We start from the raw sequence: 69393 nt of genomic DNA, 5'->3' as shown, positions 1-69393 counted from the left end.
CTGATCATTCTAGTAAAGTACATAGAAACGTTCAAAGCACCCTTGTGAGTAAGCCTGGTCTTTTAGACAGCCTGACTTTTAAGAATACGCTTGTAGAGTAAACAAGGAATGTCAACATTGGAAAGGGCAGCACTTTGCTTTCCAGTTTGAGAGCCTAAATCAAATCATTCGCCCGCTGGGCTGGGATTGGGGGATAGGGAGTGTTCACAGCGTGCACCCAGAGGGGTTAGAGAGAAACATCAAATCCTGCTGCTGGAAGGTTGCAATGTGACAGGACTTTATTGCTTTGATTCCAGAACCCTAACACACAAGATCCAAAAACAGAGAGAGACAAAGCAGGCTGCTCCCTAGGGCAGCAAGGCCAAAGTCACCCACTTTGCCCTAGGCTGGCTCTTTGCAGACTCACTCAGATGACATACTGCCCTACAATAGCCCTCTAGCCTGCCAGCAGGACCAGGTGTGACGTTGACACAAACTGGGGCCGCATGGATCATTGTTGCAACCAAGGTCCTGTAGTGGCATCAAATCTTGTATAAAGGGGATCAAATAAGGTTGTATAAAGGGGGTCTAAGACAAGGTTATGGTTTGCTGGTTATGATTAAGTTGTGTGTATGTGTGTCTCTTTTTTTGTAGTTGCAGTTATGAATATTGGCTCTGTGCTTGTATCTCAACGTGTTTCGATTCTAAGTAGCCTCAGCTACTTGAGAAAAGACTATTCTCAGTAAGTGCCCAATCAAGAAACACTTCACGGACAATGAACTTTGGGAGACGCCAATCCACATCTGAGCTTTCCTGTTCAAACTAACATGTAAACAATGGTGTTGGCCTGCAAACTGAGTCGTGCATGGACATGTGACTTGCCCATGTGATTCCAAACACCATCTTACTGCTGTGATTTTCCACAGTAAGAACAAAGATGCGTCCTTCCACGGGAAGAGAATATAAAAAGCCCGGAAAACCCCTCCATCTTGTCTTCAATCCTGCTTCTAACCTCTGGAGGAACCTTGCTACAAACAGAAGCGCTACACAAAGGACTGAATGACCCATCCCAGCTGTGGATTTACTCCGGAGACTTGATTTGAACCTGCAGTTTATTCCAACACTGCTACAAGCCTGAACCAAGAACTTTGTCATTACTGTATGTAATTGATTCCGTTTCACCAATTCTAGCTCCCAACTATATCTTTTTCCTTTTACGAATAAACCTTTAGATTTTGGATTCTAAAGGATTGGCAACAGCGTGATTTGTGGGTAAGATCTGATTTGTATATTGACCTGGGTCTGGGGCTTGGTCCTTTGGGATCGAGAGAACCTTTTTCCTTGTACTGGGGTGTTGGTTTTCATAACCATTCATCCCCATAACGAGTGGCACTGGTGGTGATATTGGGAAACCGGAGTGTCTAAGGGAATTGCTTGTGTGACTTGTGGTTAGCCAGTGGGGTGAGACCAAAGTCCTCTCTGGCTGGCTGGTTTGGTTTGCCTTAGAAGTGGAGGAACCCCAGCCTTGGGCTGTGACTGCCCTACTCTAAGCAATTTGTGCTGAATTGATACTCTCAGAAGTGTCCCACCAAGAGCAGCATCGTTACACCAGGTAACACCGGAGAATTTCAAGTGACAGCTTGTAATTTTAACACTTTTTCATTGTTGCTGGCTCTGGGATTGAACTGGCTGGAAGGTCTGGGCAGGGGCCACCACCCACCGCCTCTCCCAGCTGGGTTTGGTTGAGCTTGTCCTGGGCTTGGCCCTGGGAGAAATCCTCAGGGAGATGCTCCGTGATCTTTGCCAGGCCATTTCTGGGAAGAGCAGCCTCATTTCCCTGCCGCAGTCGGATGCCTTCCCGTGCCCCTCTGCCATCTTCGGAGAAGAGCCCAGCAGCCTACGGCCCTGGAGACCTTTAGCACCTTTGCACAGCTGCCTCCCTGGGCCAGGGGCACCCTCGGGACCACGTGTCAGCCTGAATCACCACTGCCTGCCCCCGGCTGTCGGGCTCACGGAGTAACAGCCCCCTGCACCAGAGCGGCGGGACAGGCGAGCTCGTCCTCTCTGCACCCCCAGGCTGAGTTCACCCGCCCGGCCTGCTTGGCTTCCTGACCATTGAGTGTGGAGGCCCCAGTGGCTGGGGTCTCCGCATGGCTTGGATCCCCCGAAGCCCCTGCCCCATAGCCTCACCGTGCAGGGACCCTGGCAGGATATCGGCGCTTCGGCATATATTTTAATGAGGCTCTTTATGGGCTTGAGCAGAAGGGAGCAGGAGCCAGGGGGGGACGTGTCCTCCGAGCTCCCCCCGAGCAGTGAGGCCGGCTCGCGAGAAGCAGGACTGGGAGGGCCGAGAACACAGCTCCTGAGGCAACGTGCCCAGTGCAACCCCCCACCCCCACCCCCCGCAGCAGCCACTGCAATGCACTGGGAATTGTAGCTACCCAGCTCCCGGTCGTACGCCCCCTGCACATACTGCCAAGGTGCCAGCAGAGCCTGCCCCCCTGACCCTTTTGCTCAGCCCCCCCGTGGGCACCCAGGACTACGGCTCGGCTGTGAGCAGGCAGCTGGGCCCCCTGGCACTTTGCCCCGCAACGCGGAAAGGGGGTTGGAGACGCTCTCTCCTTGTGTCTGGCTGCGCTGCGAAGCAGGAGTCGGGATTTATTTGCTGTGTCTTACAAAGCAGGCAGGGGACATGCCCAGATCCATGCCCCCCTCCCACCAGACTAACCCGGGTCACGTCCCAGACAAGCCAAGGGCACGACGGGACCCCAATTAGCAGCCCCTCGCCCCCGGCATGGCTTGTTTTGCCTGCCCCGGCCAGACAGTGCCCGAGTGCCCTCGATACGGCCCTGCTGTGCAGCTGCTCAAAAGGTCTTTGCTTGCCCGGCATCACGGAGACCTCGGGCTCGCTGAGATCTAGCCGAGTCAGGAGGCCTCTCCGGCGCCCTTCCCGTGTGCCGAAGGCGTGTGCCATGCTCAGCCCGCGCCGGCTCGGAGAACAGTCCCTTCTTGCCGGGCTGCTGTCCAGAGACGGCTGCATGAGCCGGGGAGGGGAACCTTGGCTGGGTGCCCCAGAATCACAGGGGCTGACTTTGGTTTTTCATGGTGGGTGCTCTGCCCCCGTGCTCCCCCCCCCATGAAGCCCTCCCTTGCTCCACCTCGTCCCACCCCTCCCAGGGGGCCCCCCCGCCCACCACTCACTCCTTTCTGCCCCCCTACCCGAGTGCCTCCCGCCAGCCGCTTGCTGATTTGCGGCCAGCCCCCGGGCCGGCCAAACAGCTGATCAGCGTCCAGCTCCCGGGCCGGACCCACGGTGGCTGGTGGGTGCTGAGCACCCCGGTTTTTTTTCTGTGGGTGCTTGAGCCCCGGAGCACCACCAGAGTCAGCGCCTATGCCCAGAATCAGTATCAGCATCGCAACTCTACCCGTGTGAATGTACCTGGAAACTCCCCTGCCTGCAGCCTTTGCTAAGGCCCCCGGCTTCGAAAGATGTCAGGCCTCGTCGTCGACCGGCCAGCGCTCACCCTGCCACAGGCGGGAAAGCCCGTTGGTTCAGACGCCCCCACTGAGCCCTGCGCCTTGCCGAGCGTTGCAGCAGGACATGCCTGGTGGCCTTGCACATGTGGATGACCACTCCACCCCCTCCACCCCCCCGGCGACCCCCCCCTCCACCCCCCACTGACCAAGGAGGGCAAGTGTCCAGAGAGCAGTGGCCCCTGGGCTCTCCACTGCCAGACCAGCTGGCGGGCTGTGGTCTGTGTGGGCGGGCTGGGATCTGTGCTGGCAGGCTGGGGGCTGGGATCTAGACGGCTCATGAGCCCTGGCTGATCTGTCCAGACTCCACGCTAAAAGACTGTGGGACCTTTACAGATGAGGGGTGTCACGGAGTGTGGGGAAGTCAGGGCCCTGCACCCCTCTTCCTGAGACTCACCGTGACGCTTAGCCAGCCAGTAAAACAGAAGGTTTTTTAGATGACAGGAACACAGTCCCAAGCGGAGCGTGTAGGTACAACTATAACCCCTCAATCAAAGCTTTTGATACGGTCTCCCACAGTATTCTTGCCAGCAAGTTAAAGAGGTATGGGCTGGATGATTGGACTATAAGGTGGACAGAAAGCTGGCTAGATCGTCGGGCTCAGCAGGTAGTGATCAACAGCTCCATGTCTAGTTGGCAGCCGATTTCAAGCGGAGTGCCCCAGGGGTCGGTCCTGGGGCCGGTTTTGTTCAATATCTTCATTAATGATCTGGAGGACGGCATGGACTGCACCCTCAGCAAGTTTGCAGATGACACTAAACTTGGAGGAGTGGTAGATACGCTGGAGGGCAGGGATAGGATACAGAGGGACCTAGGCAAATTAGAGGACTGGCCAAAAGAAACCTGATGAGGATCAACGAGGACAAGTGCAGAGTCCTGCACTTAGGACAGAAGAATCCCATTCACTGCTACAGACTAGGGACCGAATGGCTGGGCAGCAGTTCTGCAGAAAAGGACCTAGGGGTTACGGTGGATGAGAAGCTGGCTATGAGTCAGCAGTGTGTCCTTGCTGCCAAGAAGGCTAATGGCATTTTGGGCTGTATAAGTAGGGGCATTGCCAGCAGATTGAGGGACGTGATCATTCTCCTCTATTCCACATTGGTGAGGCCTCATCTGGAGAACTGTGTCCAGTTTTGGGCCCCACACTACAAGAAGGATGTGGAAAAATTGGAAAGAGTCCAGCGGAGGGCAACAAAAATGATTAGGGGGCTGGAGTACATGACTTATGAGGAGAGGCTGAGGGAACTGGGATTGTTTAGTCTGCAGAAGAGAAGAATGAGGGGGGATTTGATAGCTGCTTTCAAGTACCTGAAAGGGGGTTCCAAAGAGGATGGATCTAGACTGTTCTCAGTGGTACCTGATGACAGAACAAGGAGTAATGGTCTCAAGTTGCAGTGGGAGAGGTTTAGGTTTAGGTTGGATATTAGGAAAAACTTTTCACTCAGAGAGTGGTGAAGCACTGGAATGGGTTCCCTAGGGAGATGGTGGAATCTCCTTCCTTAGAGGTTTTTAAGGTCAGGCTTGACAAAGCCCTGGCTGGGATGATTTAGTTGGGGTTGGTCCTGCTTTGAGCAGGGGGTTGGACTAGATACCTCCTAAGGTCCCTTCCAACCCAGATATTCTATGATTCTAAGTCCTTCTGGGGGGTTCAGGGAGCTTAGACCCCAGCTTGGGGTTCCCTGCATTGCACCCCCTCAGCCCAAGACTGAAAACAAAACCTCCTCCAGCCACTCTCTTCCCCCTCCCCCCAGCTCCTCCTCTCCTTTGTTCAGTCTCCCAAGCAGAAGGTGTCACTTCTCCCAACTCCCCTCCTGGCTCAGGTTACAGCTCAGGTAGCTTCCTTCAAGGGAAATCCCCCATCCCCAATGTAACTCCCCTGCAACATTCCCAGGTCAAATCCGCCCCCCTTCCTGCTCGTCACAAGGGGAAAGGAGAAGTTTATGGGATGGAGCAAAGGCAATTGTGGGAACTTACAGCCAAGCTCCCACAATTCTCCTGTGGTCCAGCCACATGGCATTACTGGCAGCTGCACCACAACCCCGTCTGCCCACTAAGTGTCATCTGCCTGCCTCCGGCACCACACCCAAACGGGGTTATACGCTGGCCCTGGCAGCTCCAGACACGGCCCCTGCCCGTCCTGCCTCCCCACCTGCCCCCGCCCTCAGCGCCCCTGGCAGCTCCCTCAGGCGACAGCCAGTTCTCCCCGGGCTGGGGTTGCAGTTGCATGACCTGAGACACACCCGCCAGGCCCGGAGCGCAGCGCCAAAGGGCGAGGGGAGAGGGCAGGGGGAGAAGGCAAGTGGGGAGAACCTGGGGCCCAGCCTGGCCTCCTGTCGGGGGAGTGAAAGGCCAAAGGGAGCAGAAGGCGGATGGGGGAGGAGAACAGACAGCGAGAGATGCTAAAATCCCCTAGCATCCTCCCTATATTGCATCTCTCCTGACCCACTGCCCCTGCTAGCCCAGTCCTGGGCTCCCCCCCACTCTGCCTGTGCCCCTCACGCCCGACCCGCAGCCCCCTGCTAGCCCAGCCCTGGGCTCCCCCCAGCTCTGCCGGTGCCCCTCACTCCTGAACCGCACCCCCTGCTAGCCCAGCTATGGGCTCCTCCACAGCTCTGCCAGTGCCCCTCACTCCCAACCCACAGCCCCCTGCCAAGCTCCAGCCCAGCCCTGGGCTTCTTGTAACCTTTAATGTAAATATCTTCAATTTGCAATTGAAATGCAGATAACACCACCAGTAACCAAATTCAATGAGTTATTTTTGGGCCTTTGGTGCGGTCGCACGCAGTTTCGTTCTGTGGAGACCTGTGGGGGCTGCAGCGCCTGAGAGAACCGAGGCCTTTATTTAAAATAGAGTCGCAGGTTCAAAGCCAACAAGCCTCACAATAAAGCCACACGCTGCCCGGATACCCGCAGGCCGAAGGGAAATAGCTCATCCGGGGTGAGCTTCGAGCTGCAAATGTAAGTAAATAAGAGATGCAATTTGGTAAAAGCCATAACTTTTTTGTTCACTGTTATAGATTTTGTTCATATTAAAGAGTTAACAATGTTCATAAATATGAATTGGTGCCTTTGCAGAGAAAAAGGCTAGAAAAGCATTTGCCAAATAAAAAAAATATTCAAATGACGTCTCCCCCTTTTCTTGGTGCCTTCGGCTCGGCAGCGGATGTTTCCTTGGGTTTGTTTGTCACCCTTTCTAGCCTGATCCCCGAGAACCTCTCTCTGACCCTCTTCGCTACGCCAGCCCCACACTCTGATTGACCGAAGCCTTGGCTAACACCGGCCGAGCTGACAAGCTGCTTGAAAGGTGCAGCGACCATAGTCATTGCGGGGAGCGTCTGGGCGAGGACTGGGCACGGCCGGAAGCTGCTCTGAGAGGGGGACTCGGGATGGGGGGGCCTTGGGGTCCCTGCAAACAGCAACGGGGCGGTGGGAGCCAGCGGGAGACGTGCTGGCTGCTCTGGGTGTCCCAGCTGGGAGGCAGAGCCGCAGAGCGTTAACGGCAGGCAGGGGTGCAAGGCGGGGGGGTGACAGCCCCTCGAACCCCGCAGCGTCACCCAGCGTTTTGGAGGGGCAGACAGCTGGCTCCAGTCCGTGCTGCCCCCGGGCGTTTGAGTGGCCAAGGGGGGGGCGTGTCCGCAGCAGGCCGCCCCCAGAGCCGCCCCCTGTTATATCCTTGGGGGCAACAGTTTTAGGAAGAAATCACTGGGGACACAGAGAGCTCGAAGCCGCCATTTATCGCCACACACCCAACTACCCAACAGCCAGCCCACACTGGCTGGGCTATCCCCTAATAATCTAACTCGGTTGCCCTAGCAACACAAGAGTCTCTTACCACGACAAGCAAATACACAACACGCCTGCTCCGGCGGCCCCGTGCGGCATTCGGCTCCATGAGCGTGGGGAGACCCCGGCACGAGCCAGCCATTCTCCCGAGGCCACCGAGTGCGGGGGGACGGCGCGTGGGGAGGGGCGGGGGCCGTACAGCAGGGCTGCTGCAGTGATGCTGTCGCTGACAGAGCTCTGCAAACTCCTGCTAATAACAACACTGGGCGTTTAGCAGGACTTGAAGCCTGGGAGCCTCCGCGCCCCTCCCAAAACAACCGCCCCCCCCATGAAAATGTGCCCAAAGAGCCGACACTGGAGAGATCCTGGGGCTCCCCGGCAGCTGAGACACCCCCAGATCAGTGGCCGCTTTGCAAAGCCGGGCTGTGTGTAAAGTGAGCTCGGCTGCCAGGGACAGGGCCAAGCGCACCGGGGGAGAAAGGGGGGATCCAGCTCGCTCGGCCCCTGTCCCCAGCAGGCAGCCGAGCCCCGGCAGGGAACTAGCCGCCGCGGCCTCCCAGCCAGACGCGGTTCCCTGCCGCTCCCCGCCCGGCTGCCCGGGAAAGCAGCCGAACATGCAGGAGAGGGGAGGCCCAGGGACAGTGGCGGATTAGCCACCGGGCCAGCAGGGCCCGTGCCCAGGGGCCCCAGCTATTTGGGGGAGGCCCCGGAAAAATAGGCTCCCCTGTTCCCCACTCCGCCGGGCCCACCTGCCGTGGACTGGGGGAAGCTCCCGCGCCCTGACTCCACTCCCCAGCAGGAGTGTGTGTGTGGGGGGGGGGATTGCAGGCTCTGGCCCAGGGCCCCACAACAAACCCCTAATCCGCCTGTGCCCAGGGAAAGAAGTATAGGGAGCCACCAGCCGTCTATGCCCGGGACTGTGTGCGACGCCAGGGGCCGACGCGGAGCTTAGCAGCCGCCCACCGGCTGGGTCCAGCTGCCTTCCGGCGCCATGAGCCCCAGAAGTTCGGGTGGGGAGGCTCAGAGGGAGCGGGAGCCCCCCCCACGGCTCCGAGTTTTGGAAGCATCTTTGTAATGACAGTTCCCCTCCCAGAGCTCGGAATAGAACCGAGAGCGGCGCCAATTTTGTCATTTTCTTTAAACGCCCGCCGCTCGCGCGGAGCCATTTCGCTAATGTGTTTACTCGCCTGTTCCCTGCCATCAGCGGCTCCCTATGGGCGCCGTGCTCCCGGCCCACCTCGCAAATGGAGCGTGTCGCCTTGTGACTCGCGCCGGTGCCTGCCACGGCCTCCCCGCCCGCTCCCGGGCGGCAAACCGCGGCTCTCCGCGGAGCCTCCAGGGAGCTGCTTTCTGCAAGGCCTGTGCGTTCAGCCGTGCCCATGGCGCCCCGCTGCGGGCCGCGGTCGAAGCCGCATGGCCACATGGCATCCCAGGCTTCCTCGCCCCGTGCCCAGCCATCTGGGCGGTGGGTTGTGGGATACCGCCCGTTGCAGGCCACAGACCCTCATCCAGCCACTTCTACAACAGAGCCCAGCCTCCCGCCGAGTTCCTGAATGCTCAAATCTTGATTGAAAGACTTCAAGTTACAGAGAATCCACCACTGACGCTAGTTTAAACCTGCAAATGACCCCGTGCCCCACGCTGCAGAGGAAGGCAACCCCCCCCCCCCAGGGTCTCTACCGATCTGACCCAGGGGAAGATTCCTTCCCAACCCTAACTATGCTGATCAGTTAGACCCTGAGCACGTGGGCAAGGCCCCGGAGCCAGGCAGCTGGGAAAGAATTCTCTGTAGTATCTCAGAGCCCCCCCAATCAGGCGCCCCGTCCCTCCGGCTGCGCCCCAGAAGTCACTGCAAAGAGCTGGAGCAGGCCGGCAGAGCTCGGAACCGCCGGCCTCGAGAGAGAGAAAAAAATTGTGCGTTGGCCCCCCTAAAGATCATGAGGGTTTTGGGTGGGTTTGGGGCTGCCTCAGCTGCTGGTCTCCCCCTGCCCACCCCTGGGTGTGGGTGACACTCAGTGGGACCAACGCGCTCACCCCACAACTGCCTGTCTCCTGCCCAGCAATTCATTCTGTCCCCATCAGCTCCCTCCCCCAGCCTCACCTCTGCTCCTCCCGGGCCTCTTCATCCCCCCCCTCCCAAGCCTGTGGGGGCTCCAAAGGGGTCCCCTCTCCCCTTCCAGGCTGGGGGAGGGACTTTTCATCCTCCTCTGGGTGCTGCAGGGGAGGGGAGAGGAGCAGTGTAACTGTCCCATCCCCATTGCTCCCAGGATGGCCGGGGGGAGCTGCCCTGCGCCGCTGGCCTCTTTCTGCTTCCCCCTCCCAGCGAACGGCTTCAGGTTGTGGTGGTTGGGGGGGAGGGGGGCAGGCAGTGGGGAAGGCTCAGATTTGCCAGCGGGCCGGAGCATCTCACGTCATTGCCAGACGGCTCCCATCCCCCATGGCAGCTCCAGGCTCAGAGCACCGGCAGCAGGCAGGGAACGTCCAGGGGGTCAGACCCTGGTCTCCGGCCCAGCACCAGAGCTGAGTGAGGGAACAGGGAAGGGTGGGGCAGGGGCTCATTGCTCAACAAAAACAAGGTGATGGGTGCGGTCCTGGAGCAGCCTTAACGAGACGCTGCAGAGAGAATCTGTGCAAAGCAGGGGTGACTGTACCACCGGGGATTTAAAGGGAGACCGCGCCGTTCCTACACACTACAGCGACGAACTGGTATCTGGGTAGGAGCATGTGCATGTGCAAACGTGTCCCTCCACTGGATGGAATCAGAACCCTCCACCACATGTGTCATAGGCCCTATATTGCCGGATGCAAACAGGGATTCTCCTTTAGCTCAAGAGGCTGGGCTGATGGAGCAGGCAGTTCAGAGTTCGAATTCCGCTGGGATGTCCTAAAAGTGATGTAAGGTAGTGGCAGCTGTGAACGAGAAGGATCCGGTCGCGTTTCTTGCTTCTCATCCCCAAAGACTCCACAGTGGCTTTGGAGTGCCATGTTCTGTCCAACCTACCCCTTGTTAACCTGGCAGTATGGTCCCAAAGTCAGGAAATGCCGATGGGAGCGATCCCCTTAACTCTGCCCCTTATGCACAGCGATGAGGTGCTGACAGCTGAATGGAGGCTGAGGATATTTAATAGCGACGTTGGTGCACTGAACAAAACCCAACGTTAGAAAAGCCGGATGTGGTGGGGCGTCTGCCCCGCTGCAGGGCAGAGCAGGTTCAGTTGGGCCGATGAACCTTGTACGTTGCATCTGGAGGAGAGCCAGGGCCGAATAAAGCCCAATGGAAGACAAAGGTCGGCTGGGAAGGACCAGGCTGACCCTGTATAAAGGAGGAAGCTGCAGGCAGAAGGGGGCTGCCGGGAAGCAGCCTGCAGTGATTCCCTGGGGAAAGGGAGGTTTGTTTGGGGAGCTAGTCTGCAGTCCCTGCCTGGGACGAGGGAGCTTGGCCGGGAAACACAGGTGTGGGGGTGGAAGATAGAGACAGGAGTCCTGGGAAATAGCAGCAGGCTCTGGGAGCAAGCAGACTGTGGCGGCTCGACACAGGGCCCCTGGGCTGGGACCCGGAGCAGTGGCCAGGCCCAGGTTCCTCCATCAGCCTCTGGGGAAGTGGTGCAGGCCCTGGCCTTGGAGAGGAAGCCGAACGGCGTGGGGGCAGCAGATCCAGTGGGACGTCCCAGTGCCCTGGCCCGGGGGCGGAGTCACGGAGAGGTAGCACCTGGAGAGTGAGGGGGGACGCGGTGCCAGCCGCTCTCGGAAGGCGGCGTCTGACCGGCCGCATGGAGGCCCCCCGGGCGGTGAGTGACGCCGAGGGAAGGTTCTGGGTAGGAAGCCCTACAGACGTTTGAAAGTCCAGCAATGCGGTGCTAAGGATGCCCAGAGACACCAGTAGCCCCGGTGCCCGCGTGTACTGGTGTGCCGAGAGCACGCTAGACCTTTGCCTATTCCGGGGCTGGGGGGACGGCTGAGAAGACCCCTCCTGATGCAAGCTGGTTAGGGGTTTGTTATAGAAGTGGATGGGTAGGATTCTGTGGCCTGCGTCGTGCAGAAGGTCAGACTAGATGATCATAATGGTCCCTTCTGACCTTAGAGTCTATAAGGGCTTGGCTACACTGGAGAGTTGCAGCGCTGGTGGAGGTTTACAGTGCTGCAACTTAGTCACCGTCCACACTTGCAAGGCACATACAGCGCTGCATCTCCCTGGCTGCAGCGCTGGCTGTACTCCTGCTCTGCCTCGGGTGTATAACTATTGCAGCACTGGTGATGCAGCGCTGGAGTGCCAGTGTAAACAGTGATTAATCTTACTACGCTGTAACTGACCTCCGGAATTTTCCCATAATGCTTTTAACTAAATTACTCTCTTTGTTTTGTTGTGATGCCTCTCTTTGTTTTGTTTTGAACTCGGGGCTCCGGGAGCTGCTTATCTAAAAAACAAACACAGCTCCTGTTTGCTGTGAATGAGGCAGGCAGGGGGATGAATGTCTACAGCCTAGTGTTTGCTTGAGGAGAGAAACAGCACAGCGCGGGGGGAGAAGGGAGTCCATCGGAGCAACTGCTTATCTGGTCTGCAGTCTATCTGCATTTAAGAGTGAATGAGGGGTCAAGGAAATGGTCAGATTTTGCAAGGCAGGGAGCTGACACAGAATTTGCAAGGCAGGGAGCTGACACACAGTGTCGGCTCCAAAAATCCACTCTCTCTCTCTCTCCCCCGCTCCCTGTCACACTCCACCCCACCCTCCTCTTTTGAAAAGCACGTTGCTGCCACTTGAATGCTGGGATTGCTGCCCATAATGCACCACTCCCAACAGCGCTGCAAATGTGGCCACACTGCAGCGCTGGTAGCTGTCAGTGCGGCCACACACTAGCGCTTTCCCTACACAGCTGTATGAACACAGCTGTAACTCCCAGCGCTGCACATCTGCAAGTGTAGCCATGAGTCTACTAGTCTATGAGACAGACGCGGACATGGGCAGTTGGATGAGTGTCCTCAGGCGGGGACCCATGGCTCAGGGCATTTAGGCCGTGTGGCTGCGCTGTGGCAGGGTTGAGTATATCCCGTGTGGGGATCCCCCAGACCGGTAAGGGGCTATCACCACCTGCCCTGTAACCTTGGGGGCCTTGCTGCTCTGCAGCTGGGGTTCGATCCCCAGACACCACAAGCTCAAGGTCTCCCCCTGGCTCCTGCCAGCCTAGTTACTCTTTGCAGGGTCCGGTCCCGAGTCTCCCCAAATCCCCCCGCCCCAAGTTCTGAATTACCAGGCACTCAGGCTGTTTCCCTCTGGTTCATCCCCCCGAAGCTGTGAAACCAGCCCCCCCCATACCAGCTCACTTCGGGGTAAAACCAAACAGGGCCACAGATACAACAAAGGGAAACACAGAGCAGCTACACTGACAATAAACCCAGGTGTGGCACCTCTGGAATACACCCCTTCCCCTTTCTGGTGCAAGCTGCCCGTTCCCTGAGATCCACCCTTCCGGCCAGAGACTCTCCCGCAGTTTCTGGCTAACAAACCCCTCAGTCCCAAGGCTGGTTTGAAAAGGTTCTTTCCTTTCTTCCTTCCCTCTCCAGGCATGGTGACTCATGGTGATTTAGAGTGAGGAAATCTGGAGATGTCTCAGTGTCTTCCCATCAACCTAATGGTCCATCATTGTCTTTTCCTGGGCCGGGGGGAGATGATGGATGGTTGCTCGGAGCCAGCTTGGGAGGAGCCCCCTCCCTCTGGTGAAGTTGTCCTACAAGTTCTGAGCACAGTTTTCCATGGACCTGAATTCCTACCACCCCAGTCTCCCAGTGCCCAGCGGGTTCAGAACGTGACACGCTTGCATTGAAGACCTCACCTGTGTAGCTCAATGCTACTGTCTGCGGTTGGTTGGTTCAAAGGCTCGTGTTGGCGGTTCAGACCTTCTGTTCTCCCCTTCGGGTGTCTGGACCCTGATTGTAACAGACTGTCTCAACTGTTCTTAAAAACGCCTTTGATGGGGCTACCCAGCCTCCCTGGTGACCTGGTCTGGTGCTTACCTGTCCTTAGAGATAGAAAGTTTTCCTAATATTCCACCTGAGTTTCCCTCGCTGCAAACTGAGCCGACTCCTTCTGGTTCTACCTCCATGGACATGGGGAATAATGGATCACTGGTCTCTTGATACCAACCTCTTCCGTATGTGTCATGGTCCCCCTCAGCCTTCTCTTCTCTAGCCTAAACAGGCCCCTCTTTCCTCACGGGTCTGGTTTTCTAAATCTCTCCTCAGTTTGGTTGGTCTCCTCTGGACGCTCTCCACTGTGTCCCCATCTGTCTGAAAGTGCAGTGCCCAGAACGAGTTGTTTCCCTGCCTTATCATAATGCTGCTAGATCCCTAGTCTTCCACGGAGAGATCTCTTCACCCAGCACTGAACTGCAGCTGCCTCTGGGGTGGGACGTCGCAGCTGTGGGCACAAGAGTTTAGGACAGGAAGTGAAGCAGGATAGGTCATCTGGGTGAGACTGCAGGAGGCGATGAGGCCAGCGGACTAGCTAGCTCCTTAGCTCGTGTGCTCCTGAATCCAGTATCTGGTCCTGTGCAAGGCTGCGCTCCAGAGACCAGGAAGATGCCGATACCAGCAGGCTGCATAGCATGACTCAGCCCTCCTGACGTCAGTCCCAGGTGGCGCAAGCCTCCGCCCTGACACAGGTGATGTGCTTGGCACATCTTCTCCGCCCAGCCTTGACCCACGAGGGGCTGCGGGGGGGAAGGGAGAATGCCGACTTACCCTGGGGGGTGGGAGGGCGTCTCCCGTGGTGGGTGCAGGGAACCCGGCCGGCCCTGTTACTTATTAAAACTTCCTGCAGCTGCGACGGTCACTGGCGGATCGCCAAGGCTGGGGCCGATCAATACCTGAATGGAGCCCGGCGCCTCGGCTCCCTCCCCGGACCCTCAGCTCGCCACCTTTGGCAAGAGAATTGATGCAGCCGCAGCTCAGGGCGGGAAGGTCTCCAGATGCTATAAGGCAGCGGAGGGGATGGTGACATAGATTCCAAGGGCGGAGGGGACCATCTAGTCTGACCTCTCCGGGATGACATGGGGCTTCTCTGAATTCCTGGTTAAAACGGTGCTGATCTTTACAAAATAAAAAATCCCCTCTTGATTTTAAACTTGCCACTGACGAAGAATCCATAGAAAAATAGAATCATAGAAGATTAGGGTTGGAAGAGCCCTCAGAAGATCCTCTAGTCCAACCCTCTGCTCAAAGCAGGATCAACCCCCAACTAAATCATCCCAGCCAGGGCTTTGTCAAGCTGGGCCTTAAAAACCACTAAGGAAGGAGATTCCACCACCTCCCTAGGGAACCCATTCCAGTGGGTCACCACCCTCCTAGTGAAATAGTGTCACCACAGCCCTTAAGAAGTTGTTAAATTTGAACAGTGAGGCGGGTAATTTACACCTTATTTTCACTCTGAATTTGTCCAGCCACTGGATTTGTTTCAGCCATTGGATCGTGTTAGACCCTTCTCAGCTAGATTGAAGAGCCCATTATTAAATATTTGTTCCCCATGTAGAAACTTATAGCCAGGGATCAAATCACCCCTTAACCGTCTCTTTGGTAAGCTAAATAGATTGAGTCATGCGTCAGTGCTGGGGGGGGGGAGGGGCTAGGATATAGCAGGGGGGAGGCAGTCGTGTCTCCAGGTCGGGGGTCCCTGCGGGCTGGGGCACAGCAGAGGGGATGAGGTATTTTAGGCGGTGCCTTCTCGAACGTAAATGCACAGCAGTGAACAGCACAACCCAACGCAACAACCCCTCCCCTGCTCCCCCAAAGCCAGACACCCTCGGCACACACTTCTCCCTCTGGGGAGAGAACAAACATGTCACCGACGTTCCCTGCCTCGCTTAATGCATGACTGGAAGGGGCTGGATCATAAGACGTCCACGGAAAACCAAATGATGGTGGAGCACCAGGGCTGCTAGAGTTAGGGTGAAGAATTCCTTCCTCCTTCGGGGCTGACTCTGAGCCCTGCCTGGTTACTCAGATGGCTTTGGGTGGGCTGCAGAAGGCTACACCCCTGAGCCCCCATATCTAGTGACCCGCGAGGCTGAGCTGCCCGGAGTCCTAGCCCTTTGAGAAGCCGAAGATTAAGGAGAAATGTGCCAGCCCATCTCCTTTCCGAGAGGGCTCGGATGGCCAAGGCCCGTAAGCTGCGTCCAGGGGCTGAGCCGCAGTCCTGCCCCTTCAAAGTGCCCCACCAGTGGGGGGCATGGTAGGGTTAGCAATCCAGATCTGGAGTCATTTAACTAAGGGGTTCCCAAGACATAGCTTACTCCCCACCCCCACCCCCAGCATTTCTTAACACTGACAGATCCCACCAATGGTTTTTGTGCAGACCTAGTGATCAAACGATGGTTCTGACCATGCCCCAAATGTGGGACATTTACCCCAGCTAGCCTGTACCAAAGCAAAGCCTCACGGGAGCGGCGCCTCCTGCTGGTCGTCTTGGGAATTAGCTCAACTCCAGCTCCAGAGCGCCCTCTGCTGGCTGGTGTTTCACCTGCCTCAGGCCCCAGGTCCCACCCAGACCCCGATGCCCTTTAACCCGGGGTTCTGCCCCCAGCAGTACCCCCTTACTCTGGGTCTCCCCTCCCAGGGGAACCCCCAACCCTCTATACCCCCCTTGCCTCAGTGGCTACTGCCAGTCGTCATCTAGCCCCCGCTCCCTGGGGCAGGCTGCAGCCCGTCATGGCCACTCATCACTGGCAAGGGGGTTGGGCAGCTGCCTCTGCCTCTTCCCAGGCCGCACCTCTGTAGCCCCAGTACCTTTGTAGGCCTTCAACGAGGCCTGCAGCTTGGGGGGTTACCAGGCTGGAGCTCCTCAGCTCCTCCTGCCCTTCCCCAACAGGGCTCTACCTCAGGTACCTTCCTCAGGCAGCCAGGCCCTTCCCACTCCAGGGCTAGAGTGAGATTCCCTCAGCTCCTGGCCCCAGCCCTCTTATCAGGGCCAGCTGTGGCTGCTTCCCCAGTCAGCCTGGCTTGGCTGCTTTTAACCCCTGTTCTGCAGGAGTGGGGCAGCCGTCCCATTTCATAGCCCATGGCACCCACTAGCCCGCTGGGGGAGCAAACCTGAGACCACTGCGCAGGAAAGGTGCAGGCCTAACCCTCCCGTGCCATGTGTCGGCAGAGCACCCCAGAGGGGTCTGGCCAGGAACGACTCACAGCACCCACTGGCTCAGTGCACCACGGCTGAGAGTTCAAATCCACCCGCTGTGGCAGGTCACTACGATGGGTGGGTGGGGTTCGGCTTTAGGGGGATGGAATCTGGGGGTGCTCAACCTGGGTTTGGAAATAGCATAAGTCACACACGCCCACTTGTGCTGGGCGGGGAGGAGGTCTTAGTGGCTGCAGTGAAGGGAAGGGCAATTATGGGGAGGGGGATCGCTGGGGGTGGAGGGAGGGGAACACCCACCGAGATGGACGGAGCAGTCCACCCCTCTCAGAGCTGTTCATCCAGGCTACATCCTCCCCATGGGGTGCTCTCATTGGGACGAATGGACCCCCTCACACCTCTCCAACCCTCCCCTATTTCCAGGATCTGGCTCTAGCAAAGCCGTCGTGGTGGGTTAATGCACAGATGGCTCCAGGCCTGGCCCTGGTTTTGTCTCACTCTGAAGCCAGCAGGCCTGTGGAGTCAGTTTTGTTTGCAGGGTTGGGGTAGCCGCGTGGGTCCCAGGATATTAGAGAGACGAGCGGGGTGAGGTCAGATCTTTCACTGTCGGGGTGAAGCGATGAGGGCAGCTACCAGTATGGGTGGCAGGTGAACCCCTCCTTCGAGGAGGCTAACCTGCCGGCCCTGCCACATACGACGGAGGACCCCCCCAACTGCCCACCAGAACCCCAACCCTCCCCCCACACACACACGCAGCTGGAGTGCCCTGGCCTACCTGCTCCAGCCGTGCTGCCCGCCAAGCCACTGGCCACCCCAGCACCAGGTTGAGCCACTGGGCCCAGCTCAGTTGCAATCAGTTGAGTGAGCCCCGACCTCTAGCCTCAGGGTAGGTGGGGGACGGCCTCGGGGCAGAACACGGGAGGGGGAGTGGGGCGCATAGCTTGCCCGGGCCTACAATACCTGCCGCCCATGGCTACGAGCGTGGCTGAGACACTGTCACCAGGGTCAGTCGTCGCTGGGGGTCGTGGCCTGTCGCCGTCCAATTTTTAACTTCTCGGCCATTTCAAAGTTATGAATTACACCCGTGTGGTGCCCGGCGGCAGCAGGACCCATGTCAGTGCCGTGCACCCTACCCCATCGTGACAGCTGTAGGCTCGGCAGAATCTCCTTTTCATGTCGATGGACCCTACCAAGGTTTCTTTTTAAGCTTTTTTTTTTTTAATTTTTATTGATGTAAACATTAATGGTTGGAGGAAATTGAGAGGGGGGGAAGGGTGCAGACAATTATTGAATGACAGTGGACGCTGAGATTCAAAAAGTTAACGCTTTATAACCATTAAAATACAAGTTGTCAACATCGCACGTCAGAATATACCAAGTAGACCTCGTTAAATCAACAGCTCCTGGCTGGGTTTGCTTTTTATTCACTGAAAGTGATGGTGGTGGTAGGGGGGTGGGATCTGTTATTGGACTGACTTCTGCTGGCGAGAGAGACTTTCCTGCCCCCCAGGGCTCTTCTGGGGAAGGGAGAATATAACAGCAGAGTGTATACGCTACATACAAATTGGGACCGATTGATTAACACGTTGGAGGTGCTCACTTGAAATGAAATGAGCAACTGGGGTGAAGATCGGGGGCGCCGGAACAGGGAGGGGCAATGAGGGGTCCATGCCCCCCCCTTTTTTTTACTGGCAGTAAGGGCAAGCGATGAGAGGAGGGGGCGGAGAGGAGAGGAGTGCGTGGGGGCGGGGCCTAGGAAGGGGCGGTGCAAGGGCGGGAGTTTGGGAAGAAGGGGCGGGGCCTCGGGGGAAGCGGTGGTACGAGGGCGGGAAGTGGCGATGTGAGGGTGGGGGTTCGGGGGAAGGGGCAGCAGGAGGGTGGGGGCCAATGGGCGGTGCAGGGCTGGGGCCTCGGGGTGGGGGCGGCGCCCCTCACTTTTAGGGCGTTTCCGCCAACTTTGGTGAAGATGGTTACACATGAAGGGTTTGAAGCAGGCAATCAAGGGTCGCCGGCAGGGTGGCGTGTGCTGCTTGTTGTACTGGGATGGACCATGCAACCAGCGTCCCCGGTAGGTCCACGGCTTTTCGCGTCTCCCGGAGTTGTGAACGTTAAGTTCCCCCACTTGCCTTTGGAAGGCATTGGACGGGTTCCCCTCGGGGACGAGTACCGAAATACCAGGTATGGAGCGATCGCATCGTGCAAAGTGGATGCCCCCGGGGATGCGATGTTTTCATCTTGCCAGTTCCTTCGAGAGCTCGTTCGTTCGCCAGCCCGTCTGCGAGAAGCCTAATTCAAACGTCTAAATCGCTCGATTTTGACTCTAATACATTCTCAAGCAGCCTTTTGCTTCCGCTGCCTATCTGTAAATTTAGCCTGTTATCGATGGAAATATCTCTCCCTCGGTTTGCGTGTGTACCGTGAAATAGGTGTTTACAGACATTTACCGAAAAATAGCTAATCCTTGCAAGCCGAGATATCGTGTAGCTCCACCAATCACGAGCCTCGCTCGCTCGACAGCTAATTTGTATGCAACAGCTTCATTGGCTGTGTGAGGGAGACTGCACAGATGGCGGATTACCTGGGCCGGTTGCCACTTGCACAGACTTGTAGCTACCCCCTTTCAGGCAATATTTGAGTGGCGAACTCGCTCGGCTAGCGTTTATATTGAGAAGTCTTTTCTGTTTAAAGGTTGATTTTTTTTTTCAGCGTGCTCTGAAACGCACCTGCTTATGCGGCTTGGCTTGGCTTGTTATGCCTCCTGGAGGTCTGGGGTAGAATTAGTCATCAAAATGTGGGGTCATTTGAGAAAGAGGTTCCAGAAATCCGGCCCCCAACAGCTTTTCTTGAAGGTCACAGATTCTATTAATTTTTTTTATGCTCACCTGGCTCCTACAGCTCTAATGGCTTAATGGGACGAGAAGGGAAGGGTAAGCTGGGAAATGCTCACCTAGGACAGGTCCCCTCCCTGCTCATTGCCTCAGTTTCCCTCGCTAGATGAAGATACTCACCAGCCTCACAAAGGCTTTGCAATGCACGCCGCTCCCTTCCACCTCAAAGGGGATGAAGATACAACAGACCAGCGCTAAGTGCTGTCAAGTGGCCCCCTTTAATGAGACTAATTGCTGCACGTTCCCCAGGCTCCAGGGCTCTCCCCACCAGGCCGGGATCTGCTCCAGGGCAGGACCTGGCTCCTCGGGAGTTGTCACCACAGGAGAAGCCTCAGGCCGATCTACGCTGGGAGCTCACATCGGCATGACTACGTCTCTCGGGGTGTGGGGGTGTGTGAAAACTCCCCACCCTTCAGAGACGGAGTTAAGCTGGCCTAACCCCTGGTATAGACAGTGCTTCGCCGACAGGAGAATTCTCCCACCAGCCAGGCTGCCACGTCTCGGAGCACCGTAGCGTTTTAAGCATTGACCCAGCGCGGTTCAGCTCTTAACACAGGCCACGCAGCGATGCCGACAGGGCGGGGTGGCCTGGTGGTTAAGGCTGGACTAGAATTAAGGGGACCTGGGTTTGAGGCCTCACCCAGCCTGGGACTCTCTGGCTGACCCTCACACCTCACTCAGGCCCATCTCTGAGGTGTCCCGTTGATTTGGGCCCTGGGTCTTGGGTCCTGCTCTGTAGCATGGGGCTCATGGGTGTCTGTGAGTGACCCCCCGCCCTGCCTAAGGGGTTCACAGTTTGGCCGAAAGCAACTCCACATTTGGGCAGGCTTTGAACAGGGCTCAGCTCTCCAGAAAATCTGGCCGTGGATTTCGGGTGCCTAACGGGTGCTGCTGAATCCTTCTCAAGTGTGAGCGGCCCAGGATTTCACACCCTCGGCTGGCTTCCTTCCCCTCCTTTCCTCCTGCCCTAGGAGTCAGCGAAGGTGTGTGAAACCAAACCAGCCCCTCCATGCAGAACCCACCTTCACCTCCAGAGGCCGTGGTGCTTTCAGAGAGTCCGAGACCACCAGGGAAGCCCGGTCGGCCAGTGGTGCCTACAGCCTGTCGCGGTGGGTTGAGCCGGACGTGTCTCTTAGACAGACTCCAAGGGATGGAGACTCGCCTCTGGCCACGGAGCAGTTGTACCGATGCTTTGTTTCCATCGCCGCAATAAGCTTTCCCCTGTTACCAGTCTGAATCCGGCCAGCTTTGGCTCCAGCCGCTGGATCCCGCTCTGCCCTTGTCCGCCGGATTGAAGGGGCCTCTATTCTCAGAGATCTCCCCCCATTTAGGGTCACCAGATAGCAACTGAAAAAACGGGATGGGGGGGGGAGAATAATAGAAGCCTATATAAGAAAAAGTCCCAAAAAATGGGACTGTTCTTTTAAAAACAGGAATATCAGGGACCTCAAGAAGTCATCTAGTCCAACCCCCTGCTCAAAGCAGGACCAATCCCCAGACAGATTTTTGCCTTAACAGCCCCAAGGACTAAACTCACAACCCTAGATTTAACAGACTAGTATTCAAACCACTGAGCTATCTGGTCACCCTACCCCCATAGCAGGCACTGGGCAGAGGCTGGCCCTGTAGAGAGTTTTCTTTCTCAGGCTTTTAGCTGATCTCCCACCATCCTCGAGGCCTCGTGGCATTTTCCTCTGGGGCTTGGCAGCAGGGCCCCGGGGAGGCTGGGCTCTCTGTAGCTGGGGGAGCGAGGGAGAAGGGAAACCCATGCCCAGCAGTCTCACCTCAGCCCACAGGGAGTTTCTGGCCGTTTGCAGCTGATCCCGGGTAGCCCTCTCTGACAGCCTGGCCTGCCGCCTCATATCCCAGCTGCTGCTGCTGGTCAATCATTTATCTTTCCCGCCTCAGAGGCCGTGGCAGGATGGAGTCCCAGGACTTACAGACCCTGACCAAATCCCCTCGCAACCTCCCCTTGGGTCACCTGAACAACTCTAGGGCTTTGCTCTCTGTGGCGTACGAGGCATCGTTCTTGTAACTCTTCTCGGAGCTCTTTTCAGTCGGGAGCATCCAGGCCGGGGTACGGAGCCACGACTGGGCAGGGCGGTCAGTAACAGTGCCCAGAGAGCCCAGGAGGACACGCACCGGGTACAACCGTCCTATGGGCTGAAGGACCATTTCTTCTGCTGTATCCACGTGTCCAGTGAGGGGTGCTGTGATGTCTCCATCACTTGGGAGCGGGATGGTCCCTCACTGGAAAGCAGGCGACATGCAGAGAAGAAATAAAACCTTTAGCGCCTGATACTTCGTCCTCTTCCTTATATCAGTGCAACTCCACAGCTGCCAGTGGTCGCGCCCCATTCAATGGGGGAGCCAGTGGAACTCCTGTGGAGTTACTGCTAACACCTGGTCTATGCTGAAAACATATCCCAGCGTATATTGGTGAGGGGTATGAAACCGCTCCAGCCCCTAGCTGGCATAGCTCTGACACAGCTGTGTGGGTGGAAGAGGGCTTCTGCCGGCACAGCTAACATGGTTCAGGAGGGTGGTGTTCCCACACAGCAGAACTCCTCTGTCTATCAGCGGACACTGCGTCTCCGCTAGGGGGCTCTGCCTGATCCCCAGCTGGGGTCAATGGGTCGTAGCTCCATTGGAGTCAATGGGGCAGATCCCAGCTGGTGTCAATGGGCCGTAGCTCCACTGCAGTCAATGACCAGATCCCTAGTTGGTGTCAATGGACTGTAGCTCCATTGAAGTCAATGGGGCAGATCCCAGCTGGTGTCAATGGGCCGTAGCTCCATTGCAGTCAATGACCAGATCCCCAGTTGGTGTCAATGGGCCGTAGCTCCATTGGAGTCAATGGGGCAGATCCCAGCTGGTGTAAACTCTCAGAGCTCTACTGACGTCACTGGAGCTCCACCGCTCTAGACCAGCTCAGGATCAGAGCGTAGGTGTGTAAAGTGACTGGTTAAAAATAACCTTCACCTGCAGGTAAATTAGTAACTTCTCACTGAGCCACCACTCCCTCCCGCCCGCTGGGGAATGGGAAGAGGAGACAGAGGGAGGGTGGCTGTATTGGATCCCTCTGCCACCAAAGCCAGGAACAGAAATCCACATTTAGGCACTGAACTAAGGTTGCCTAATGGGTTGCACCAGCCGTGATGGGTATCAAGTATTAAGTCATATGTTATTTTGATATCAGTGGTAGGCCAATAGATGCATTTCTAGATGTTCAGGTTATAGAATCATAGAATCTCAGGGTTGGAAGAGACCTCAGGAGGTATCTAGTCCAACCCCCTGCTCAAAGCAGGACCAACCCCCAACTAAATCATCCCAGCCAGGGCTTTGTCAAGCCTGACCTTAAAAACCTCTAAGGAAGGAGATTCCACCACCTCCCTAGGTAACCCATAGAAGACACACTGGCTGCATCTGTGATAACAGATGGTGGGGAGGGATAGCTCAGTGGTTTGAGCATTGGCCTGCTAAACCCAGGATTGTGAGTTCAATCCTTGAGGGGGCCACTTAGGGATCTGGGGCAAAAATTGGTCCTGCTAGTGAAGGCAGGGGGCTGGACTTGATGACCTTTCAAGGTCCCTTCCAGTTCTAGGAGATATACTAATCTCCAATTATTACCTAACCCACATCTTAGAAGAGTTAAATGCTTGTCAATGGGACCCCAGAGAGAAGGCTGCATGTGCATTTGATGGAGCTACAAACTTCTCTGGAAGACATGGTAGAGTAGAAGCTTTGCTCAGAGAAAAGTGTAACCCTCATCTCTGCTATACACACTGCAGAGGCCAGCTTAACTTCAGTACCCGGAAAGAGAATGGAGCAAATATTAAAGCGATCAATTTGCAAACACCTAGAAGATGATAAGGTGATGAGTAACAGTCAGCATGGATTTGTCAAGAACAAAGCATATCAAAGCAACGTAATAGCTAGGGCCCTACCAAGTTCACGGTCCAATCTGATCAATTTCATGCCCAAAAGGTTTTTTAATTGGTCAGTTTCACATTTTCAGACATTTACATCTGAAATTTCATAGTGCTGTAACTGTGCAGGTCCCGACCTGAAAGAGGGCCACGGGGGTCACAAAGCTGTTATAGGGGGGTCGTGGGATTGCCACCCTCACTTCTGCACTGCCTTCAGGATTTCCTGCAGTCAGGGGAGGTTCCCAGAGGTGGGTTTGATCTCCTCTGTACTGCCGGGGCTCCTAGCTGCTAGTCCCAGCTAGGCTGGGGGTGGGGGGGACAGGACCTTCCTGCATGGTTCTCGGGGGGAGATCAGACCCAACTCCGGGTACCTCCCCTGCCTGCAGGAAGCTCCGTGTCTGTGCTGCCTTCAGAGCTGGATTCTGAAAAGCTGCAGAGCTTCCTGCAGCCGTAGGAGGTACCCAGAGAGGGGTCTGATCTCCCCCTGAGAGTGGCCATGCAGGGGGAGAGGAAGGTCCCATCCCTCCCCAGGCCAGCAGATGAGCAGCTGGAGCCCAGTGAATGGTAGGAGCCCCCAGCTGGGGCGCCCTCAGCTCTGCCCATCCCTCTTCCCTCCAATAGCTAGATTTCATGGGGGTGGTTTCCATGGTCAGTGAAGTGTTTTTTACGTCCGAGAATTTGAGCCTGCTAATAGCTTCCTTTGACAGAATAACAAGTCTTGTGGATAGGGGGGAAGTGGTAGATGTGGTATAACTTGACTTTAGTAAGGCTCTTAATACTGTCTCGCATGACTGCCTCACAAACAAACTAGGGAAATATCACCTAGATGGAGCTACTATAAGGTGGGTGCATAACTGTTTGGAAAACCATTCCCAGAGAGTAGTTATCGGTGGTTCATAGTCATGACGGAAGGGCATAATGAGTGGGGTCCCACAGGGATCGGTTCTGGGTCCAGTTCTGTTCAGTATCTTCATCAATGATTTAGATAGTGGCATAGAGAACACACTTATAAAGTTTGAGGACAACACCAAGCTGGGAGGAATTGCAAGTGCTTTGGAGGATAGGATCCACATTCAAAATGATCTGGACAAACTGGAGAAATGGTCTGACGTAAATAGGATAAAATCCAGTAAGGACAAATGCAAAGTACTACGCTCAGGAAGGAACAATCAGTTGCACATGTACCAAATGGGAAATGACTGCCTAGGAAGGAGCACTGCAGAAGGGACCTGGGGGTCATAGTGGATCACAAGCTAAATATGAATCAACAGTGTAACGCTGTGGCAAAAATAGCAAATATCATTCTGGGATCATAGAATATCAGGGTTGGAAGGGACCTCAGGAGGTATCTAGTCCAACCCCCTGCTCAAAGCAGGACCAATCTCCAACTAAATCAAATGTATTAGCAGGAGTGTTGTAAGCAAGACACGAGAAGTAATTCTGCTGTTCTACTCTACTCTGACATGGCTTCAACTGGAGGATTGTGTCCAGATCTGGGCACCACAATTCAGGAAAGATGTGAACAAATTGGAGAGAGTCCAGAGGAGAGCAACAAAAATGATTAAAGGTCTAGAATACATGGCATACAAGGAAAAAATGAAATAATTGGGTTGGGTTGTTACAAGGAGAAGGGAGAAGAATTGTTCTTAACCTCTAAGGATAGGACAAGAAGCACTGGGCTTAAATTGCAGTAAGGGAGGTTTAGGTTGGACATTAGGAAAAACTTCCTCACTGTCAGGGTGGTTAAGCACTGGAATAAATTGCCTAGGGAGGTTGTGGAATCTCCATCATTGGGGATTTTTAAGAGCAGGTTAGACAAGCACTTGTCAGGTTTGGTCTAGATAATACTTAGTCCTGCCATGAGTGCAGGGGACTGGACTAGATGACCTCTCAAGGTCCCTTCCAGTCCTATGATTCTATGATCTACTCCACAAGCACTAGTACGAGCTGCAGAATCTTCAAAATACATTTAAAAAGCCAATAATTTAATGTCTTCATTAGCCTCTTTTTTTTTTCCCCAACAGAAGTCCAAAAGAACTGGAAGAAATAGAAGATGCTCTGGGTTTGAAGTTCAAATTAATCCAGCCTGAGAAAACCCGCTGGCTTTCTCATGAGTGATCCATGGCTGTTGTCTTAAAATTATTGCCAACTGTTATTACTGGCTTTAGAAAGTATCTACCGAGATGAGACGGATCTCCGTAGTGAGGCTGGTGGATTACTTTTGCTACTACGTTCAGAGAAGACTATCGCCATTCTTTCTCTTGTAAGTCTACGGTTAAAACAACTTGAGTCATTAAACAATGCCATCCAGGCATCTGCTAAAACAGGAATAGAACTTTGTCCAACAATAGAAGCTACCCTTGGATCCAGGGCCGGCTTTAGGATGTGCAGGGCCCGGTTCGGAAGAGCTGCTGCCGAAATGCCACCGAAAACAGCGGCGGCAATTCGGTGGCAGCTCAATCGGTTGCCGCTGTTTCTGGTGGCACTTCGGCCGAGGGTGTGGGGCCCCTCTTCCGGATGCTGCGGGGCAGGGCCCGATTCCCAGGAATTGGGGGAATCACCCTAAAGCCAGCCCTGCTTGGATCAATCAGAGCATTATCCACTGAAAATGTACTGGAAGAAGCAAAGACTTCAGTCCAGAAGTTGACTAAGGAAGGTACTTATATTGACTCCTTTAGTGACGAGGACAAGAAGTGTTTGTTAAGCCAGCTGAAAAAGTGCAGAGACTTGATGTCATGGAGTGTGGGGAAGTCAGGGCCCTGCACCCCTCTTCCTGAGATTCACTGTGACTCTCAGCCAGCCAGTAAAACAGAAGGTTTATTAGATGACAGGAACACGGAGCGTGTAGGTACAACCAGAACCCTTCAACCAAGTCCTTCTGGGGGATTTAGGGAGCTTAGACCCCAGCTTGAGGTTCCCTGCGTTGCACCCACCCCCAGCTCAAGACTGAAAACAAAACCTCCTCCAGCCGCTCTCTTCCCCCTCCCCCCAGCTCCTCCTCTCCTTTGTTCAGTCTCCCGACCAGAAGGTGTCACTTCTCCCAACCCCCCTCCTGGCTCAGGTTACAGCTCAGGTAGCTTCCTTCAAGGGAAGTCCCCCATCCCCAATGTAACTCCCCTGCAACATTCCCAGGTCAAATCCACCCTCCTTCCTGGTCACACTTGATTCTTACAAATCTACAACAGCGACTTTTGGATTCCACGTAACCTCTAACTAGCTTTTACACATCCCTGTCTTATAAAATATCCACAGTTGAGCGGAGTGAGGCGCTGCCAGCAATGGGGCTGCCATGTGATCAGGAGAGAATAGAGAATTTGAACACAGAGTGAAATATCATTCGCCTAATGAATGAAGATTTGACTTCAACTTCTTCTTTATCAGCACTAGTGGCTTGACCCAATCTTTGCGCTACATTTCCCGGGATGAAAGAAGCAGGAATTCATCTCTTGCTACTCCCAGTCACGACAGCTAGAGCTGAGAGCTCTTTTTCCTCATTGAATAGATTTTTTTGTGCTCTGAAAGACATCGCCTTCTGCCTGATCATGGGGACGAGCTCATGAGCATATCAATTGGCGGAATGGAAGTACTGGGTTACACAAGAAGCCACCAAAGATGACCGCACTGCTTTCGAGACATTATCACAAGAAACCAAGAAGGATGTAGACGTAGTGCTCCATAGAAAGCTTGAGTAGAATCATAGAACATTAGGGTTGGAAGGGACCGCAAGAGATCATCTAGTCCAACCCCCTGCTCAAAGCAGGACCAAGCCCCGACTAAATCCCCAAATGGCCCCCTCAAGGATTGAACTCACAACCCTAGCCAACTTTCATTTGTGTGAGGATTTTAAAACATGAGTTAAATCTAATAAAATGGTCGTGAAACATTTTTTTTCAGTTTTTACTGTGGTGCCATTCAACTCACCTTCACCCTCACGGTCTCACCCGCTGGCCCTCACCCCCCTGTAAATTCGATCCTCCCCCCAATTCAGTTCCTGGGGAAAATACTGCCTGGCTTCAGCTGCTGATCTTGGCATAAGTCAGTTGCGCACTAAGGGCTTTGTGACCCGGCGGTAAAGGGCCCAGGGGACTGGCCACAGGCTGAGAGTCACAGCTCCTGGAGGGCATTCCCAGCTGTGGAAGCCTGGGCAAGTTACTCCTGAGCTGCGTGCCTCAGTTTCCCCATGCCGACCCCCCTTTGTGAAACTGCAAGGTACCTATGAAAAAGATGCAGCAACAGCATCTATCTAGTACTGGCACCATCTTTTCTTTCTTTCTTTCTTTCTTTCTTCAGACACAAGCCCCCTCCGCCCTTGCAAGGGTTAATATAAATTGACTTCACCTCCGAGACTGGCACCTGCACTGCCCAATGAGAGCCCCTGCGGCACCCCCTCCCCCGGGCACCGGCTCTGCGCGACTGGTCCGCACCGTGCGCCCTGGGCGAGGTGCCTTGGGGAGGCGCCGGGCTCTGGCGGGACGTGCTATTGAGTTGCCGCGGGGAGGGAGGGAGCCGGGTCCCGGCGAACTCCAGCGTTTCCCCCCAACACTCACACACACCCCAACTCTCTTGCATCAATCCACCCCCGCCCCTTCCCCAGTCACCCACGCGCTGCCAGCTCCAGCCGGGCGGGGGAGAGCGCCCCTTTAAACTTCGCTGCGCGCCCGGGGCTGCGGGGCTCGGGGATGGAGGCTGCGGGCGCAAGGCGGCGCTTCGCCGGAGCGCACAGGTAAGGGGCTGCGTGCGCCGGGGGGCGCCGAGGATCCGGGGGGCGCTGGGGAGTTCGGGGGGCACCGAGGAGCCGGGGGGAGCTGGGAGTTCAGGGGGCGCTGGGGAGCCGGGGGGCACCGAGGATCCGGGGGGCGCTGGGGAGTTCCGGGGGCGCTGAGGAGTTCCGGGGGCGCCGAGAAGCCGGGGGGCGCTTGGGAGCCGGCGGGCGCCGAGGATCCGGGGGGCGCTGGGGAGTTCCGGGGGCGCTGAGGAGTTCCGGGGGCGCCGAGAAGCCGGGGGGCGCTTGGGAGCCGGCGGGCGCCGAGGATCCGGGGGTCGCTGGGGAGTTCAGGGGGCGCTGGGGAGTTCGGGGGGTGCCGAGGAGCCGGGAGGCGCTGGGGAGTGCTGGGGAGCCGGGGGGCGCCGAGGATCCGGGGGGCGCTGAGGAGTTCGGGGGCACCGAGGAGCCGGGGAGTTCCGGGGGCGCCGAGAAGCCGGGGGGCGCTTGGGAGCCGGGGGGCGCTGGGGAGTTCGCGAGGCGCTTGGGAGCCGGGGGGCGCCGAGGAGCCGGGGGGCGCTGGGGAGTTCGGGGGCACCGAGGAGCCGGGGAGTTCCGGGGGCGCCGAGAAGCCGGGGGGCGCTTGGGAGCCGGGGGGCGCTGGGAGTTCGCGAGGCGCTGGGGAGCCGGGGGGCGCCGAGGAGCCGGGGGGCGCTGGGGAGTTCGGGGGCACCGAGGAGCCGGGGAGTTCCGGGGGCGCCGAGAAGCCGGGGGGCGCTTGGGAGCCGGGGGGCTCTGGGGAGTTCGCGAGGCGCTTGGGAGCCGGGGGGCGCCGAGGAGTCGGGGGGCGCTGGGGAGTTCGAGAGGCGCTTGGGAGCCGGGGGTGGGGCGAGGAGCCGGGGGGCGCCGAGGAGCCGGGGGCCGCTGAGGAAGGGGGACGGGCAGCGGGATCGCTTCTGCAGGGCTCTAGGAGGTTAGCAGGGCTCGGGCTGTCTGCGCTCCCACCCGCGTCTCTTTAGCACAGCTAAATCCAGCCCAGGAACCTCAGAGACACTGGTTACACTTCCCTCCTTGAGGTCCTGGTCTCTGTCCACAGGGGGCCATCCGGATTCTGGTCTGTGTCCACAGGGATCAGTCCGGATTCTGGTCTCTGTGTATGGGTCAATTTGGATCTGGATTCCCATTTCCAGCAGGGGGCATCAGAAATCTGGTCTGTGTACACAGGAATCAATCCGGATTCTGGTCTCTGTACACAGGGATACATTCAGAATCTGGTCTGTGTACACAGGACTCAATCTGGATTCTGGTCTCTGTGTACGGGTCAGTTTGGATGCGGATCCCTGTTTACAGCTGGGGATCTCTGGACCCTGGTCTCTGTACACAGGGATCAATCCAGAATCTGGTCTGTGTATGCAGAGATCAATCTGGATTCTGGTCTGTGCACACAAGGAGCAATCTGGATTCTGGTCTGTGCACACAAGGAGCAATCTGGATTCTGGTCTCTGTATGGGACAGTTTGGATCTGGATCCCTGTTTCCAGATGGGGCTCTCTGGACCCTGGTCTCTGTACACAGGGATTAATCCAGATTCTGGTCTCTGTCTATGGGTCAGTTTGGATCCAGATCCCCATTTCCAGCAGGGGCCATCTGGACTCTGCTCTCTGTACACAGGGATCAATCCGGATTCTGGGCTCTGTCCATGGTCAGTTTGAATCCGGATCCCCATTTCCAGCAGGGGCCACCTGGCTTCTCTTCTCTGCGTACAGGGAGGTCAGTTCAGATTCTGATCTCATTTCACATGGGGCTTAATCAAGTTTTGGATCGTGGCTCTCCCCAGGGTGGAGATGAACTCTTCCCCTGGCTCTGGCCCAGAAGCGCTCCGTTGACACAAGCCGTGGTACTGCAGGACAATGAGATCTGGGTTGGGCCCCACTGGTGGTTAATTGAAAGGGGTGCACTTCCAGAAAAGGGAGCTGCCATTTATGGGCAAAAGTCATGGCTGAGGGGTTGAGGGGACTGGCTGGGTGGGGGTGGGGAGGGTTGAAGAATGGGGGATGGAGGCTCTCCCAACCCAGCACCCCAGTCTGGGCCCCGGCCCTGTGTGGCATGGGGAGGCATGTTGGCAGGGGCTGGGGGGCACAGGTGTGGGAAGCTTGCCCCACGAATGAGCCTGGCCTTCTCTGGGGCTGTCAGCCAGGCATCGCCGCCCAGTGCCGGCCACCCAGTGGGAGCCCCGAGCTGGGTTTGGAGGGGGAGTGTTGGGCTGGACCGTGATGGTTTGGCTGCCTGGGGAGGGGTGGGAGTTACACCGCGAGGAGGCGCGAAGAATCAACAGCTGGATCCTGCTTCATTTGCCCCTTGCAGATGCCCACAGAGCTCAGACACGGCAACGCGGCCCGTGGGGCGAGACCCAGAACAGATTAGAATTCACTGCCAAAACCTGAATATCCCGGCTCAGGCATGGGGGGGGGGTCAGACCCCTCCGGAGGGGCAGGGCCCCCCAGATCCCAGCCACACACCAAAATGCCAGGCGAGACCCCACAAGAAAGACTAGAATCGAGCCTTTGCCTTGTAGTCAGCGGAGTTCCTCTGGCTTTATACCAGCATCGGGCCCAGAGCAGAATCGAGCCCCCGCAGCTTCCTGGCCCTTGCTGTCCATTAGTGTAATGGGGATGGGTGCCCAGGACTGGGCGGGGGAGCACTCGGCGCTTGGCTCCCGTTCCCAATTGCAGCTGGGCTTTTTAATCAAATCAGAATGTTTTTATTTAGTTTATAAATGAGGAGAACGGTAGCAGCAGAACACGGCTCTGCCAGGGGGCCAACGCCGGGCTGGCCAGGGTTCAGGCAATGAGCTGCGAGGATGAAAGACACTGAGCCCAGAGCAGAAGTCCCCCTCAGAGCTGGGAATAGAACCCAGGAGTCCTAGCACCCAGCCCCCCCTGCTCTGACCACTAGTTCCCACAGCTGGGAATAGAACCCAGGAGTCCTAGCACCCAGCCCCCCCTGCTCTGACCACTAGTTCCCACAGCTGGGACTAGAACCCAGGAGTCCTAGCATCCAGCCCCCCCCTGCTCTGACCACTAGTTCCCACAGCTGGGACTAGAACCCAGGAGTCCTAGCACTCAACCCCCCCTGCTCTGTCCACTAGTTCCCACAGCTGGGAATAGAACCCAGGACTCCTAGCATCCAGCCCCCCCTGCTCTGACCACTAGTTCCCACAGCTGGGAATAGAACCCAGGAGTCCTAGCACCCAACCCCCCTGCTCTGACCACTAGTTCCCACAGCTGGGAATAGAACCCAGGAGTCCTAGCACCCAAGCCCCCTGCTCTGACCACTAGTTCCCACAGCTGGGAATAGAACCCAGGAGTCCTAGCACCCAACCCCCCTGCTCTGATCACTAGACCCCACACCCCTCCCAGACCTCAGAATAGAACCCAGGAGTCCCAGCTCCCAGCACCCCCCCTGCTCTGACTACTAGTCCCCACTCCCCTCCTGGAGTAGAACTCAGGAGTCCTGACTCCCCGTGCAGTGCCCCGTCCCCCCAGACCATATTGTCAGTCCTTCCCCCGCAACACATGGCGGCATGATTTGGCTGGGAGCTGGGGATCTTCACATACAGAATTGGGGGAGGGGGAGGAGTCTTCCACCCCCAGACCTTGGTGTGAGGGGGGTTCTAAGGGCTGGAGTAGACTCTGGCCCGAATGCCCCCTCAGGGGCGGGGACTGGGCAGGATTCCTCCCTAGGATATTGACAGTTCTGATCCTTTAGAAGGAGTTGGTGGTTCGGGTGAGGGGGCATTGGTCTTTCTCTCTCCTGGGTTCCCAGCCCCCCAACCCTGCCCACCCCACCCCCCAGCTCGACTCTCTCTGACGTGAGTGGCCGGATGCTGGGAGACGCCGAGAAGTTAACATTGATTTTTTAGCTTCCCCGGTGGCTTTTAGCCGAGTAAATATTATTGCGCAGTGTCCGGGGAGCTGGCGGGTGATTGATTAGAGACGGGAACATGGAGCAGCCGGTTTGCATGGCTGGCTCCGTGCTGCTCCTGTGACTGATTTCCTCCACTGCCACCTCCTCAGTGGTGGGGGCCTAAGAGGGGAAGTAATGTCTAGTGGTTAAAGCACAGGACTGGGCATTAGGACTTCCATCCACCTCCTTATACATCCATCCATTTAGTCATCCATCTCCACACACATCAATCCATCCATCCATCCATCCATCCATCCATCCTCACATGTACCTGTCCATTCATCCCCTTATACATCGATCTGTCCATCCATCTCTATATATACCCATCCATCTCCATACACCTCTGTGCATCCATCCATCCATCCCCACATGTACCTGTCCATCCACGGCCTTATGCATCTATCTGTCCATCCATCTCCATACACATCCATCCATCCATCCATCCATCCATCTTCTTACACATCTATCCATGCATCCATCCCCATACACACCCATCCATCCATCTCTCCGTCCATCCCCATATACACCCATCCATTTATTCATCCATTTACATATACATCTGTCCATCCATCCATCCATCTCCATATACACCTATCCATATACACCTATCCATCCATCCATCCATCCCTCTCCTTACACATCTATCTATGCATCCATCCCTACACAAACACATCCATCCATCTCCATGCACATCTATCTACCCACACATCCATCTATTTCTTTACACATCTATCTATCCACCCCATACACATCTGTCCATCCACCTCTCTAAGGTGAGGTGACCTCTCTAAGGAGACCTCTCTAAGGTCTCTATCCTAAGGGGATAGAGAATAAGACTGAGAATATATTGTTGCCCTTATATAAATCCATGGTACGCCCACATCTCGAATACTGTGTACAGATGTGGTCTCCTCACCTCAAAAAAGATATTCTAGCACTAGAAAAGGTTCAGAAAAGAGCAACTAAAATGATTAGGGGTTTAGAGAAGGTCCCATATGAGGAAAGATTAAAGAGGCTAGGACTCTTCAGTTTGGAAAAGAGAAGACTAAGGGGGGACATGATAGAGGTATATAAAATCATGAGTGATGTTGAGAAAGTGGATAAGGAAAAGTTATTTACTTATTCCCATAATACAAGAACTAGGGGTCACCAAATGAAATTAATAGGCAGCAGGTTTAAAACAAATAAAAGGAAGTTCTTCTTCACGCAGCGCACAGTCAACTTGTGGAACTCCTTACCTGAGGAGGTTGTGAAGGCTAGGACTATAACAATGTTTAAAAGGGGACTGGATAAATTCATGGTGGCTAAGTCCATAAATGGCTATTAGCCAGGATGGGTAAGAATGGTGTCCCTAGCCTCTGTTCGTCTGAGGATGGAGATGGATGGCAGGAGAAAGATCACTTGATCATTGCCTGTTAGGTTCACTCCCTCAGGGGCACCTGGCATTGGCCACTATCGGTAGACAGATACTGGGCTAGATGGACCTTTGGTCTGACCCGGTACAGCCTTTCTTATGTTCTTATGTTCTTATGTTCTCCATACACACCCATCCATCCATCTATCTTTCATTCATCCTTACATACATCTATCAATCTCTCCATCCCCATACGCACCCGTCTGTCTGTCTGTCTGTCTGTAGTATCTGGGGCCATACATAGGTTAAACATTGCAGCAAAGCCCATCGACACAGGGCCATCAGCTGGCTGGCTTTGCTGGCGGGTTCTGACAAGGGGCTGTGGGGCCTGTGGGTAGATCAGGACAGTCCAGAGGCTAATCCCAGAGCTGGTACTCAGAGGCCATGGGACCACAGCAAACCACATGCCCTCTCTGTGCCTCAGTATCTCCGGCTGTACAACAGGGATAATGGCCCTGACCTGGTGAAATTCCCCAAGATGCTGACGGGCCTCAGGAGATCCAGCCATTGGGACTCCGGGGAGCCGTGTCCTAGAGTCTAGGTTGGAGACTGACCAAAAGCCAACTCCAGGCTAGGTTAGGAGGCTGCCCCAGCTGCTGCTATGAGGAGGCTGTCCCAGGCCCTCCCTCCTCTGACGGTTAGAACCCATCTCCTTTCCAGCCTCAAGGATTCCTGGCCAGTTTATCCCCATTTGACTCCCTGGGGTGCTTTGGGATCCCCGGCGGAGAGGGGCTCGTGCAGTGCCACAGAGCAAGAGGAGACAGGAGTTTCTTTGGTGTGTGCATGGTGCTCGTGTCATGGGCCGTTGTCCAGGGACGCCCCCTGCCCTCCAGCCTGCCTCCATGGGTCACGACTCCTTCTGCTTGTGTGAATGACCCTCCACAGGGGCCCAGGATTTGGGGCAGGGTCCGGGGCTGGTTCTCACCAGACTTGAGCCCCCCGGTCCTTGGTCCCAAGGAGAAGCTATCATATAGCCACTGCTCTGGGTACAGACAGATCTACATTCTCCCCCCTGCCGACTCAGCACCCCCAACGGCCCCAACCTGGGCCAGGCATCCCAGGGTTTTCACAGGACAGACGCTGGGAGGAGGGGGGGTTGGCGAGGCCCATACTAGGGGAAGAAGGTCTTTGCCCCACACGTGTGGCAGCTGCACTGTTTCTGGGTCAGCTCTAGCAGCCAGCTCTGGGGCTTGGCTCTTCAGTTCTGCAGCAGGGATATTCAGCACAGGGGGTTGCAGGTTCAAATCCTGCTGTCAGCCCAAGCAGGGCCAGTTCCCTCACCGCTGGGTCTCCAGCTGCCTTTGGTGCTTTCTCCAGGCCCATGGGCATTCTGGGAAGGGCTGGGTCCCCTGTGTCAGCCAGTCCCTGGCAGCCCCACCCACCCGCTGCATCTCCCCAGCCTATCCTGGGAACAAAGTCCAAGGCCGGTCGTGATGGTCCCCGTGTGTCCTGATCTCAGCCAGGGCCTCTCCCAGCCAAACCCCAGGATGTGCCACTCCCTTCCCCAGCCGTAGTGGTATATCCTGGTGTCTGCACCAGAGGGACTAGCAGGGGCCGGACACTGTGGTCACATGTGTGGGGCACAGAGGGTCTTTAGTTTCCCCGCCCCCTGGGCATCTGATCCCTTTAGAGCAGTGGTTTTCAACCTGGGGTCCGCAGACCCTGTGCCTAAGATTTCCAAAGGGGTCTGCAGCTCCATTCGAAATATTTTAGGGGCCTGAAATGAAAAAAGGTTGAAAACCACGGCTCTAGAGCATCCACCCTCTGTACAAGCTCCCCGCCACCAGAGGGCGACATCCCAACCACTTGGAGAGCTGCTTTTCTCCAGCAGGGGGCGTTAGCCCCAGGCAGAGCACCCTGGGGTGGGGACACGGTAACTGTGGGGCAGAACCTGCTGTGGGGGGTCTGCCTGTGTAATACTCTGGCTTCCCAGCCCTCAGCCAGGGTAACACCTGCCGCTGAGCCACAGCTGGAGGAGTCAGCTCTGCGAGGACGCCTCCTCGGAGGTGCAAAACCCCAGGACATCTGGGGCGGTTCTGAGCTGGTCCAGCTGACGCTGGGCACCATACAAATTTCCCAGCTACCTCCAAAAAGGGCTGTGCAAAGCTGGCCAGGCAGCAGCCCTCTCTCAGGCTGTAAGGGATTGTGCTTTGGCTGTAGGTTCAAATCCCCCCTCCCTCCCACGCGTGTGGGGCTGACATTGTCTGGATTCCCTCTGGGATTCATTTTCTAGCATTATTTCCAGGCCTTTGCCAAGAGGTGGGGATGTTACAGGACAAGACCAGTGGGAGTTTGCTAGTCAGTTAAGGCAGGACTCCACTCCCCTCTCAGAGCCAGGGACAGAACCCAGGCGTCCGGGCTCCCAGCCCTCCCGCTTCAACCAGTGGACCCCAGAGCCAGGGACAGAACCCAGGAGTCCTGACTCCCAGCTCCAACCACTGGCCCCATCCCTGAGTACTAGGGAAGAAGTAAGACAAGCAGCCTAGAAGGAGATGTCCCCCAGGCCAGCCCCCTCAGGCTAACAACAGGGAGTGCGAAGAAGCCAGGGACGGGTTTGCATGGGGAAACTGAGGTCTGGCGAACTCAGGACTGGGATGGGCTCATCGGCTTGGGGGCTGCGGGAGATTCTGGCCCATGCGGCAGGGGGGCAAAGGGAAGGTTGGTGGGGGACAGCGATGCCAGGCTGGGGCCGGCTCTTTCTTTAGGCCACAGGAAGCTGGGCTCAGCAGGGCCTTTCCCCCGACAGTGCCCCCTTGGGGGAGAGAGCGGCTCTCCGCTCCGAGGCCCCAGGGCCCGCGGTGCTGTGGTAACCAGGGGTACGTCAACGCCAGCCACTCCGAGTCTAAGAGCTTCTGGTCTCTGGTTGGGGCAGCCAGGGGCGGCTCTAGCTTTTTTGCCAACCCAAGCAGGGCAGGCAGGCTCCCTTCGGTGGCTTGCCTGCGGGAGGTCCCCAGTCCCACGACTTCGGCGGCAGCCTGTGGGAGGGCCCCAGTCCCATGGCTTCGGCGGCTTGTCTGCGGGAGGGCCCTGGTCCCGCGGATTCGGCAGCTTGCCTGCAGGAGAGCTCCGGTCCCGCGGATTCGGCGGCTTGCCTGCGGGAGAGCTCCGGTCCCGCGGATTCGGCGGCTTGCCTGCGGGAGAGCTCCGGTCCCGTGGCTTCGGCGGCTTGTCTGCGGGAGGTCCCCGGTCCCATGGCTTCGGCAGCTTGCCTGCGGGAGGTCCCCGGTCCCGTGGCTTCGGCGTACCCACCGCTTAATTGCCGCTGAAGCCGCGGGACCGGCGGACCTCCCGCAGGCGCGTTGCCAAAAGCCGCCTGACTGCCGCCCTCGCAGGGACCAGCAAGGCGCCCCCCGTGACTTGCCGCCCCAGGCGCCCGCTTGGAGCGCTGGTGCCTGGAGCCGCTGCTGGGGGCAGCAGAGTGGTGCTGGGAGCTGGGGGTCAATGGCCCATCAACACCGCCCAATCGGTGTGAGCTTCCCCGGCACCAGGAAACGCGGCTGTTCCTAGAAGGGCGGCGGGGGGTGGGGAAGTGGGATGAAATTCCTGCCTCCTGCAGTTTCAACAGGAGACAAGAGTCTTCACATCCTGTGCTCAGCTGGGCTGCAGGACAGCAGTTGAGCAGCTCCTGTGCTCCACCCCAGAGGTGGCTGCATCTCAGGAACCTTATTAGGGGGACCAGATAGCAAGTGTGAAAAATTGGGACACTTTTTTGGAGGAGTGGGTATAGTTGCCTATATAAGACAAAGCCCCTAATATCGGGATGGTCCCCCAAAACCCTATCCCACCCGCCAGGTTCCCCGTAGAAGTGGCCTGCTCCCCTGCCCCCAGGCCTGTCTGTGGACTGTTCACCGGAGAGACTTCCCCCCGATCTCCCTCCCTCCGAGGAGCTTCCTCCCGCTGTCAGGTCTCAGGCATTGTATTTATCCCGGGCTCCCTGGATCGCAGCAGGACAACACGTCTAATGTGCCCTATAAATAGCCCCTTCCCACCAGCTGCTGCTGCCTGAGGGTTCTCACGGGAACCAGGTCCTGCTCAGGAGGGTGGGGGGAAGCAGAGGGGGTCGGAGCCCTGCTTGAGGGTGGGATCTCTCTGTGCCCATCCCCGTGGCATCAGATCCCTCTGCTTGAGGGCCGGGCGGGCAGAGCTCATGGCTTTGCCGATGGGGGATCTGTTGGAGAGGGAGGCAGGTGCTCTGGGCCTCTGCTCTGCAGTGGAGACCAGCAGGGAGCCCCGTTGCCAATCCATCTGGGTTGCTTCCTCCTAGGGAGCCTCTCCCCGGCTGCACCCCAGTTCTGCTGGAGAGGGACCGAGACAACCACCGGCGCCTGCAGGATCCCTGAGCCGGACGCCGCTCACTGGCCTCATGTCTGCACTGCAGCTGAAGCATGTGGGAGCCTTTTATTCTCTTCCTGCTGCTTATGTTGCTCCAGGGAACAGCGGAGGTGAGACTGCACCCCAGAGCGACCCCATCACGGCTGGCACTCAGCTCAGTGCCCCCCCTCTCCCCAGGCAGCACCTCAGACCCCCGTTGTTCCATCTCGGTGCAATAGCATCCCCTGCAGCAACTGCACCGCAGCCGGCGCTCCTGCCCCACTCCCCACGGTGCCCCCTGCTGAGAGAGGCCGGGAGCTCCCTCCACAGCTGGCTCCTGTCCCACTCCCCACAGCGCCCCCTGCTGGGAGAGGCCGGGAGCTCCTGCCACAGCCAGCTCCTGTCCCACTCCCCACAGCGCCCCCTGCTGGGAGAGGCCGGGAGCTCCTGCCACAGCCAGCTCCTGTCCCACTCCCCACAGCGCCCCCTGCTGGGAGAGGCCGGGACTGGAGTAGCTGGGAGCTCCTGCACAGCCAGTTCCTGTCCTGCTCCCCACAGCTCCCCCTGCTGGGTGAAACTGGGGCTGGAGTAGCCGGGAGCTCTCCCCACAGGCAACACTGCTGCCATGCTCCCCACAGCGCCCCCTGCTGGGAGAGGCTGGGACTGGAAGTTGTATTTTCCTCCATGTGAGCCCTGGGGCTGCCGTCTATTCAGGGGGACAGGGACACAGCTGCACCCCGAGCCCATTGCCCCGACTCCCATCCCGTTGCAGGCGAGCTCCTCGGAGAAGTCAGCCAAGGACATGTTTGCGGCCTGGAGGCAGTACCAGCAGGAGTGTGAGCGCAGAATGGCCGAGGAGCCGTATCCCGCAGGTGAGGGAAGCGGGTTGTCCCTCCTGGGCTGGGGTTGGGGTGGGGCCAGTGGGTCTCATGAGTGCACCCGGTGTCCACTCGGGCATCCCAGCCCCTCCTCTGTTTTTGCCATGTTTGAAAACCCATGTTGTTTGTGCTTGCATGGGGTAGCGTGTTGGTGTGGCCCATGTGCATGTCTGAGTGTGGTGTCTGTGTGTGCCCTCTTTTGCATGTGCATGCATGTGGTTGGCATGTGCATGAGGGGGCTGCCTGGATGGGAGTGGCTGTGCAGGCATTTTTCTATGCATGTGTGTGATTTGCGTGTGTGTCTGTGTTTGCAGAGACGTGTTTGTGTGTGTGGTTTGCACACGTGTGTGATCTGCACGTCTGTATTTACAGAGGTGAGTTTGTGTGTGTGTGGTTTGCATGGGTGCATGTGATTTGCACGTGTCTGTGTTTACAGAGGTGAGTTTGGGTGTGAGTTACACACATGTGTGATTTGCACATCTCTGTTTAGTGGTAAGTGTGTATGATTTGCACATGTGTGTGATTTGCACGAGTCTGTGTTTATAGACTTGTGTTTGTGTGTGTTACACACGTGCATATGATTTGCACGTCTGTGTTTGCAGAAGCAAGTTTGTGTGTGTGAGTTGCACACATGCACATGATTTGCACATGTTTGTATAGATGAGTGTGTGTGTGTGGTTTACACACATGCACTTGACTTGCCCATGTCTGTGGTCGCTTAGGCCTGCTTGCCGTGCATGGCTCACACACGTGTGAATGTGATTTGCACATGTATGCGTGCGGCCACCCAGACCTGCGTGACCGGCGTTTGCCCGTCTCTGTGATGTCTGAGTGTTTTAATTGCCTCTTATCTTCATCCCCTCCTAGGCCTGGTGTGTAACCGGACCTTTGACATGTATGCCTGCTGGGGGGACACTCTGCCCAACACCACCGCCATGGTTCCCTGCCCGTGGTACCTGCCCTGGCATCACCACGGTAAATATCCCTTCCTCCGAGGCTCATTCCAGCCACACTCCTTCCCATGCCTGCCCCGTCGGCCCACCCGCTGGGACCCACTCCCCGGGTGAAAGCTGGCCCAGTTCTGATCTTAGCTACATGCTGGAATCCAGAGTAGAGGCCTGGGGCTGCTCTGCAGAGGACCAGGCCTGCAAGCTCAGGCCCACGCAGAGTACGGTGACGTTAACCCTCGTGTCCCCACACCCCCATGACTCAGGCTGCAGGGGGTCACTTTAAGAGCAGGGTGGGGACATCTGTGGGCAGTGGCAGTGGGGCTGTGGCTGACACACACCCACATACCCCCCCTCCCACCTGCCACTTGGCTCCCCTGGTCTCCTCCCCGGCAGTTCGTGGCGGGTTCGTGATGCGGCTCTGCGGCCCGGCTGGCCAGTGGGTGACGGACGAGTCGGGGCTGCCTTGGAGGGACCACTCGCAGTGCGAGGATCTCAGCACAGACCACCCCTTCCAGGTCAGTGTCCCGGCCGGCCACAGGCTGCTTCCCAGCTCCCAAGCCACGCAGCTTTCTCTCCTGCCGCTCCCACCCAGCCTCCGGCTCCCTCCTGAGCCAGAGTCCCTCTGAGCTCTGGCAGCCCCTCCCTCTCCAGCGCTGGAGGGATCTGTTGGCTGGATGCGGGAAGGATCCAGCAGCCGGGTCCCCGTTCTGTTTGCAGATCCATGCCCTTGCCAGTCCCTGATTGTCTCAGCAGGGGGCACCCGCCCTGCAAATGGCAGGGGTGGGGCGGAGGAAGGTGGGGAAGGAAGGGGCAAGGGGCTCGGACCTGACCCTCCGCCGCGTCCCTTTGCAGAAGCAGATGCGGTTCCTGGAGCAGTTCCGGCTGATGTACACCGTGGGCTACTCCCTCTCGCTGGTCTCCCTGCTGCTCGCCCTGCTGCTGCTCCTGGCTTTCAGGTACTGCAGAGCCTGTGGGCGTGACGGAGTTAATGGTCCGGATCCTGATGTCAGTGGCCCTGGGGGAAGTGCGGATGACGTGCCCTGAGGTCACTCGGGATTTGCACCCGGGTCGAGGGGCAGAGTATGGACCCGTGGATTTAATCTGTACCGTCTCCCTCTTTAAAAAGCAAGTTTCCTTTAGTAATTAAGAGCCTGATCCTAGATTTGGGCCTGATGGGGTGCCGCTCCCCAGTGTGACACTCCCTTTACTGCAGGAGTCACTCCTGTTTGACGCACCGCCTGCTGTTGGTTTGCTCTGTGTGGATGGGGCACATGGAGCTGGGCCTGCAATGTAAACAGGAGTGAGCGAGACTGGGATCAGGCCTGGACAGCTCCTCTTGATTTTTAGTTACTGGGGCCGCGCTGTCCGTTGCTGGCGTTGGTCAGTTTCACTCCTGGTTGGTCAGTGTCATGCCCAGGGCCCCAGCACAGAGCCCAGCGCGGCACAGCCCAGCCGTCTTCACCCGCTGGCTCAGCGTGACTCTCGGCGTAAGAGCCCGGCACTGGGTCAGCGCCCGGTGTCGCTCGCAGGCGCTCACTGTCGATGGCCACAGCTGATTAGTTTCAGTGCTGGAGTACGGCTGCCCACGCAGCTCCAGGCAGCCTCCCGTCCCCCTGATTGATGGTCCCACTCCCTCTGCAGGAAGCTGAGATGCACACGCAACTACATCCACGTGAACCTCTTCCTCTCGTTCATGCTGCGGGCCGTCTCCATCCTCACCCGGGACGCCCTCCTCCGCGTGCGCTTCTCCAAGGACCTGCGGCACGAAGGGGACCTCTTCCATCTCCTCGGGGACCAGGTACTGCCCGGCCGTGGGCATCACTCCCAGAGCGGGCGGGGTGAGGAGATCCAGCCAGCTGGGCTGAGGGACTGAGCCCCTTTCTGACCCCGGGGAGGCGGGGGGGAATCCCTACCTCCAAGTGGGGCACTGCAGGGAGCACCCCATACATCGGGGGTGAAAGCCCGGGGACCCTAGGCAGTATGGGCCAGACCCCAACTGGCTTAAATCAGCACTGAAATTCATGAAGCCACGTCAGCTGCAATCCACCACCAGTGGAGCTCTGGCCCGTTGACACCAGCTGGGGACCTGGCCTCAGGCTGACCCACTCCCAACAGGCGCCGTTGGCAGCAGAGTTAGGTGTGGGATCAGCGAGCTCATCCGGGGGTGGGAGGGATCCAGCTGCGTAGCCATAAGGTGTCCCCACCAGAGAGGAAGGGGAATTACTCAGAGCAATGGGACGAAAGGCAGTATAGGGAAACTGAGGCTGGATTCCAGGCAAAGCTTCCTGACTCGAAGATCCATGGGGCAGGGGAGTTGCTGCCTCATGGGAAGGGCTGGCAGCCCATCCCGTGGGAATCTGGGCCAAGCCATGGGGGGACCGACTGTCGGGGACGCCCCTGCCCTGAGTGGGGATGGGCTGGCCGTGAGCTGATGGGGCTCCAGCATTCCCACCTCTCTCTGCTCCTCTCCCCCCTTCCCCGGGGGCTCAGGCTGCCGCCGGCTGCCGCCTGGCTCAGGTCCTGACCCAGTACTGCGTCGGGGCCAACTACTACTGGCTGCTGGTGGAAGGGCTCTACCTGCACAACCTGCTTGTGCTGATGGCCATCTCAGAGGAGAGCTGCTTTGTGGGCTACCTGCTTGTCGGATGGGGTGAGTGGGGCCGCGCAGGCATGGCCGGGAAGGAGCATGGTGGACGTACTGCAGTGCTGGCCGGGGCATAGGGAGACCCCCTTTGGTGACCCTAGGCAGTGCAGGCTGGGAGCTGGAAAGGACCCCAGGGTACGTCTGCATCCGGAAGCCCCCCGAAAGAATCCCCTTTAGATACTTGCATCTGGCCCTGCTCTGCCGCGAAGGGCGGTGCGGGGCTCCTGCAGCGTTTCACAGCAGGGCTAGGCCTCCCGGTGGGTAACGCGCCGGAGTCCTGTCTCCACTACCACTAGCGCTCCCACCAGTGGAGAGATGCACCCACCGGAGAGGAGAGGGAAAATGCTAGAGGGCATGTACACAGCGGGGAATCTCATGGGTGGCGCTGGAGAACAAAACCCTAACTGCTGCGTCTGTCTGTCCATAGGAGCCCCCATCCTGTTTGTCATTCCCTGGGTGATCATCAGATACCTCTATGAAAACAACCAGTAAGTCCGGCCAGCGAAATCTCTCCGGCTTGGGGTCCGGCACAGAAAGAAAGTGCTTGGAAATCCTCGCGCTTTGGGGTGACCTTGTCAGAGGGTCTCTGGGGGGCCGGGTGGGAAACAAGGGTTTGGTGCCAGGAAACGTTTTGAGGGGGGAAATTTAAAAATCCGTTTTGTTTTCTTCAAAAACATCCAGGTTTTTGTCAAAAGTGCAAACCCTGAGGTTTAAAAAGTAAATGATTGTAGGATTTCAGCCAAAATTTCTCAGCCTTCAGTTGCCAAAAACAGGAGGGGGGAAACTGGCTAAAAACGAACGTTTCCATTTTGATGAAAACGTCACTTCTCTTGTCGAGTCAGACGTCCCGAGCGGCTCCGGCCCGAGACGGACGCCGGTTTCCCCATCCCTGTTCCACACCCGTGTAAACGTGTGCGTGTGAGCTCGCTGCAGTCACAGCACGTGGCGACCCCAGACCCACGCATGAGCGTCACTGGTAGGACCCGTCCATCAGCTAACGGGCTAATTCTGCTAGCCAGAGCGAGTGACAGGGCCGAGGCTCTTCTGTGCTCCAGCCGGGGGTTCTCAACCTTTTTCTTTCTGCTATAAAAACTCCATGGCCCACCCGTGTCACAACAACTGTTTTTCTGCCCCCACTCCACCCCTTCCATGAGGCCCCGCCCCTGCCCCACCTCTTCCCACCTCTTCCCTGCCTCCTCCCCTGAGTGCGCCATGTTCCCGTTCCTCTGCCTCCCTTCCGGAGCGTGTAACGCTGCCAAACAGCTGTTTGGTGTCGGCTGGGCGGGAAGCGCTGGGAGGTAGGTGGAGGCGCGGGGACGTGGTGCGCTCAGGAGAGGAGGAGGTGGGGTGGGGGGTGAAGGGAGCTTGGCTGCCGATGGGTGCAGAGCACCCACTAATTTTTCCCTGTGGGTGCTCCAGCGCCGGAGCACCCATGGAGTTGGCACCTATGCCACAAAGCTAAGTTGCTGAGGCTTCAACTTCAGCCCCGTCTGGCAGGGCTCAGGGCCTTGCAATATTCCTTGCAGTCCTGCGTGGTGGGACATTGGCTTTCTGCCCAGGGCCCTAATGAGTCTAATGCCGACCATGCTTGGCAGACCCCCTGAATCCTGCTTGAGAACCACTGGCTCCAGCCACCTGTAAGAGTTAGGAAGGGATCCCCCCACCCTCTACCCGATGTATTCTGGGTTTGAGGTTTTTTAATCGCCTCTGAAGCATCATGTACACAGCTGGAGAGGGGAGCCTGGACTGGGTGGGCCAGGGCGACCCTGAGAACTCTCTCTCCGGTGCTTGGCTGGCTGGTTCTTGATCCCATGCTCAGGGTCGGATTTGGGGTGCGGAAGGAATTTGCCCCCAGGTCAGACTGGCTGTGGCCTTGGAGGACTTTTTCCCCTTCCTTTGCGGTATGGGGCATGGATCCCCCAATCAAACCCCTGCCAGTGGCGGGGCCCCAGTGTCCATCGGTCCCTGGTGTTCTCTGCCTGTGGCCCATGAGCGTTTAGTCTCCTGGGGGCTGTAATATTTTGATCTAACGGAGGTTGTCGGGCCTGGGGCGGGGGCGGGTGGGTGGGGTTTAATGGTGGGTGCTCACAGGATCTCAGGTCGGGTGATCTGATGGCCCTTTCGGCACTGGTGGGGAGCAAAGGGTGGCCCTCGGCTGATCTGGGTCACAGACAGAACTGTGCTCACGGGGGGGAGAGAGAAGGTTGGTGCCACCTGCTAACTCCTGTCACCACCCTACCCGGCTGTGCAGGTTCCTCCCTCCCAGCCAGTTTGACGTGAGTTGGTTTTCCAGGTGCTGGGAGAGAAATGACAACATGGCCTATTGGTGGATTATCCGCTGCCCCATCCTGCTCGCCATCCTGGTGAGTTACAAACACCCACTGCTCTTCAGACAGCCAAGAGGCAGCTACTCCAGTCCTGATCTCCCCCAGCAGGGGGCGCTGTGGGGAGCGGGCACTGGTGGTGGCGGAAGCTCCTGGCTACTACAGTCATGGTCTCCCCCAGCAGGGGGCGCTGTGGGGAGCGGGGCAGGAGCTGGCTGTGGGGGGAGCTCCCAGCTACTACAGTCCCGGTCTCTTCCAGCAGGGGGCGCTGTGGGGAGCGGGCACTGGCGGTGGGGGAAGCTCCCGGCTATTCCAGTCCTGGTCTCCCCCAGCAGGGGGCGCTGTGGGGAGGGGTGGGCGCTGGTTGTAGGGGGAACTTCTGGCTTCTCCATTCCCGGTCTGACCCATCAGGGGGCGCTGCGGGGAGTGAGGTGAGGGCTCTGGCTGTGAGAGTGCTCCCGGCTATGCCAGTCCTGGTCTCGCCCAGCAGGGGGTGCTGTGGGGAGCAGGATGGGAGCCCTGGCATCTGGGGGTTGATGCTTTCTCCTCCCCATGTATAAAGCGCCACTCTCCCTCCCCTATGTAAACACCAGCCCTACTGCAGGGGCTCCAAGCCCGTCCCCAGGGCAGAGGGTACCAGTGGGGAGTGGTGCCCCCTGACCTCCCCAGGGGTAACTTACTCTCTCTCCCCCAGGTTAACTTTGTCATATTCGTCCGTATCATTAAGATCCTGGTCTCCAAACTCCGGGCTCATCAGATGCGCTACACGGACTACAAGTTCAGGTAGGCAGGGGCTACCCCTCGTGGCGGCGCCCCCAGCTGGGAGCCCCGGCTCCCTGCAGCAGCATTGACTCTGGCTCTTAGATCTGGCAAACTAAGTGTGGTGGTACCACTTCCAGTGGAACAAATCCAGGGAACAGGGCAGGGGCTCACTAGGGGCACTCTTCTCCGGCACTCAGTGCGGGCCTCAATGTTCCAGTGGGGCACTAGGGGGCGCTGTGCTGCAAGGCAGGCTGGGGGCTCCCTAGGGGGCGCTCTCCCCTCGCAGTCAGTACTGACCCCAGGGCCCCAGTGGGGCACTAGGAGGTGCTGTGCTGCAGGGTGGAGTGGGAGCTCAGAAGGGGGCATTTGTGATGGGATCCCCAGCATAGACGCCAGCTCCGTGGGTGCTGCGGGGCTGCAACACCCACGGGGAAAAATTAGCGGGTGCTCTGCACTCACCGGCTGGCAAGCCCCCCCCAGCACCCCCTCCTTGCCTCCTCCTCCCCCTCCCAGCGCTTCCCACCCGCAGCCTAACAGCTGTTTGGCGGCGCTTAGGACTTTCCAGGAGGGAGGGGGAGGAGTGGGGACGTGGCACATTCGGAGGAGAAGGTGGTAAAGAGGCGGGGTGGGGGTGGGGACTTGGGGGAAGGGGGTGGAATTGGGGTGGGGCGAGCGTGGTGCCGGAGCCGGGGGAGCTAGGGGCAGGGGGGTTAAGCACCCACGGGGCAGAGGGGAAGTCGGTGCCTAAGATCCCCTGGGTACAACCTGGGACTGTGGGACCACTGTGCCCCCTTAACTCTCCACCCAGCGCTGTCTCACACAAAGCTATGCCAGTGACAGACAGCAAAACCCCTCCAGGCATCGTGATCACTCAGCCACCAGCCACCCAGCCAAACTGCATGAATGCTCCATGAGCCGCTCATGAATCCTACAGAGAGAGACACCTGCCAGTCACCCCAGCCCCCAGCCTGGCACCCCAGAAATATACCAGCATACGCTGCTCAAGACACCCTTGAAACGTGCAAACTCATTAATTAGTCCCCGAGCATTTCAGCCAAAACCACACTGTTCTGGGTAAAATAGAAAACAGATTTATTAACTCCAGAAAGACAGATTTTAAATGATTCTAGGTAGCAGGCAGAGAGATACAAGTTGGTTACCTACGAAATAAACAGAAACACAGTCCAAATTCTAACTTTAACAAACGACGCGGGATTTGAATCAAGCAGTGTCTCTTGAGTCAGTCCTAACAGATCTTACAGGCAGCTCACGGCGCCTCAATACAAAGACTGGCTTCCCTTCCAGCCTGGGACTAATCTCCCCAGTTCAAAGTCTTTGTCGTCCAGGTGTTGAGATCAGGGGATGGCGGAAGAGGCCAAATGATGATGTCACTGTCCCTCTTTTAGACTTTTTTCCAGCTGCTAGAAAGATCCTTGCTGTGACATGGATCAGGCAGTCTCCATGGCATACCTCAGTAGTTCTCAACCTTTCCAGACGCCCGTACCCTTTCCAGGAGTCTGACTGGTCTTGCGTACCTCAAGCTTCACCTCGCTGAAAAGCTACTTGCTTACAAATTCAGACCTAAAAATACGGCAGTGTCACAGCGCACTGATACTGACAAATCGCTCACTTTCTCAAATAAATCAACTGGAATATAAATATTGTACTTATGTTTCACATAGAGTGGTATAAACCCGTCCATCCTCTGGATGAATTTTTAGTTGGTACTGACTTTGCCAGGGCTTTTTACGTAGCCTGTTGCAAAACGCACAGCACCGCCCTCCCCCCGCCCCGCCAGGGGCCACGAGAGATGTGCCAGCAGCCAGCCACTTCCGAGAGCGGCGTGGGGCCACGGCATTCAGGCTGCCTGCCTGAGCCCTGCTGTGCCGCTGGACTTTTAGCAGCCCGGACATCGTGATCCACTGGCAGAGGCTCCAGGATCGCGATCGATGGGTTGGTGACCACTGAATTGTCTATTTTTATGGATTTAGGTTTGCGGGGGTCCCCCTTAGCCCAAGGCCCTGGGTTGCAGCCCCTAATGCCCTGGCGCTAATCCGGCCCTGACTGGCCCATGCCCTTTCTAAGGAGCCTTTGAGAGAGTGGATTCTTCATGATGGGCCATTAACACCTGACTGGCCAGGGATGGCTAGTCCTTTGTTGTCACTGGAAGGCCAGCTGTGGGCTTTCCCAGCCTCACAATATATTTCAGTAACACACATAGCACAACTTCATAACTCCCCACCGATAGGACGCACAACCCAACGGGAGACGCATGTTCAACAGATCAAGACGTTTTAAATGATACCTCACAAGGCATTGCACAAAACTCACCATAATCATCTCACGGTGGTGAATATGGGGGTCCCAGGGCGCTGCTTTGAGGTACAGAGTGTCACAGCACTCTTCCCTGGTAGTCAGTGCTGGCACCAGAGGGACACTAGGGGGCGCTGTGCTGCAGGGAGTGGGGCAGGAGCTCGGTACGGGGCGCTCTCCCTTCACAGTCAGTGCTGACCTTATGCCCTAGGGTGCTGTTGGGGGGCGCTGGGCTGCAGGGAGCGGGGCGGGGGTTCAGCAGGGGGCGCTGGGCTGCAGGGAGCGGGGCGAGGGCTCAGCAGGGGGTGCTGGGCTGCAGGGAGTTGGGGGGGCTCAGCAGGGGGCTCTGGGCTGCAGGGAGGGGGCGGGGGCTCAGCAGGGGGCACTGGGCTGCAGGGAGCTGGGGGGGCTCAGCAGGGGGTGCTGGGCTGCAAGGAGCCGGCTGGGGTCAGTAGGGGGCGCTGTGCTGCAGGGAGCTGGGTGGGGTCAGCAGGGAGCGCTGGGCCGCAGGGAGCGGGGCGGGGGCTCAGCAGGGGGCGCTGGGCCGCAGGGAGTTGTGGGGGCTCAGCAGGGGGCGCTGGGCCGCAGGGAACAGGGCGGGGGATCAGCAGGGGGTGCTGGGCCGCAGGGAGCCAGGCGGGGTCAGCAGGGGGCGCTGGGCTGCAGGGAGCGGGGCGGGGGCTCAGCAGGGGGTGCTGGGCCGCAGGGAGCGGGGCGGGGGCTCAGCAGGGGGCGCTGGGCCGCAGGGAGCCGGGTGGGGTCAGTAGGGGGCGCTGGGCCGCAGGGAGCGGGGCGGGGGATCAGCAGGGGGCGCTGGGCTGCAGGGAGCCGGGTGGGGTCAGTAGGGGGCGCTGGGCCGCAGGGAGCGGGGTGAGGGCTCAGCAGGGGGCGCTGTGCCACAGGGAGCAGGGCGGGGGATCAGCAGGGGGTGCTGGGCCGCAGGGAGCCGGGTGGGGTCAGTAGGGGGCGCTGGGCCGCAGGGAGCAGGGCGGGGGATCAGCAGGGGGCGCTGGGCTGCAGGGAGCCGGGTGGGGTCAGTAGGGGGCGCTGGGCCGCAGGGAGCGGGGCGGGGGCTCAGCAGGGGGCACTGTGCCACAGGGAGTGGGGCAAGGGCTCAGCAGGGGGCGCTGCTGGAAGTTCGATCTCATGGCCAAGACGCAGAAAGCCTGGTCCGTGCCCCAGCTGAGGCCAGGGACTATCCCATGACACTGTGGAAACTGGGAGCATCATCATCCGGGTGCCCTGCACTGAGCTGTCTGAGAACTGGCCCTGCCACCTGGGGGGCTGGGAAGATGCCAGGCTGGGATCCCAGCCCCGCTGGGGGAGGCCCAGACCCTGCGGCTGGTTCCCCTTAGCATTGCCTCGGAGGGCCGTGTGGTCTGGCTGGGCTCTGGCCCGAGGGACGCCTGTGGGGCTTGGCAGGGGGGCAATTCAACCCCCCACTTCCCTATCGCGCTCTCCCAGGCTGGCCAAGTCGACGCTGACCCTGATCCCGCTGCTGGGCATCCACGAGGTGGTGTTTGCCCTGGTGACGGAGGAGCAGGCCCAGGGGACGCTGCGCTACGTCAAGCTCTTCTTTGAGCTCTTCCTCAGCTCCTTCCAGGTAGGGAGCAGAGCCGGGCCCCCCCAGGGCTGGCGGGATGGGGTCTGGGGCAGAGGGGTGCCGGGGCCACCCAGCCCCGGAGGAATGGGGGTGAGGGCACGGGGACCGCCCTACCCAGGGGCTGGGCTTCAGCTCTGGGGATTGTTTGCAGGTGCCTGCTATTGGGTTGGACAGAGACGTGTCCCCAGCAGCCCCCACTCAAACCATGTGGGGCGCTGTGGGGTCAGCTCTGCCCCCTGACACGCAGAGGCCTGCGAGGCTCAAGTGTGGTGCCGCCGGCTGGGCAGGGAGCCGGCCGAGGGCAGCTCCACGCCGAGCAGCCGTGGGATCCCGCCTGGGCATGGAGCCTCCCCAAAGGCAGCCTCACCCCACCTCTCCACCCCTGGTGTGTCCCAGGGGGCCTGGGCCCAGCCCTGCCTTTATCTGCTCTTGTCTTGCAGGGTCTTCTGGTGAGCATCCTCTACTGCTTTGTCAACAAGGAGGTAGGTCCCCCACCACCACCACCCATAGGAGCTGAGCCGTTTCCCATTCCCCTTAACTCTTCACACGCCGCAGTGCTGGCTCCCGGGCGAAAGGGAGGGGGACAGTGCCCTTCTCAGAGCGTGGTGGGTGAGAGATCCCGCGGTGCAGGCATGCCACGGGGCGCTGGCAGCAGAGTCGGGCTGGGGAGCAGAGGCAAAGCATTGCACAGCAGCTAATGCATTATTACTTATTGGAGGGGAGCGGGGGGGGCCTGATGGCCAAGGCTCAGCTGATGCTACGTCTCAGTGATGAGCCCTTTGCAGGGCTGGAGTGGATCTATTCAGGCCGGATCCTCTGCTGGTGTAAGTAAGCAGAGCTCTGGTGAACTTCAAGGGAGCTCTGCTCATTGACCCCAGCTGGGATCTGGGCCATTGACTCCAGCTGGGATCTGGCCCATTGACCCCAGCTGAGATTTGGCCCATTGACTCCAGCTGAGATTTGGCCCATTGACTCCAATGGAGCTACGGCCGATTGACATCAGCTGGGATCTGGCCCATTGACTCCACTGGAGCTATGGCCCATTGACACCAGCTGGGATCTGGCCCCATTGACTCCAGCTGGGATCTGGCCCATTGATAGCGAACACCTTTCTTTGCATACAGCTCTCTCTCTCTCCATTGACAAGACGCAATGGGATACCAATATCACACCATCTTTTAACTCCTGTGAAGCCTCTTGCACCGCTATGGCCTCCCGCTGCCCTGCCCCCCATGAACCAATGGTCTCATCCCGTCCCCCTGGGCATCACTTGACCCCCCCTCCCGCCTCCTTTTCTCTGCCCTGCTCCAGGTCCAGTCTGAGATCCGGAGGAAGTGGCAGAGGTGCCAGCTGGGCGCGAACCTGCTAGAGAAGCCTGGCTACAGCTGCAGCCATGGGCCGTCCTGCCGCTGCCAGCAGGGCAAGACCTCTGAGGTGGGCTGCCCCCGGCGCCCCATCCCCCCGGGGAAGAGGGGAGCCGAGGCGGAGTCCAACGGCAGCTCGGAGAACTCCATGGGCAGCTCCCAGCTGCAGCAGCAGCAGCGCCGCCCCTACACCGGTACCACGGGCAGCAAATCCTACTGCTACATCCCGGTCCAGACGCAGCCGGCGGGCAGGCTGGGGGGCACGGAGCTGCTCCCCAGTGCCAGGGAGCCTGGGGACAACAAGATCTCGGAGAGCTGTTGCTAAAATCGAACTCGGGGCCCTTCCCGCCTGCTGGCCCAGGGGCCGGGAGAGAGGAGCCGGGTTGTGGACTCCTTCAGACTCTCCCTGTCTTGGGCAGGGGGCAGACACTGAACCACTAGGGATGGAGGGAAGGGGGTGTTGGGGGTGGGGCATGGCGCACAGGGGTCTGCAGGACCAGCATACCCACACTACCTGGTACCCTTTCCGCAGGGCACGATGCCCCCCTGGAGTGCCCGTGGACAAATGACGGGGGCGCGTACGAGTCAGCTGTTGCTGAGACTCGGGGGACGTCCAGCTGGGGTCAGTGCAGAGGCGCGTCTCCTTGGGCCTGCGGTGGGCACACCCAGCCCCCCACCTCCCTTGTAGGGATCTCCCTGGATACTGTGGAGCTGGCATAAGGGGCCTGCTCTCAACCTCCTGTGTAGAGGCGACTCAGGACACAGCCAGAGAGCACTGCGCTGTGGCTATTCTCTGCCCCGCCCCCCCACCGGGGCCCATAGGGGGTGAATCAGGGGCATGGCCAGAGAGCACTGCGCTGTAGCTATTCTCTGCCCTACCCCCTCGGCCTATAGGGGGCAGATAGAGGGTGGAGCTGGAATCCACTGTGCTGTAGGTATCGGGCCCTTAGGACGTGGAGCAGCAGTTAGATCACCTCTGAGGTCGCCCTGACAGAGAATAGGGGCCAGGCAGGGCCTAGAGACTGCACTGGAGCTTAAATCCACCTCCCGCCATCCTTGCCTCAAGTGCAGAGATGGGGAAACGGGCTCCTGACGTGTGTCCACCTTTTCTGAATGGCTGGTGGCTCTTGCCCTTGGTGACACCCTGTGGCAGCGAGTTCCACCGGTTAACTGTATGTGGCATTAAAAAAGCATTGATTTTCTTGCATGTGTTGCCTTTGAATTTGATAGGATTTGAACCCGCAGAGGTGTGGGGTGCTGCCTATGTAAGTGCAAGGCTTACAGGGTAAACTCATAAATTGTTCGCCCTCTATAACACTGATAGAGAGATATGCACAGCTGTTTGCCCCCCCCCAGGTATTAATACATACTCTGAGTTAATTAATAAGTAAAAAGTGATTTTATTAAATACAAAAAGTAGGATTGAAGTGGTTCCAAGTAATAACAGACAGAACAAATTACCAAGCAAAATAAAATAAAACACGCAATTCTAAACCTAATACAGTAAGAAAACTGAATACAGATAAAATCTCACCCTCAGATGAAGCATTGCCACTTTTAGGTCTGTTATTGAGTGACCAGAGAGGTTGAAGTGTTCTCCAACTGGCTTTTTAATGTTATGATTCCTGATGTCAGATTTGTGTCCATTTATTCTTTTGTGTAGAGACTGTTCGGTTTGGCCAATGTACATGGCAGAGGGGCATTGCTGGCACATGATGGCATATATCACATTGGTAGATGTGCAGGTGAACGAGCCTCTGATGGTGTGGCTGATGTGGTTAGGTCCTATGATGGTGTCCCTTGAATAGATAACAAACCTCAATGCCAACTCTGCCCATGTATTTACACCAGTGACACCATCACAAGACCCAACCAGATCAGCCACAACATCACCAGTTCATTCACCTGCACATCCACCAATGTAATATACACCATCATGTGCCAGCAATGCCCCTCTACATCGGCCAAACTGGACAATCCCTCCGTAAAAGGATAAATGGACACAAGTCAGATATTAGGAATGGCAATTTACAAAAACTGGTAGGAGAACACTTCAGCTTCCCTGGACACACAGTAGCAGATTTAAAGGTAGCCATCCTGCAGCAAAAAAACGTCAGGACCAGACTTCAAAGAGAAACTGCTGAGCTTCAGTTCATTTGCAAATTTGACACCATCAGCGCAGGATTAAAGAAAGGCTGTGAATGGCTAGCCAACTACAAAAGCAGTTTCTCCTCCCTTGGTGTTCACACCTCATCCTCCCTGATTGAACTAACCTCATTATCTCTAGACTGATTCTTGCCTGCATATATATACCTGCCTCTGGAAATTTCCACTACATGCATCCGACGAAGTGGGTATTCACCCACGAAAGCTTATGCTCCAATATGTCTGTTAGTCTATAAGGTGCCACAGGACTCTGTTGCTTTTTACAGATCCAGACTAACACGGCTCCCGCTCTGACACTTGAATAGATATGTGGACAGAGTTGGCATTGGGGTTCATTGCAGGATTTGGTTCCTGGGTTGGTGTTTTTGTTGTGTGCTGTGTAGTTGCTAGTGAGTATTTGCTTCAGGTTTGGGAGCTGTCTGTAAGCGAGGACTGGCCTGTCTCCCAAGGTCTGTGAGAATGAGGGATTGTCCCCCAGGATAGGTTGTTGATCCTTGGTGATGCGCTGGAGAGGTTTTAGTTGGGGGCTGTCAGTGACAGCTAGTGGCCTTCTGTTACTTTCTTTGTTGGGCCTGTCTTGTAGTAGGTGACTTCTGGGTACCCTTCTGGCTCTGTCAATCTGTTTCTTCACTTCACCAGGTGGGTATTTTAGTTTTAAGAACGCTTGATAGAGATCCTGTAGGTGTTTGTCTCTGTCTGAGGGATCGGAGCAAATGCGGTTGTATCTTAGAGGTTGGCTGTAGATAATGGATCGTGTGATGTGGTCTGGATGGAAGCTGGAGGATTGTAGGTAAGTATAGAGGTCAGTAGATTTCCGGTATAGGGTGTTGTTTATGTGACCATCGCTAATTAGCACTGTAGTGTCTAGGAAGCAGACCTCTTGTGTGGATTGGTCCAGGCTGAGGTTGATGGTGGGGTGGAAATTGTTGAAATCTTGGTGGAATTCCTCCAGGGCCTCCTTCCCATGGGTCCAGATGATGAAGATGTCATCAATGTAGTACAAGGACAGTAGGGGCGTGAGGGGACGAGAGCTGAGGAAGCGTTGTTCTAAGTCAGCCATAAAAATGTTGGCATACTGTGGGGCCATGTGGGTAACCACCTAAAAAATGGCACGTCAACAAAAAACCTTCGAAAAGAGACTCCAACGTGAAACTGCAGAACTGGAATTAATTTGCAAACTGGACACCATCAGATTAGGCCTGAGTAAAGACTGGGAGTGGTTGGGTCATTACAAAACCTAAACCTACTTTCCCCAATACTAATTCCCCACTATTGTTACTCACACCTTCTTGTCAACTGTCTGAAATGGGCCACTCTCACTTGAAAAGTTCTCTTTCCTCCCTTGGTATCCTGCTGTTAAGTGAATTGTCTCGTTAGACTGACTCACACTTGGTAAGGCAACTCCCATCCTTTCATGTATTTATACCTGCTCCTGTATTTTCCACTTCATTCATCTGATGCAGTGGGTTCTAGCCCACCAAAGCTTATGCCCAAATAAATTTGTTAGTCTCTAAGGTTAAAGATGGATTCCAGTTCAGGTCACATGAGAACGTCACTCTAAGGCTTTGGCTACACTTGCATTTCAAAGCGCTGCCGCGGCAGCGCTGCCGCGGCAGCGCTTTGAAGCGCTAAGTGTAATCAAAGCGCCAGCGCTGGGAGAAAACTCTCCCAGCGCTGTCCGTACTCCACTTCCCTGTGGGGAATAACGGACAGCGCTGGGAGCGCGGCTCCCAGCGCTGGGGCTTTGACTACATTGGCGCTTTGTAGCGCCGCAATTTGCAGCGCTGCAGAGGGTGTGTTTTCACACCCTGCTGCAGCGCTGCAAATTTGTAAGTGTAGCCAAGCCCTAAGACTTCATTACCCACTTGCCAGCACACACACAAACAGGAAGACTTACAGGTAAAACAGAGCCATCTACAGTCAATTGTCCTGGTTAATAGGAGCCATCAAGATTCCAAACCACCATTAATGGCCCACACTTTGCATAATTACAATAGGCCCTCGGAGCTAGATTTCATATTTCTAGTTTCAGATACAAGAATGATACATTCATACAAATAGGATGATCACACTAGTAGATTATAAGCTTTGTAATGATACCTTACAAGAGGCCTTTTCCATGAAGTATATTCCAGTTACATTATATTCACACTCATTAGCATATTTTCATACAATCATACAGGGCGCAACATCCCAGAGGGGATCCAAACCAAAGAGCTGGGGGCTAGTCACCGGTTTATCCCTGTCACCTGCCGGACCAGGACCTGGCGTCCTACCTCCTGCCGTAGCTCAGACAAGCAATGGGCAAGCGTGCGACCAACCCCCACTCTATTCATGTGCCGTACTCCAGAGCCTAGGACATGGGGGCAGGTGTGTGGAAGAGCCTCCAGAAATTGCACCAGCCCCCCCCTGTATTTAACTGAATAAAATGAAACCGTGGCGACAGTGGCTCATTGCCACGGCAGCAGAACTGCAGCAACAAGGCGTGGGGCTGCCTTCTAGCTTGTCCACAAGGCAGGGGCAGCACACCCGGGCTGCTGGGCCATCTGGTCTGGGTCAGGATGGGCCCTGCCGGCTTTAACCCAGTGGCTGGTCAGACAGAGGGAGGCTACAAGGCCTGGCACCCGGGGGAGCTCCATCCTTAGCTCCAGCAGCAGGGCCGCGGCGGGGAGCTGGGTCTGGGTCTGGAGGAGGTGGGATCTAGGCCTTGTTCCCTGGGCGTGGCTCACAGCTGCAGTGCCCAGGCAGATTCCCAACCATGGCTCTCCAGTGTCCCATGCTGGCCACTTCCCCCCCCCCCCCCAATGGGACAATGGGTCCTCCCCAGGATGTGGGATCTGCCCCGCTATGCCCCCACCTTGGAGAGGAAACCCCTGACTATGGCTGGTGAAAGAGAGCTGAGATAGCTCATATCGGGAGAGGGCCAGAGACTACAGCCCCCAGAACGCCCCTGCCCCGGCCAGCCCAGAGACTACAGCCCCCAGAACGCCCCTGCCCCGGCCAGACCAGAGACTACAGCCCCCAGGGTGCCCCTGCCCCGGACAGACCAGAGACTACAGCCCCCAGAACGCCCCTGCCCCGGCCAGACCAGAGACTACAGCCCCCAGGATGCAGTGCGGGGGCGGCGGACGCTCTGGGAACCCCTGTGCGTGCAGACCCTGGGGGCGCCTGCGCAATGCAACCCGGAAGCGTTGGGAGGCGGAGGGGTTGCTGCTGGGGGAGGGGGCAGCGCGCCTGGCCCCTGTCCAGGGGTAAGAGATGGGGAGCGAGGAGGGGGCTGTGGATATAGGGGATGGGGCTGTGAGGGTGGGGGAGGGGCATTCAGGGGATGGGGCTGTGAGGGTGGGGGAGGGCAGGGGTTATAGGCTGTTGGGGTGGGGGGGGCTGTGGATATAGGGGATGGGGCTGTGAGGGTGGGGGAGGGGCATTCAGGGGATGGGGCTGTGAGGGTGGGGGAGGGCAGGGGTTATAGGCTGTTGGAGTGGGGGCTCATGGGGCTGTGGGGGAGGGTCAATAGGGTGTTGGAGGGGGAGGGCAGGCAGGGCAGGGGTTTTGGGGGTGGTGGGGGCTCATGGGGCTATGGGGTGTCTGAAGGGACGAACTGGGTGGGGGATCTGGGGCAGAGGGGAGGGGGATGGGGTGGGGAGGGGAGGGTCTGACTTTTGACGGTGTGTTACAAGGACTTCACCCTTATGTGTGTCTCGCTCACTGAGCATCCCCTGGCAAGGCCCCACCGGGCTGGTGCTTCCTTCGTGGCCTGCAAGCCCCCTCTCACCCGATCACTGGTTTCCATCAGTAATGCACGGTGTGGTGGGGACTTGTGCGTCCAGAAACCGGAATCTCCCGTGGCCCCTGCTCGTTGGCAAGTGGTTTCCTGCTGGTGGGGGGTTTCTCTGTCTGGTCTGGTTGAGTTGTAAGCATTTTGGGGCAAGGGCCTTGTCCAATGGGGCCCTGTTCTTGGTTGGTCTTTAGATAGGACCGTACTAAGCATCATGATTAATAACAAAGATCCAGTTGTGAAGTGGCACCCAGGGAGCCCTCCTATTGCAGGGCGGCCCCCCACTGTACAGCTCTGGGGAGACCTCACCTGGGATCCTTTGTTCTGCTCTGGGCACCTCGTTACCAGAAAGCTATTAACAGATTGGAGGGAATTCAGCCACAGGGAGCTGAAAGGATCGACCTACGTACGGGGCAGCGACGCTGGTAATCAAATATTTAGCTTGGCTAAATGAAGACTAAGACTCAGTCTTGCCTACAGCTCCATGCGGATGAAGGGGTCTACTGGCAGGGAGTTCCTTGCAGGATCGGGGGTGGAGGGCAATGGGGCCTCGTGGAGAGAGCACTGGGGTGGGAATCAGGATACCTTTTCCTGGCTCTGACACTGTCCTGCTTGATGACGTTAGGCCAAGTCGCTGCCCTCTAGGTGCCTCGGTTTCCCGTCTGTAAAACAGGGCAAATGATTCTGACGTCTTCTGTAAAACAGTTTGAGATTTACTCAGGAAAAGTGCTAAATAACAAGGTGGGATTACAAGTGAAGCCCAGAAATGCCCAAGCAGGGAGAGGACTAATTGCGGCTGTTACAGATGGGTATAACGAGTGGTAAGGGGGTTAAAGGAAATTTAGGCTGAGTATCAGGGGAAGCTTCTCACCCATCAGATGTATCTGGCTGCAGTGGCCTCTCCCCATGTGGGGCCTTTAAAACTAGGGCCGGGCAAAGCACTCGGAGCCAGGGCCGGCTCCAGGGTTTTTGCCGTCCGAAGCAGGAAAAAGAAAAAAAAGCGATCGCGATCAGCTCCACCGATGCCGCGTCAGTCTTCGGCGGCAATTCGGCGGCAGGTCCTTCACTCCGAGAGGGACTGAGGGACTCGCTGCCGAAGAGCCGGACGTGCCGCCCCTCTCCGTTGGCCGCTCCAAGCACCTGCTTGCTGGGCTGGTGCCTGGAACCGGCCCTGCTCGGAGCTATTGCAAGGTGCAGGCCCGGAACGGGAACGGCTCAGGTGTGATCAAACTCACTTCTTGTCCTACGCCGAGGCTGTCCTAGGTAGTTTGAAACCGATCTTCATGAGACAGGGCTGCAAAGGTGGGCGGGCTCCCCAAAGGGGTGTCATAGCTGTGAGCCGTGGACTGTGCTGAGCATGGTGCAGTCAGCAGCCCTGTCGCTCCGAGGCTGGGGATCTGAGTAGGACCGAGCGTGGGGCTGTGCGGAGCTGTGGCAGCTGCCGTTTCTCTGTAAATGAAGCTGTGGTGGGGTGTTTTTTCGCCCCACAGTAGCTAAGAAAGGGATGATGGGTGGATTATGGCAGATACTGGCACTGAATTTGCCTCTGGCCAGGTCTACACTACAGACCTATGTCAGTATAATGATATCACTCGGGGTCTGAAAAACCCACACCCTTGAGCCATGTAATTCTATTGACCATAACCCCCTATGTAAACAGCACTATGCTGATGGGAGACCTTCTCCCACCGACATAGCTACTGCCTCTCGGGGAGGTGGATTAACTGTGCCGATGGGAGAGCTCTCTCCTGTCGGCGTAAGAGCGTCTTCAGGGGGAGGGATAGCTCAGTGGTTTGAGCGTTGGCCTGCTAAACCCAAGGTTGTGAGTTCAACCCTTAAGGGGGCCATTTAGGGATAAGGGGCAAAAATTGGCTGGATGATTTAATTGGGGATTGGTCTTGCTTTGAGCAGGGGGTTGGACTAAATCAGTGGTCCCCAACACAGTGCCCACAGGCGCCATGGTGCCTGCCGGGGCATCTATGTGGGCCCGCGTACTGGCTGGCAGAAAAGCATCTGCTGAAATGCTGCCGAAAAGCGGCGTCACCAAGAGGCATCGCCGCCGATGATGCTACTGGGGTGGCATTTCGGCGGCGACGCCTCTTGATGTTGCCGCTTCTCGGCGGCATTTCGGCGGATGCTTGTCCGCTGGCCACGGTCCTCGCTGGCCCGTTGTCCGGCGCCCGCCACCCAGAAAAGGTTGGGGACCACTGGACTGGATGATCTCCTGAGGTCCCTTCCAAATCTGATAGTCTATGAAACAAGCTGCATCGGTGCAGTGTTATCAGTGTAGACGTACTCTCAGCCAATTGGAGGGGATGTACACCAGATGAGCAATTTCTTGAGCACTGATTGGCTGTGGAGGTCTGATTTGCATAACAGTTGTATGGTTGTTTCTCAGTAACTGTACAGTGATTCTATAAATCCTGGGAGTCTGGGTACTGACCTCAGCTTCCTGGCCATGCGCCCATAACCAACATGGCCGCCTCCACTTCCTGCAACCCTCCCTTCCCTCTCAGCTTCCTGTCCGGGTGTCCACAACAAACATGGCCCCTCCGGCTTCTGTCATCCCTGGTTTGGTGCTGCACCGCCCCCTCTAACCTGCGAGTACATATAATCCATCCCCCAAACAAGTGGTCTTTAAACTGTTGGAGTGGGGAGTGTGAAATGGAGCAGAGGCAGTGTGGTGCAGTGGTTAGAGCGGGACGCTTGGGTTCTTTCTATTCTTCTGCCGCCGAGGCAATGTCATGTAATTTCTGCTCATTGATTTCTCTCATCTGTATAACGGAGACCCCTGTCATCCTACCTCCTGAAGCACTTTGCCTGAAAAAACACCACCCAATGCTTAGTAGTGTATTGACAAGGGTGGGATCAAGTGGAGTGCCAGGGTCCAAAGTGGGGTAGCCACGTTTGGTGGGGCTGGGGAATCCTCGGGGCAGCAGGCAAGGAGGCGAAAGGAAAGAAGCCCAGTGTAACAACTGGGAGGTGAGCCTGGTAACAGCATTACGCCAGGCTAACCTGCATCTTGGCCTCAGCGTTCATTCAGCTTGGGACATGGTGGTCAACTCATCTGAGCCGCTCAGATACCTCAGTAGTGGCACAGCCTATGAGCTTAAACAAGAATCAGCAGGCTAGAAATGCCGTAAACCGTTCCTCCACCCCACCCCATGCGTACAGAGAAATTCGACTCTTGTGTGTGTGTCCCTGCTTCGTCCATGCCCCACAGTCGGGCTGGGGTTTGAGAGGCGGGTGCTGCCCCCGAAGCGTGACTGGGTTGTGTAGGCCTTACCCAAACAAATCAAAAGCGCTTGAAATGTTCCTGGAACCCAGCTTGTGTTTGAGACTAGGCGAAGGTGCTGCCTTCTGCCTGAGGCCCTGAGGCGCTCAGGCTGGATGATGGGAGGGCGTTTCCTAGCGGGAAGCGGGTTCTCTTACTGGAGGCGGGGTCCGTACGTGCGCTAAAGCTCTGGTTTGGCCTGGGGTCATGAGGTTAGCTGGAAGGAGGAAGGCACGCTGGTGCTAATGTGTTGCCCAGAAAAGCTCTGGGGAAGTGCTGGCCCGAAAGAGGAACCCGCTCCTCAGTTGGAGGAAGGAGCCTGACCAAATAGCAACCAGCGTTTGCTCTGCTTCAGGACCTTTGCTGCAAATACTCATCAGCTGGACCTGGCCAGCGTCCTGCAAGGCAGGTATTATCCCCTTTTATGGATGGGGAAACTGAGGTTCAGGGAGGGGGGAAGGGGCTTGCTCAAGTCAATGCCACGGCTGGGAGTGGAACCCAGGAGTTCTGGGTCCCACATGCTCTCCCGGAGCTCAGAGTCGAGCTTGTGAGTTCGTTTCTCGGGACATTTCTGCACCTAGATGTCCTTTTGACCTCTTCTGCTACTGCAGCAGGTGGGGCACTGGGCTCGCTGCACCCTTGGTCTGTTCCAGTTCAGTCCTGAGTCCAGCAGTAGCCTGTCCTAATTGGTTCAGGAAGAGGTAAACCCCTACTCCCCCACTATTCAGCTGACCAGTCAGATAGCACTGTACCACTGTCACCGACTGGAGATGGGGATACCCTCCTTCCTGCCCTCAAAAAACTGGCGTTGAAGGGCTCCCTGGAAATACCTGAGCTAGATCAAAGTGTTTGGTAAATACGCTGGTACTCGAGGTTCAGTAGCCCTTGTGACTTTCATCCTTACCCTTAAATGCGTAATCCCTTTCTGAGTTCTTTGCTTCGGTAATACCCTGCTGCAGTGAGTTCCATAGGTGAATGACACATGCTGCGTTAAGCATGCTCAGAGATATGCCCTGGGGTTACCATTTTTGATCGCCAGCTTTCCACCACCCCTCTGCGCTCAGTGCCTGGGGAGCTGATGGGGCCTGCGGATGCCTGCGTCAAATGGGTGGGAGTTCATAAATGTCAAATTCCTACCTACGCCCTGGCTATAAAACAGTTGTCACCTGGCGAGGAAAGGCCTCTGCTGAGCCTCACAAGACCAGCCCAGGTTCAGCAGAGTCAGACGCTCCCGTAGGTGTGACTGGGATTGAGGCTAATCGAAACTCTGGGCTAAGATGATCTTGTGCGAGGAGGTGTCGCTTTGTCGCTGTTGTGCAGTCGGGCCGGCTGAGATACTGAGTGGGGAGAGAGAGGATCCCTTTGCTTTGAAGCGTCAGGCCTGATTGCAAGGGGCATGACGCTATCCCTCCATCTGGTACTTAAAACACCCTCTCCATCACAGCATCCGACTTGTCCCGGGGTGGGTCGTCTGAACGGCTGGATTTGGGTTGAGGAGAGGTGGCCGCGCGACCAAGGCTTTGAAAACCCAGCAAACCATGAGCACTGTTCTAGGGCTGGAGCAGAAAGCGCTACCCCTCTCACGCGGCATCTGCTGCTTTCCTAGAGCCGGGAGCCCACTTCCCGCTGGGGGCCCAGCTCCGGAGAAGCAGCGCGACGCTGCAGCAATGGGCAGGCTGGAAATTCATTGATTGCTGGAGCTTGGGGGGCTGGGGGGGGGGGGGGGCTGGGCTGAGTTCGAGAGCAGAGCTGGGATGCTCAGGCAGCTTCCTGTCTGATCTAACTATGCAGCTGGCTACAGGTGGCGGCAGCCAGCTGTGGACATGCTGGGACCAGCCATGGAGTGGTGGGCGAGGAGCCGGGGGTGCAGAGCAGGGCTGGTAAATCCCCCTTCGTACTCAGAAGCTTAGGGAGTCGGCTCTGCCCGTGCAAGGTCTTTTGGGAGTGGAAGTGTTTCAATTCTTAGACCTATGGAGCCTTCTCCTCTCAGGCATCCCGGACACCCCTCCCTGAGCTGCCTGAGCAGATGGCAGGAGGGTTGCCTGTGTACCAGGGGCTGCTGTCTCTTTAAATGCAGCTTGTCAATCAGTGCAGGGAGGCAAGGGAACGTCTCAAATTGGCAACTCTTTTGCAGAAGTGAAACGCTCAGGAGGCATCTAAAGGCAAGGGAGAAAGCAGATGGCACCAGCTTGGCGTAAAGGGGCGGCACAGAATTCACTGGCCCAGTCCTTGCCCTGCTGAGATCTCACTCCTCGTCATAACTCCTGGCGTTCAGAACCTTGGGGGTCCAGAATATTGCGTCTACACTAGGCTCACCTGGGACCATCTTGCCTCCATCACCTGCTTTCCTCTCCAGCCCTAGCTGCTTCTCGGCTTCCGTCTCAATGGCCCAGGAGCAAACCCGGCTGGGAGGAGAGTTGGGGATGGAGGAAGCCCCCAGAGCAGTGAAAATTCAGGGTAACTTTGAATTGAAGTTGGAGAGAGGAAGAAAACCAGTGAAGGGAAGCGGGGATGTTGGACCGGCGGAAGCCGGCCCAGGGGGTGTCGTGTGTGGGAGCGAGTGGAGATGTCTCCTAGGGCTTTGTTTGCATCCTGTTCAGATTTTTTCCTGACTAGCCCCTCTTGGCAAACAGGCGGACGTGTGATACCTACACAGTGAGGCTCTGGGGCACGGACTCTTTGTAACAGCTGGGGAGCTGATCCACCACAACGGGGTGCTACCGGAATAGCGAGGATCTCAGGAGGAGAAGGCACTGGGTCTAATCCTGGCTCGGCCACGGACGTGCTGGGGGACCTGGGGCCTCCGAGCTGGGGTGTGAGGATGACGAATTCTGGCTGCCATGGCAGAGGTTTCTCTAGAGGCATTGGCTGGGCGGTGGAGGGGTTCAGGTGGCAATTCTCTGCAAGGCGAGAGCTGGTGTTCAGGCTGTAATTGACCTGATCCTCCTCCTTTCCTTGCGTATCTTTGTCTTCCCCCAAACCGCCAGCATCTTCCCCTTCCACAGAGCTGCTGAACAGCTCCAGGGGCAGCATGTGCCCCGGACCTGCTTGCAGTCTGGGCCCTCTTCGGGCGAGTTTCCAATAGAAAGATGCCCAGAGAGGGACCCCAAAGTCCCAGACTGACCAGGACTGAAACCAGGCAAAGATCCATGTCCACCAACATCTCTCCAGCCAGGCCGGCCTGACTGCGGCTCTTCCGCGGCCCCTTCATCGGCCAGGGAAGCAGGGGCTTCTTTGGAGCCTCAGAGATGTGCCCAGACATGGGCAGAGGGATACAATTAAGACAGGCACGGAGGCCTGGAATCCTCCTTGTTCAGGGTACGTCCTACCTCCGGCTCTGCTGTTTCTGTACGGCCTCATTGGCAGGATCGGTCTGACGGACAGAGACCGTGTAATCCCACCGGGGGCTTCTGTGTGGCCCTTTGGAGGCCTCCCCTAGAGAGGGAAAAGGAGATCTTACTGCTGCCGGCTCCAGGAGGTCAAGTGTTAATAGTACGAAAGGACCAGGGTTCTAATCCGGGCTCCCTCTGTGCATGAGTGGGATGGTGGTTGCAGGACGAGGGGAGCTGGGTGTGCACCGGAGAGTCCAGCACTGACAGATATCGCAGTACAGCCGAGATTTAGGGGGCTAAGGCAGTGGATCTAGCTCCACGTGGATGTAGCATGAGCATAAGCAGTGCAAAGGTGGTGTCAGCCCTGAGGCCAAGGAGTGTGTCTGCTGCCGCAGAAAGGCCCGGTAGGGGAAGGCGGACGCCCCAGCACGCCGCCAGGATAACGGGCTGGAGGATTCTCCGTTGCTTGGAGTCTTTCCAGCAGCTGGGATGTGTCTATTTCTAGTTCCCCAGGAATTATTATCCTCTGGGTACGTTCTCTGCTCTGGGTTATGCAGGAGGTCAGGCTGGGTGATCCGAGCGGCCTTCCCAGCTACAATGAACGTGCGCTGGGCCAGGATGCAAGTGCTGGGTGGAAGTGCTGGGTGGGCGGATCACACCTTGCCATGCTCCCAGGCTGTCTGCAGAGTCAGGCAGACGTTGCGGCATCAGGTCGCGTGTGGACCATGAAGAGGAGGGGAGGTTTGCCTGCTGCGGCCCCAGCTTGCCAAAATGAACCAGGGAGCCCCAGGAAACCGAGACGGGGAATGACCCTAAAATGGGGATGCTGCCTCTGCAGCCCGAGAGAGCAGAACTGGGGTTTGGGCTGTGCCGCCGTCCCGGACCCCAGGCCTTCTGGTTCACTGGGTTCCGGCTTCAGACACTCTGTCCTGACCCCCGGGAGGAGGCAAACGACAGGCTGAGAGGCGGCCATGGCTCGCGGTGGGGTTCATACCGGAGACTTTCACCTCTAGGTCACCAGACCCAGCTCAGTGGTGAGCAGAAGCTTGACTCCCATCCTAGTGAGGCTTTGCCCGAGGCCAGAGGGGGGCATGCAGACCCCTCCCTGGCAGGGCGGGTGTTTGCAGGGCAATCTGTGCCTCCAGGCTGGCACGGAGGCCAAGGAGGGGGCGTCGGCGCTGGGTTCTCCATGTGTTCAGCCATTGGGATAATCTCTCACACCCCCCCCAGCAGCCCGGCCTCGCCCTGCGCCTGCGGCCAGGCTGGGGAACAGCTCCACGCTCCCTAACCGGGAAGCCCCTGGGTAGGCTGAGGTTCTGCTGTCATCCATATATGGGCATGCCCCAAACTCGGCTTTCTGATTGGCTGCCAGCTCCATGCATATGTCTGTCAACAAATGGCTGGAGCAGGGGGAGGGGGTCGGGATCAAAGGCCCCTATTGTATTGTAGGGACCGGCGGGCCCGAGTAATGGGGGCGCGGCCCCTTTAAGGACCAGGAGCCCCCCCGGCAGCTGGAGCTCGGGGGCCCTGGGGGGGGCAGATGCCGGGACCGCCCAGCCCAGGGTGGCTCCGGTGCGGATCCCCCCCCCCCCGCCCCTGCGGAGGCTGCGCTGCAACCTGTGGCTGGCCGGGCCCCAGCAGGGAGCGGGCGGATCGGACCCCGCCTTGGGGGCTCGGGTAAGGCGGCGGGGCCCCGCGGGGCTGGGCGGGGGCGCTGGGCCTTGGCCGCCCGGCGCGTGTGTTGGGGGCGAGCCTCGGGCTGTGAACCCTCCCCGGGGGGGCCGCCTCGCGGAGCACACGCCGGGCTGGTAACTCGCCACTTCCTGCCCCGTGCCGAGCCTCCCCCGGCCCGGGCCTGGTGTGCCGAGGGGGCGCAGCTCCCCCGCCCCCGGAAGGAGGATTAGCCCCATTCTACAGGTCGGGGGGGGGGAACTGAGGCATGGGACGACTAAGTGACTTGCCCAAGGTTGCCCCGGGGAGGGGGCTGCGTGGCAGAGCAGCCAGGACTCCCAGCGCCCTGCGTTATCCACCTGCCCCCAGCGCCGGGGGCTGGGTCCGCTGGATCTGTGGCATGGGCCTGATCCTTGGGGTTGGGTTCTTCCCAAATTCTGGCTTTGATTACCAGAGATTTAACTTCAAATGGGACCTCCAAAAAAACCACCACCCCAGTCTGCTCCAGAACCAGCGGAATTGGAGGGGAAACGCGTCCCTCCTCTTAGGGGAGGGATGCCCCAAATGGAGACCCTGGGTCCCCCCCGGGTCAGGTGCAAGAACTGGCCCCTCTGAGCTCGAAAAGCAAGTCAGCTTGGGAGAGGCGAGGGGGAATTCGGGCAAGGTCTGAGGGGGGCCCGAGTGGTCCCCTCACCCCCCACCCCCAAACCACTCTCAGGCCAGCAGCACGGCACCTGCCCAGTTTTAGGGTGGTGTGGATGAAAGGGCCCAGCAGATAAGCCCTTAGGGGGCAGGTTTGGGGCCTGTCCATCAGGATCATGCTGCTCTGTGCATGGTTAAAATAACGCCTGAAGGTGGGAGTCAAACCTGCCCCAGCAGGGCTGCCTGGCTGCAGGAATGGGGGTGGGGGATCCTGTGGGGCACTTTGTGCTCCCGTCCCACCTGTAGGAGTCAAACAGTCAGCCGCTCAGCTGAACACAGGGATAGCTGCAGGCTGGTTAGCTAGGGGATCTCGTCCCCCGACTCCCCAGGCAAAGCCAGCCCTGCCCTGCCCCGGGTTAGGCAGAGACTGCCGCCGTGGGCTGGTCATTGCACGTTCTCTGCTCCGCTTTCTGGGAGCGCCTGGTGCTGGCCGTGACCGTGCGCAGGACTCGGTGCCTTTCTCCGCTGCTCTGATTGGTTATGGCAGCACCTGTCCGTGATCCAAGGGCGCAGCCGGCCATGCTCCCTCCAGGGCCCAGTGGAAGGCCGGCTTGCATGCCGCTCTGGCCAGTGCGTCCCGTGGACTTCCATTGCTGGGGTGGGCATGGGCTGAGGGCCCTCAGCATAACAGTACCTAGAGCCACTGTGCCTTACCGCTCCAAAGGCTTGATGTCCCCATTTTACAGATGGAGAAACTGAGGCACGGCGGGGCAGCGACATGCTGAGTCTCACATGGTGCCGGGGCAAAGCTAGGAATGGAACCCCGGAGTCCTGGGCCCCATCTGCTGGAGCAGTCTGCCTGGCTTGGGATGTTGGCGGGATGCTCCAGCTGCCCCATTAGCTCCCCAGCTCTTGTATTTAAATGCCCCTCTGACGTCTCCCTCTTTTAATGCCAGTGGCAGATCAGGCTCCTTGCTGGCCCCCCGGCCTGCCTCTTGGGCCCATGCCCGTGGCTGTCAATGCTGCGTGGATTTACACACACACACCCCTGTGACAGGCTGGGTCTCTGTCTGTAACCCACCGCAGAGGGAGGAGTTTGACTGGCCCTCTCTGAGTGCTTCGGACGCGCCATGCGGCTGAGTGGTCAAGGAAGCCTGGGCTGGTGCCTTTCCCGGCTCCCGCGTGTTCAGATTTGCCACCTTAAGTGTCACGTTGACACTGAATTTTTTTTTTGTGCATTACGTTTCCTTTCTTGTAAGCCCATCTGTGTCCTCAAATCCTGGCTTTTAGTCACCTTCCTTTGGCTGGCCCAGGCTCCTGTCCTGTGAGGGCTCCTGGCTGCTACCCCTTGATCCACCTGAGCTTACGGGTGGAGACGGCTACTCAGCAGAGCTTTGGCTCCCGGCTTCGGCAGTGTCCCCAGCCTGTGAAGTGAGACTGAGTGTCAAATGCAGGTTTCTTTCCCCACTCCCACCCCTCCTCAGCAGGGGCAGGAGAGTGAAACTGAATGTGTAATGAAAGGAGTTTGGGTTCTGCCCGATGAGCTTGTGGAACTCATTGCCACATGATCCTGTTGAAGCCAAGTGTTCGGATGGCTCCAGACAAGGATTGGGGGGCGTTTATGTGGACAACGGCGCCGCCTACAGATAGATTTGGTAGGATATAGGTGTAAGTTTTGGAGGGATCTAAGATCTGGTGCCTCAGAGAATGAACTGATGGGTTGGTGGAAGGAGGAAACTTTCCGGGGCCAGCTATTCCATACTTGTCCACTGGGGGGTTCTTGCACCTCCCTGCAAAGCAGCCGGTGCTGGCCACTCTTGGAGCCGGGATACCAGGGTAGATGGGCTCCTGGTCTGATGAATTCTTCTGTGCGTCTCTAGTCCCGCTGGCCCAGGGAGCGGGTTCTTTGTCCAGTCTGTCTCCCAGGAACTCGTCCCAACGGACGGGCAGCTGCCTCGGATGCGGGCGTTTGGTCAGTGTGCAGATCTCTTCTGCGACCGTGTCTGGGATAAGTGAGACTCGATGCAGCCCCAGGACCAGAATCCGTCTCCAAACCGTCTCCGCTCTGGCTCCCCTACAGGTCCTGAAAGAGCCAGTTGGTTCTGATGGGTCAAAGCACCTCACCCCATCTGTGGCCTGGAGACCTCCTGCCATGCATGGACAGATCAGGCCCAGCGGGCAGCTTTGGGTATCCCGAGCCCTTAACTCCTAGTTCCCCCCTCATATTGTATTTTGTCAAATGAAGATACCATCAGGTCGGAGGATAACTCACCCCGTTCTTTCCACAGCATTTGGAAACGAGGGTGGGGGATGGGGGAGATTGTGGCTGAACAAGGGACTTGGGAGTCAGGACTCCAGGGTTCTGTTTTTGGCTCTGGGATGGGGGAAGTGGTGGCTTAGTGGTTAGAGCTGTGGGGTCTGGGAGCCAGGACTCCTGCGTTCTTGGCTCTGGAAGGGGAGTGGGGCCTAGTGGTTAGTTGTGGGGTTGGGGGCTGGGTGTCCGGACTCTTGGGTTCTACCGGCTCTGCCATGAAGTCACTGTCTCCCTTCTCTTGTGGAGGGTGCTGGGCTGTGCCTGCGCTTGCTGGGAGCGAGTGACTTACTCCTCTGGGTGTGTAGGGAGCAGCATCGACTCCGAGAAGAACCCGGCCCAGCCACGGGCAGCCTCAGACTGGCACGTAGCAGGCGCTGGGCCAGTGCTCTTGTCTGGAGTCGCTTGCAGGTGGCCAGCCCCTAACCACAGTCCTGGGGGGTGGGGGTGTCTGTGCCAGGCTGTCGTCTCTAGCAAGGGGTCCCTGGCTGTGCTGTGCTCAGTCGTGGCTAAATGGGAAGAGGTGGCATCAGGGAGGGGGTCCCGTAGCCTGTCCTCCCTTGGGGGCATGGCCTGTGATTCTGGCCTGCCTCCCCGGGGGCTTTAGGCTGCAGAGGAAGGGATGCAGCCGTCCATACCTGAATGCCTCCAGGTGGGGGGGGGGGTGCAGGCTGTGGGCATGAGCCCCTGGTGCTGCCCCAGGCCTTGGGGTCGGTGGGGGCAGACTCTGGACCTGAGCCCCATGGTGCTTCTCTAGGAGCAGACTGTGGGCATGAGATTTGGGGTACGTTCTCATGGGGGCCTGAATTCCTGCCTCAGCCCAGATGGCCTCTTGACCCCAGAGCGGGGGTCACAAGCTAGTCTGGTTAGTCCGTGGGGAGGAGATGGCGGCTGGTGCTCTCCCCGGCAGTCAGGGCTGACCGCAGTGCCCCAGCGTGGTGCTAGGGGGCGCTGTGCTGCAAGGAGCGGGATGTGCTCAGTAGGGGGCTCTCCCCTGGCACTCGGTGCTGACCCCAGTGCCAGCCCTAGGGGGCGCTGTGCTGCAAGGAGCAGGACATGGGCTCAGTAGGGGGCTCTCCCCTGGCACTCGGTGCTGACCCCAATGCCAGCCCTAGGGGGCGCTGTGCTGCAAGGAGCGAGACATTCCCCTGGCACTCGGTGCTGACCCCAGTGCCAACCCTAGGGGGCGCTGTGCTGCAAGGAGCGAGACATGCTCAGTAGGGGGCTCTCCCCTGGCACTCGGTGCTGACCCCAGTGCCAGCCCTAGGGGGCGCTGGGCTCCAAGGAGCGGGACATGGGCTCAGTAGGGGGCTCTCCCCTGGCAGTTTGGGCTCACCCCGGTGCCGGTGCCGTGCTGCCGGAGGCACCGTCTTTCTGATAATACCTAAAACTGAGACTTTGGCCGTTTAAAAGAAAAATCCATTTCACTTTTTGTGTGAAGTGGGTTAACCCCAGTCAGTGTCTGTGCAAAATTCAGACTAGTGCCTCCGGGAGCTTGTCCTGCCATTTCAGTTTGATAGGGGATACTTCACTTCCTGTCCCACCTGTGGCTGTGTGCTGTTAAACAGCTCCCATGTTCTGCCCCAGAGCTGGCTGCATTTCAGTGGGGATGGGTATTGCATGTAACCAAGAGGAGGACTTGACCTGAGAGGCGCCACAGGGACTTGTGGAGGATGAAAGGCCCCATAGCGCAGGCAGATGGGGCGGGCAGCATGTGTGGGGTAGGCTAGGAGGGCATCTTCCTAGCTGGTAAT

General features: G+C 57.6%; 2 protein-coding genes across 3 annotated transcripts in view; both read left to right on the top strand.

Moving 5' to 3' along the window:
- The first annotated feature begins 27663 nt into the window (after nt 1-27663).
- Nucleotides 27664-51650, top strand: GIPR (gastric inhibitory polypeptide receptor). The gene is made up of 14 exons (XM_044988162.1): nt 27664-27958; nt 37581-37758; nt 38400-38499; nt 39373-39480; nt 39849-39970; nt 40308-40411; nt 41097-41253; nt 41946-42105; nt 42527-42587; nt 44393-44462; nt 45118-45206; nt 48963-49101; nt 49542-49583; nt 50413-51650. The coding sequence occupies exons 2-14, from the start codon at nt 37702-37704 to the stop codon at nt 50788-50790; spliced, it is 1587 nt and encodes a 528-aa protein (XP_044844097.1). The 5' UTR covers nt 27664-27958; nt 37581-37701; the 3' UTR covers nt 50791-51650.
- A 12753-nt stretch (nt 51651-64403) lies between these two features.
- FBXO46 (F-box protein 46) overlaps nt 64404-69393 on the top strand; it is a 9349-nt gene continuing 4359 nt past the window's right edge. Inside the window, exon 1 of one of the 2 annotated variants that reach the window (XM_044988923.1) lies at nt 64404-64692. The gene's annotated coding sequence lies outside the window, so the exon portion shown is untranslated. The remainder of the gene's footprint in view (nt 64693-69393) is intronic. The other variant, XM_044988924.1, reaches the window with a different exon arrangement.

This window comes from Mauremys mutica, chromosome 15 (assembly GCF_020497125.1).
Source record: "Mauremys mutica isolate MM-2020 ecotype Southern chromosome 15, ASM2049712v1, whole genome shotgun sequence".
Classification (NCBI taxonomy): Eukaryota; Metazoa; Chordata; order Testudines; family Geoemydidae; genus Mauremys; species Mauremys mutica.
This window is presented reverse-complemented; position numbering and strand designations above follow the sequence as displayed.

Excerpts from the sequence above, each read along its gene's own strand:
- GIPR (XM_044988162.1), top strand. The coding sequence starts at position 37,702 with ATGTGGGAGCCTTTTATTCTCTTCCTGCTGCTTATGTTGCTCCAGGGA. Across the intron at positions 38,500-39,372 it reads CGAGGAGCCGTATCCCGCAG|GCCTGGTGTGTAACCGGACC; the intron begins GTGAGGGAAGCG and ends ATCCCCTCCTAG. Across the intron at positions 41,254-41,945 it reads TCCATCTCCTCGGGGACCAG|GCTGCCGCCGGCTGCCGCCT; the intron begins GTACTGCCCGGC and ends CCGGGGGCTCAG.